The sequence below is a fragment of the Gallinula chloropus genome (genome assembly GCF_964237585.1).
Source record: "Gallinula chloropus genome assembly, chromosome: 1".
Classification (NCBI taxonomy): Eukaryota; Metazoa; Chordata; class Aves; order Gruiformes; family Rallidae; genus Gallinula; species Gallinula chloropus.
The window spans coordinates 122,768,818-122,821,849 of NC_140085.1; the positions used below are offsets into that span (position 1 = coordinate 122,768,818).

At 44.4% G+C, this 53,032-nt stretch overlaps 1 protein-coding gene across 1 annotated transcript; it reads left to right on the forward strand.

Annotated features, from left to right (window-relative positions):
- Positions 1-6,627: 6,627 nt before the first annotated feature.
- SRPX (sushi repeat containing protein X-linked) lies at positions 6,628-51,407 on the forward strand (the record flags this gene model as incomplete). Its single annotated transcript, XM_084268943.1, has 10 exons — positions 6,628-6,697; positions 30,225-30,284; positions 36,513-36,704; positions 37,321-37,497; positions 44,564-44,690; positions 45,781-45,902; positions 46,720-46,899; positions 47,344-47,477; positions 48,812-48,933; positions 51,227-51,407. 10 exons carry the CDS (start codon positions 6,628-6,630, stop codon positions 51,405-51,407), a joined length of 1,365 nt encoding a protein of 454 aa, XP_084125069.1.
- Positions 51,408-53,032: the final 1,625 nt, after the last annotated feature.

Sequence of the window (53,032 nt, forward strand, 5' to 3'; positions counted from 1 at the left end):
CTGATACATATGTGCATATATACATATAGTAAGATACATATACAGAGACATGTATGCAGGGGAGTGTGTGTGTATGACTAATCAAACATGTGCAACTCCTGACCCTCTGAAATTTCCATTTCATCTGTGTCTTTACATAAGCACGCTTACTGATCCCCGGGAAGCACAGGATTCCTTTATGCAGCTACTGTTCCCATGCAAGTTTGCGATGACTGAAGAAGAGGAGAGAACACACTGTTTAGATGGTATTTTATATATCCAAATATTATAATAATAATAATGCATTTTTTTGCCTTTTTCTTCTAGGAAATAGTTTTATAATAAGCAAACTATGCCCAATCTTTGTCCCTGGGGAAGATCTGAAGTCATGCACTTGACATTAGGGCTGCTGAAGTAAATTGAATTAATATCATAATGGTAAAGCACTGTAAGGCCCAGCAATCACATATACACAGGCTAATCTTACATTACTATTGATAAAGGGGTTCACTTAAAATGTACTCAGGAATAAGACATGAACTTTTCCAGCTTTTGACAACTGGCTTTTGACATCCAGCATTTTTGACATTTACTTAGTACATCAGAAATGCCTTCTTGCACACAAAGTACTCTATTTCTGCTGAAACTGTTGGCCAGGGTCCTTGCTGACCCCAAGAGGGTGGCCCTTAAATCCACACAGTTAGACTTCTATCGCTACTCTAGGCATCTAATAGCCCCAGGGGAAGGAGTCATGGTTCACTCAGATTTATGGCATGCTCTTAGCCAGCACAGATGCTTAACACCACAGGAAAAAAATAAATGCTCCAAAAATACATAAAATAGCCAAACGAGCAATAGAAAGGAAATATATTTGAGTTGGATATTAAAATCCAATATTGAGCACATTTAAAAATCCCCAGATGTTGTGTAGGGAAATGATAACCTTTTTACCATGTCCTTGGTCTGTTCTCTCTCTTTAAAATATAAATAATGTCTAATTTCCCTCGGAGTGTTTTTAAGAGCTACATCATTTATACTGTTCACTACTCACAAGGGCTTACAACATTTTCACACCATGTTATATTTAAATTAATTTAAGAACATAAATAGTGTGTTGGTGAAGTGTGGTGAGACCACTATCAGTGGTGAGAATTAGAGAAACTAATCCTTTGGTAGTAGGTCTGATTGCTCAGTATCTCACCCTGACGAGGTCACAAAGTTCACACCAATCTGCCTTCCAAGACTGTTAGAATTACATTTTAATCACACTATGTAATTGCTGGTCTCTTTTTCGGGACCAGATAGCAATGGCTCAACACAAACATTGCAAAATCTAAATCTGGCTGAGCTGTCCTTTCATTTGAACACCAAGAAATCTTTCATTTTTGGGACCATTCTCATTTGGTGTTGAAACAGTTTAGACACAGCTGTTTCCAGTCACGTGCACCAAAAGCTGAAGAGATAAACGGTACAACAGCTTCAAAAAGATTAAAAATGCTGAGGTTTTGATCTTCAGTTTATCTATTAAACATTAAACCCTGTTTCTGCTGATGTACCGCATCCTATTCTTAAAAATATTTATGCTTCGTTCAGTATCTAAGTAAGAACGTGATGCCCCCCAAAAACTTGTGGTTTGCTGGCTGCCTGAGGCACTTTGTGAGGAGGACACATGCTCCCCATGGGGAAGAGGCAACTGGTGTTCTCAAAGGCTTGCCACGTAAGTATGCTATGTACATGCTACATGCATGTGCCTCACCTGGACTTCTACGTTGAAAGTTTCCACAACAAGGTTTTTGGTAGTGGAGAAAGGGAGGGAAAGACAGCCTGGCCATCTCTTTTATGCCACTGAAAGAGGGGAGGGCATGAGGCCACCATTAACTGGTAAGACCCAAGGAGATTTCTTCAGATCACTGACATAAGGTTGACATAAGTGCACAGGGATGGAGCACACCAGTGCTGCCCCAAAGAACATCCCATTTCTCTAAAATACGTTATTTCTAGAGCCAAGACAGTATATTCTGTTGTATTTTTGTCAAGGAGTGTGCCATTAACGTTTAGGTCTGACCTAAGAAAGAGCATTAGTAGGATATAACTTAGGTTGCTGTTTCACAAAAGAAAATATTTGGTCTCTGTTATTTAAGCTTATAGAACAAGAATTTCCATTGGCCTACATCCTTCTGACAACTGTTGCCAGTGACGCCTTCCTCTAGGCTGGCCTCTCCTGTCTCCCTTCTGTCATCTTAGGAAAACCAGCTATTAGAAACATGAGCACCTCACCTAAAAAAGCCAAATAATCAAAGTCTCTTTGACAGGCATGCTGTCTGCAGTGAGATGCCTTTTGGAGATGGCACTGTGTGAAGCATCCTCTCTGCGTGAACTGAAGCACATGTGCTGGCAAGAGGTATTCACAGGCATGTGCTGACAGCAGCAGCATGGCAAGACTGAAGAACTGTGTCTGCCATTCCCCCGACAGTGCTCTATGTGACACAAATCCACCTGCTTCTTTTTGACCAGGTCACCCCCCAACCCTTATTTGGCTTGCTTTGTCCCTCGGTGCCCTCCAGCCCCTCGCCACAGCGGTGCCCCCAGCAGAGCTTCTCTTCCTGCCCCTTATCTCTGCAGGTCAATCCCAATCTTGGCTTCCAGCTCAGTCTACCTTGCCAGGACTCTTTGTCAGAGCTTCAGCAGTGTCCCCACACTGAAGTTCACCTTGCCAGCCTGCAAGCACCCAGAACACCCCTTAGGCAGGATGCAAACAGGGAGCAGAGTCCTAGCAAAGCTCATATGCCACATGCTGATATCCAGAGGGAAAAAACTGGCCCGAGGAGCTGGCGCTGACAAGCAGCTGGAAGGAGGGACCAATAACAGAATCATTGAGCAACCAGTAACTATTTCTTACCGTTGCCGCCACTGAACATCATAAGAAAGTAATTCATAAACTTCAGGAACTGCAAGAATTGTACAGAAGAATTGTTGGTTGTGTTGGGTTTCCCCCCCCCGCTGCTATTATTTTAAGGACTGTCTCTACTTCTGCCGACTGTTACACGAGTAACTCAGAGTAGCAGAGCCTTCCCGCTCAGCAAGGGTATTCACCGGGCTGAAAACACTGTGTAGCTGGGATTGGGCCCCCAGCCTGTCATCCTCTTATGACTAATCGAATCTTAGCTGGGGCCTCCAAAACTTAATAACACACAGCTGGTTGTTTTCTTGGGGTTTTCCCCTCCCCCCCCCCCCCCCCCCCTTAGAATTCTTTTACTGTTTGGAGAACAATGATTAGATCGTTAAACATTATTAAAAATCGTACTCTAGGGAAGTTCTCCCCTTCACCAAAAGCTGTGTTTTCACTGTCACTGTCACTAAGTTACAGCTACTCTGGTACAAAGCAATAAAATTATACTTTGGAAGGGCTATTTTAAAAAAATGCATGATGGAGGAATCATATGCTTAAATTAACTCCTTGGCATAAAAAGAAGGTATCCTTAAGTCTCCAAGAGCTTTGCTTTGGGTCTTACTGTTTACTCAACTAAGACATTTGCACACACTCACATCCTGTACTGTTGCTTAATTTCAGTTATGACAGTTTTAATTTACCTCTGAACAGTCAACCCCCCTAAAGAAAACCTTCAGTGAAAAGCATGCTAGTTATTTCTTGTGTAATGCCAGTAGTACCCAGAACTCCAAATAACCACAAACTTAAATATATACATTTTATTTTATTTTATTTTTTAAGATTGAAAGCTGAACTGTGAGGAAAAAATGACTGGCTCTATACTTTCAAATTCAATAAATGTGACATTTGTTTAACACATTCCTAGTTCCAAATGCTTTCTCGTATTAAAAGGTCCCTCAAGAAAACGGCTTCTCAATATCTAATCTGTATTGCACACTGAAAAAAAGATTTTTAAAGATGCCTTGAACTTTTCTTTCAAGCCCTGGCCTTTTGGAGGGGTTCACGTAGCTGCCATGCTAACAGAGGTGCAGAATAAGGGTTACACAGCACAGAGATACTCCGGAGCCAACCTGCGGGCGAATGAATGCACCCCTCAGTGCGGCCGTGTTTACAGGGCTAATTTCAAGCAGGCCATGAAGGGCACATTCACACTGCTGGTTACGGCCGCGCTTGCGTCCAAGTCTGAGCTGTACCTCGCAGACTGTGCAAACTCCTAAATCCCTCGCCTTTCTCAGGGCAGCCAGAACTCCGGGAGCTGGGTGCTAGAGGGAAGCCGGCACCCCAGTGCACGTAGCAAGCTCTGCAGAAACCCATGCAGCCGCACACAGCCAAGAGACAGTAAAAACCACCCTGAGAACTCGGGTGGTTAAGCTGTCTGAACGGGTGGAAAAGCGCCTACGCAATCAGGAGCGACGCAAGAGCAGTTCAGCAACTCACTGATTACAGCAAATCAAAAGGGATGCCTGCGCGGTCCCGCAGCGGCCGTGAGCTGACTGCAGCTGCAAGTGATGACGCAGCTTCTCACACTGAGAGGCTAAGCAGATGAGAAGGATTCATTACTGCCACCAAGCTTCTGTGCCATTGCATTGGGGTTTCAAAGAGCTAGAAAAGGGCACCTGAGAGGGGTTGTGAGCCCTATGGTTTGGGTGGTATTGGGACAGCTGATGGAGAAGCTGCAGCCACATTAAGACATCTGCTGTCGGCAGCTTCTTTACAATGCTATCGTGCTACTATGGGCCCTGTCTTCTTAGGAATCATGTCTAAGCAAAGGCCAGTGTTTTGGAAATGGGCAGCTAAAAGGAGATACCAGGATCCTTACAATTCACTTCAGGTACCTCTATTGCTCCAGCACATTCTAGTGATAAACTTTTACCAAAGCCTTGCAGCACAGATAAACTACGAAGTTCATCACTGGTTATAACAGATTTCTAACCTTTTATGTTTTTCTATGATATCCGTGCCAATAATAATAGCTTAAACCACTCCTTTTCCCTTATTGTCTACTATCAAACTGTTTAACCTCTACTCACGTGGAAATCTAATCTTCCCTCAGGCTGTTAAACTGCATGGTTCAGATGGCACCACTATAGGTTGTCTTAATTTCTCTCTTTTTTTTTTTTAATCAAGGTGACCAAAACTGTTTATCGAAGCCTGAGTAGAGCGCAATCAACTTGGAGAAGAGTTGGTGCTGAGGACCCAGTGCCTACCCATACCCCTCTGTGTATTTTGCTCAGGAGGAGCTCTAGCCTGGCCTCTGTGCACGCACTCTTGCGCACATTTCAGTCTCAGGCATCAAACATAGTGGACTGGAGTGGGGAGGTATGCTGATTCAAACCAAAACTCCAATGAGAAGAAAGCTCCCAAACGCACCACCCACACAGATTTTTATTCTCATTACCATCTAGATCCCACTTCTCTCACTGGGCACTTTGATGTAGCCAGCCTCAAAGGCTGGTAAAACCAGGACCTTTTCTTCTGTCTCCATACTGACATTTCCTCTTGAGATGACTATCCACCCTGCGAAAATTGGCATCCCTTATTTTTAAAGAAAGATTCCTTTACTTGTGAGACATTATTTCCCTGTTTGTCTGTGCTTTGCTGCAACCAGTGGATGAGGTGGGCGGGCCCCTAGAAGCTACCTTGGCATCTCTCCCCCTCACTGCCCTAGCAAACTCTTCACACACAGCACAGCAGAGCAGCTGGGGGAAGTGCATTCCTGTGCCTTCAGCAGCTTATAGTGCACACTAGATGCTGTTTCTAATGGTGGAAAGTGGAAAACAAGTAATACCCAAGTCTGGCTCTAGTAAAGCTGCAGGGCTGACAGATCTCAAATCAAAGGCACTAGAACATTTGATGCTCTGCCTGAAGCCCTCACTTCTGTAGGCTAGAAACGATTGGGGAATTAGCTTTCATCTGGAAGGCGGAAAAAAAAAACCCTCTAGTCTTTGTGGTTATGGAAGAAAGCCTGAAAATGTGACCCTGCAACACCCTGGCAGCTCAAAAAGTTAATGGGAAATATGAAAATAAAGTATTTTTTTCTTAATCTCATGACTTGAGGATCTGACTCATGATTTTTGAACATTTAAGCCTGGCCATCCGCAAACTGCTGAGCAAGCAGAGCAGTTCATCTTGGAGAGCACAGTTCATCTCCCTGCACTGCTGCCCGCAAAATTCTCCAGGCCCGCACCGTGAGCCCCCGCCACCCTGGACGGGATGGGACCTGGCAGCCAGCGGCCCGTTTTCCCTGCGCCGTCCCATGTTGCCAGTGAAGGGAAAGGGGTGAGCATGGCTCTTGCTCCCCCATCGCTCCCTACTCAGGTGGAGCCCCAACAGCGAGGAAGGCGAGGGCGCAGCTGGGGCTGGATCCCTCTCAGACTTACAGGCCCCGGTTGGGGCCGAGACGGTGCATAGATCAGGGCACAGGGCGGCAAGGCCTCAGGCCACGCACCAGGGCGAGGAACCCCGCACACCCTCGGCGGGCCGGGCGGTTCCCGGGGGCCTCGTCGCAGGGGAGCTGTATGCGGGCGGGAGGCGAGGCGGGGCGGGGCGGGCGGCCTGCCCCGACGAGAGGAAGAGGAGGAGGAGGAGGAGTTTTTAGGAAGGGCTGCGAGGCAGTCTCGGAGAATGTCTCCGTTGCACTCCTCCTCCGCCTGCCCCTTTGCCGCGCAGCCCTCAGCCGAGAAGGGCCGCCGCGCAGCATGGGGAGCTGTTGGCTGCGCCTCGCCGCGCTGTTCGCCCTGGGCGCCTACCCGAGCCTGGCATACGAGGGTAGGGAAGGAAGGGAGCGGTGGGGGGGAAGTGGCCGGGCAGCCCCCCGCGGCGGGGCAACGGCCGGGGGCGCGAAGGGGAACGGGGAGCGTGGCGGCGGGGCCGTCTCCTCCCGCCGGGTGGGGGAGCGCTGCCAGCCCGCGGTTCGGCTCGCGTTGGCGGGGAAAGCGCCGCGGTGCCTCCGGGAGCCTGGAGGGGCGGCCGGTCGGCTGGCCTTGGGACGGGGGGGGGATCCTTGGTACTCGCTCCCCGGCGGGAGCGCTTTGTCTCGTCAGCCGTCTCGTCCTTCCCGGGGCCGGCTGTAAGCGCAAAGGAAGCCTCGTCCTCCGGTCAGAGTGCCGGGTTATTGGGCGCCCTCAAAGCCTTTATCTGTTTTGGGGTGACAGGCGCGGGGTGCGGGCTGGCGGCAGGTACCCCGTCGCGTTTGCACTCGGGGCACGACGCTGGCATCTCCGTGCTGTTATCCGGGGAAACTTAGAGGACTGATGAAGGAGAAGACACCCGCCCAAAGTTACTGAAGTAGAATTGAGACCCTGCGCTGCCCTGAATTGTAAAGGGGGTGTGGGGGGAAGAGGGGTGTGTGTGTGTGCCAGGCCTTACCTACCAGCCCTGGCTCCAGGACTTTGGCATTTACAAGCCTGTCACCGGTTTTTGTTGCCTGCCTGTGACTGCTCGTGCAGAAAACCTCACTTTTCAGTGCAGAAAAGGAAAGGGTGAATCTGGCTGGGTTCTTGTGCCTCTACCGTTTTTTAATTGCTATGCTTGTGCTGTTTCGCTTCTGATTATTTGTGTTTCTCTTCTGTGGAAAAAGAAGTTGGCATATAGGTCTGGTTTGTTGCTTTGCTGTTTTAAAGCAGCTGCATCGTGTCAGATTAAACCTTGTGGACTTGGCCATTGCAAGCAAAGCCAGTGTAAACTGGCATCAGCGGTGGTTTAACAGGTGGTCAATAAAAACTTGTGGTCAGAACAGTTGCCTTCTGAAGCAGCTACCCAAGCGGGTATTGCTTTAAATTGAGGTGCGTTGCTGTGGGCTGGCAGTGAAGAGAGGCATTGGGCAGGTGAGGAGGATGGCTAATACAGTTCACAGCTGTGTATGCAGAGAGCCTCTGTTGGTGATACCTATTTTTTGTATTTAGGAACTGTCCCTACCTAAGACGTAGTACTGCCCTTGGAGTGGCATCAAATGGCATACTGACAGTAGTTGTGAGCCAAAGTTAGCTTTTCTTATTTTTGTTGGCGTGCTTCAGGTGGCTTCTTTCCAGCCCAAAAGATGATGGAACACACGTTTATGCTCGTCCTTTACAAAATGCTAAGGTATGGGATACATCAGTTGCTAAACCAACAAAGACAACAGAAGTTTCTGTCCTGGGGTTTCTCTGAGGACTGTTGTACTGCCAAAGTCTTTTTATTTTCTTAGGAAGATGAATGAATGCTTTACTTTGTGGTTCAGGTCAGTGTTAGTCTTTAATTAGTTTGCAGAGGATGCTAATATCCTGCCCTTTTCTTCATAAAAACCCAAATGTGACTTCTCTAATCTCAAAAAACTATGGGTGTTTTTTTTTTTTTTGCATGTAATCGTCAAGTTTGGTGCATAATAGCTGGCTTGTTTCAGAGTTTGCTCATTTGAAAGTCCAATTTTCCTCATGTGCTCAGTGTCAAAGGCTCCAAAGAGCTTAAATCGTCAGCAGCTGTATTTGCAAAGCCTAATATAAAGTTAAGGTTTCATGTTCTGCTCCTTTTGTTTGTATTTTTAGTAGAGAAAATGCAACATTGTTTCAAATCTTTATTCTTAGTGTGAAACAGTGTAAATAGCTGTTTTCTCTAATGGTCCTGTGCTGATATGCAACTGTTGCACTTCAGGTACAGAATGCTAATAAGTAAACTAAAAGAGACTTCTTCAAGAAAGTCTCCTAGGGTGGGTGTGTGCATGTGGCCCTCTTGAATCCAGATTATACACACACATACTTCAGGAAACTGTTTCCAGGACGTTGATGTGTGACTGTATTTTGTAGGCAAAGGTGAATGTTCTCTGGATTCATACAAAATGCGTGTCTTCAGTAGTAGATTGCAATCTAAGCATCAGAAATGGTCTAATCAGCCTTGAATTTGTAATTTGTAACACTGAAGCTTTTAGTGTAGGACACTTGTGCTCCATAACCCAAGGAGTATGGTGAATGCCACACTAAACAAACAATTTACATGCTAGAAAGAGAGTTCTGGGATCAGTATTAGATGGTAGGCTGTAAAAAATCAAGATAATGTTACATCTGTGAAAATGTTATTGCATTAATGATATTCTCGTAATAAGGAAGGAAACTCAAAAATATCTGAATACTTAAAAGCATTTGAAGCAGCTGCTGTATTACCTGTAACTGTAGTTACAGATCTTAAAAGGACAACCGTGGTCTTTGTATGCTGTTCCATTCAAAGCCTGTGATACGCCAGTGAAATCTCTCAGATGGCACCAAATGAGGGAGAAGTCTGTTTGCTCTTCAGGAATATTTGAGAGGCACCTTTGGGAGGTTAAAACAAGCTTAAAGCCTTTTTTCCTGAGGAGGGAGGAGATGAGATCTTTGAGCTCTTCAATGACTCTCACTAAGTTCTTTCCCCCTGGAGCTCCTCTTGTCTCTTCTGGTTTTCTGAGCTGTGAAAAACCAGTGTAGATCCTTATCCTTTTGGGCTCAGACAGACCACTGCTGACCATCCAGTAGTGCTGAGTACACCTGTACATGCACAGACACATATACATGTGTATATTTATATATGTAAATCACTTGTTAGATGGTTTGGAAACCTGGAGATGAAATCAAGTGGCACTGTGCAGTGTAAGACTGTTGTGCTCGTGTCTTTATGCTTTTAGGAGACAGATGAAAGGAAAAGCTAATTATGATAAAATTAATGGAAAGTGATTGTACTGCATTAAAAAAGAAACTCTGTATTGGAACAGGATATTGGTGTGACAGGACTGTGCACCTTGAGAGAGACGACATTAAAATCATTTGAAGACACAGTACTGCAGAATGATTCTGAAGAGCTGTATGAGATTTAGTTCAATGGAAACCAGTGTATGTGTGTGGTGTGCTTGTAATGTGTGTGTATTTGGATTAAATATGAGTAGATGGGAGGCTGGTTGTGGAATGGAGCTCTTCTCAAAGTGGTGTGGTTAGGCAAGGGGTGCATCTGGCAGTCATTGCCCAGTTGAGTTTATACTGTGAGAGACAAAGTGTAGGAGGATGAAACTGAAGGAAATAAGTACTTAAGATTGCTTGGAGTCTTTGGAACAGTCTTTGAAAAGACATAACATTGCAATTAATACCTTGATTTCCTCTTACAGCTTCTGTCCATCAGACCAAGCTGCAAAATGGCCAAGAAACAGTCTCCAGGCCCCTAAGCAGCTGGTGTTCTGCACTGCCAAGGGTAGGGCCCCTTGTGTCAGCTGTGCTCTTTGTTGTTAGGGTTTGGTTTCACTTGGGTTTTTTGTTGGCTGGTGTTTGGGGTTTTTATTTTTAAATACAGTTCTGTGTGGGATGGTCCCCTGATGCTGAGGGTGCTGATAGGGAGCTCGTGGTGGACCCAGACTTAGGTGTTGTGTGTGCTGGCTAGGCACAGGACAGAATGGCAGTGGCTGCCCTCAGATGGCTTGCAGTCCCAGCATGTGAATGCCAGCAGGTAAGGATGTCTGAAGGCACAGCTTTATCCAAAGCATTGTGCCTTGGATGAGTTGGCTCCTTCTGAATAAGCTCCAGTGAGCTGGATGGCTGCAGATGAATGAATAAGACTTCCAGCAATAGAAGTAACGTTCTTCTATGACTGCAACAGATAACGTCACGTTTGTAATCAATCAGTAATGTTAACTAATCCCCTTGTGCTGCTTCCATATTTTCTCATGTGAAGTTGTCCATCTTCATAAGCTGTAGTAATTCCCTACTGAAAGCTCCTAAAGACTTTAAGCATCATCAGAGCACTCTGTTTCTTTCTGAGTGGTCCTTAAGTAATCAGGCCATCACAACCCCTGTGCTAGGCCTGCTCAGGCTGCTCCCTCTTCAGCAACACCTGGGGTCTTTGGCACGACTGAAGTCTCCAGGGTGAGATCATGCAAACAAAGAGTGAAGCTGAGAATATTTTCTGAGGGGTGCTTTTGCTGAGTTGCTCAGTTGTCCTTTTATCTGGCTGTGAAGTACACCTTGCCACAGAGCACTGGCAAACTGTGCTTGGTCAGTTAGTTTCTGAGCAGGTACTGGGCATGGTACAAGAGGGGTAGTGGAAAAATCAGTAGCAGTTGTTCCTCACTCCTGCAGGTGGCCAGATCCCTTTTGATTGTTGAATTGTTGGCCCACTGCAGTAGTAAATGCTAGAAGACACGACATGGGTGTTCTGAACATCTGAACTGTATCAACCCAGTGTTCATAAAAACTTGCAGCTGAGATTGCCAGCAGTAGAGGTGAGGGTCTTGACTGTGAAAGGTATGAATGAGTTCATAGCTTGGGCTATCAAAAACATGGATTCTAAAAACAATTGGGAAATGTTGAGGTGTGTTTTACTGTAGTCTCATCTCTCAGTTGAAAACAGTAGTTGTAAATGAACACTACTGAAATACTTTGTTTTGTTTTGTTTTCCTGTCACTTTAAAGACATAAATGGTAGGGGTATCAATTGGGTCAGATTTGTGTCTGATGAAGCTGCAGGGAAGAAGATGCTGTTGTATCGATGTGAAGATGAGCCACTGGGTTGAAAATTCAAGTATGTATCCATAGGCAGGTTGCTTAGACTTACTTACTCATACTTGGTTTTCCATGTCAGAGATGTTTGTGTAGAAAGTCTACTAGTTAGTACTGCTGTGCACTGATTTATAGGAAGAATGGAGTTTAGAGGCAGGCATGGAGCTCAGCCCGTGTTGTCACGTGTCTTAATAAACCATAATTGAATGACAACCAGAGTGTTTGTGAGGAGCACCATTTGTGTGATGTGGTGTAAAGACAAATGATGAATCATGTATGAAAATGCACTGATGTGTAAAGGTATAATTAAATTTTCAGGTACTAATGCAATAATCTCAATGCTTGAGCTGTGCACTGGTGCTGCCATACATGACATTACGTAGTGCGAGAGTCCTGGGAGCATCTTTGGAGACTGTTTCCAAGGAATGGGTCCCCAGCCCACTAGGGTGATTGTCTGGAGTGGAGAGCGATGAAGAAACAAACACCAACGCTCCCATCCCTCCCTACCTCCACTCCTGTCACTACTAACTTTTTGAACAAAAGATTTATCAGTAATCTAATACTTCATGAAACTGTCATGCATGATGCGTTGTAATGCAGACTAATTTAATATTGTCACTGTTTGTGTCTTTTGTGGTATTTCTGTCAAACTTCTGAAAGTGCAAATGTGCTTTCCCCAGCTGGAGTAACAGACTACATGTTCTTCTGAATACCTGGATAATTTTTCTGCATCTGAAATGGCTGTGTGTATTGGTTTGTTTTTCTTTTAAATTGCTGTTTCAAGTTATATGTTACATGTTATATGTAGTGTGTTGGGGCTAGCCTGTTTCACAAGGCATTCACTGACATTTTTTTTTTGGTGCAGTAAATGAGCAGCTCAGCACACAGGACATGGCTGGCCACTGCTTCTCTGCCACTGCTTCTCTGCCACTGCTTCTCTGCCACTGCTTCTCTGCCACTGCTTCTCTGCCACTGCTTCTCTGCCACTGCTTCTCTGCCACTGCTTCTCTGCCACTGCTTCTCTGCCACTGCTTCTATTGATTATATTTGAAGGTGGTTCAAACTGAAAATCTATGCTGCAGTACCTTGAAAGTAGCTCCAAATTACAGGCTTTAATTTTAATGACTCTGATCTTTCCTGTGACTCAAAATAACTACTTAAGAGCTCTGCCAGAGTTTGAAACCACTTCAGCTTGTCATTTGGCATATCTCTATGTGAAAAGAGAAAGGATATTTCTTGGGACCCCCCTGGAAATAAATTAAATCTCCCCAAGTTAATACATATGGGAAGCTCAGCTTTGCCAGTACCGCCTTTGGCTTGCCTGAACAAAATCTTGACAAGATTTTGTTGTGCTTGAGGGAATAAATGGCATCTTTGCCACGTACATAACACACTGAAATGTGGAAGGAGTAGCTGCACTGGGAGTAAAGCTCTGTCAAGTGCAACAATGGGAATGGTAAGAAATCCTTTCCTCAGCCAACATTATCTCTAACTAGTGTTTCTTGGCAGCTGCAGGGATTTTCCCTGAGAGAACCATCTAAAATTACATCTTCCTCTTCAGGTCTGTGAAGATGGAGTAAGAACGTGTTTAGCACGTTAAGGGTAAGCAGAAGTTGCTGGGCTGCAGTTCCCGGGTTTGGCTGGCTGGCCTTCATCACCAGCTCCTGATTTTATTTTTAGTGCAATTTTCCCGCTTTTTTCTCTAGCATTTAGATGTTACCTTGCAAAAGCTGTTGGTTTGTGTTCCTTCATATCCTTCTCAACAGCATCTCCTTTTTTTGGTTACTTTTGGGAGTTGTGCTTTCCCTCCAGGAAACATCAGACAACTGTGACTTGGTTTTGCAGGTAAGTGTGGACTCCTTGCTTTCTCCCCAGCTGCCCTGGGCTTCCTCCCACCCATCCCTGCTGCCTGCCTCCTGGTGTGTAAGCCCTTGGGCAGGATCCCTTGCCTCCATCCCTGTTTGTTCAGGTGCTGATGCAGTAGGGACCGGGTCCAGGACCTGGCCAGGACTTCCAGGCATGTCTGCAGTACAGGAGAGATTTCCAAAATGGCTTTCTCCCAAACCTATTCTTGTCACTGGTTTTCATTGCTGGAAACATCCCCTTTTCTCTTACCTGGGTGGCAGTTTTCAGCTCTCCTCTACTCTCCTGCTTGGCATTTTTTAACTTACCTCTTGACTGTAAGGCTGGCTGCCCGGCTTTCTTGACTGCCCCCGGCTGTGAGCAACGCCGTGGCTGCACGTGTGGTCTTGCAGTGAGTTGCTGCAAGCCTCAGGGGAGAGGGATGCCTGCTGGCAAGGTCAAGTGGGGACACAGCTCATAAGTTTGTCTAGGATGTCTTCCTTTACCCTGTTTGGTGTAAAATAAGCACTGAGGATGGGACCTGTTTTTTTTTTTGCTTTGGATGGTGCTGTCTCTTTCAGCTGGCCTTCCATAGGTCTCTACTGCCCTGGTTTCAGCTGTGGAACATTCACTCTGTAGCTGGGAGAGCTGCAGTTCCCTCCCAGCAGCATGCAGGGCAACCGGCTGGCTGGGAGAGGGAAACAGCCCCAGCTGTACCAGAGTGCTGAGCCTCTGCCAGCCCCTGCAGCTCAGGCTGGGTGCACTCAGGTATTTTTGGCAGAAGCTTTTGCCATTTGAACAGCTACAGTTTGTGTAACTTCATGCTTCTTGGTTACTCAGTGAAGCTGTGTCTTCACCTGAGAGCAGATGACATTGGTGGGGTTTAGGTTAGCTGCTCTGAGAGGGACTGAGTTTTGCTTGGTGCGTAGAGCTCAAAAAGGGTTGAGAATGCTTGACAAGATGTGTGTTGTGGGTTGCTGTTGTGAGATGGGTCATTATGACTTATTTTCAAGGGGCCAGGGGAGGAACAACCCCTAACCAAAACATGCAAGATGCGGATCATAAAGATTCTCAATTGTATTAATTTATTTGCAATCGGGGAATAGAGATCAACATACCTCTGGTTTGTATAGTCTTAGAATTGTCATTGACATGCAGCTGTGTCCTCCAGGGAGGCACAGAATAAACTTCTTTAGCTTTGCAGGAAAATATATACCAATGCATTTTATATTGTTGCTATCTTTTGCTCCAGATCTTGCAGTGGGTAAAAACATACATGTTTGAGAATACACCACGTGTGGAATTTGGATGATTTAGAAGTTTGTGCTATAAGGAAAGTTTGGGTTTTAGACTCTGAAACTCTTGTGGGAAGGAAACCCTTTCATCCCAGTTATGTGAAGTTTTAAAATTTATCACACCTCTGGATAGATTTTTTTCTTACAGTTTGAGCAGTGCAATTGGAGGCACCTCATTTTTATCCTTCCCTACTTCTTGCCATCCTCTTGTTCTTTTCAGGAGATGCCATTGCCGTTCAGGGTACTGCATTTAGACGTGTCGTACACATATCCACTATGAATAGCATTGCAGTTTGAAAGTAGTCATGTACTCAGGCTTTTCCAGCAGTGCCTTGTCATGCTGTGTGGTTTACCCACAGGCTACACTTAACCAGTTTGGGTTTGGCAGCATGAGTCACTTAGAAAAAGTCTGTCCCATTTTAGGCTGTACAGTGAGAGTTTTAACCTGCTCGGGTCTGTGGCCCATCCTGGGAGTCCCTTGGAGGTCTTTTGCCAGCCTTCCTCACAGTGACTGGCTGGACAGGGGGAGATGCTCTTCCAACTCCTGCCTCGGAGTTAAGAGCCTGTGCCAGTTACAGTTTTCTTCAGAGTTTTCAACTTTTGGGCAATGCACCTAATTACTTGGTTTAATTCTGCCTGTCTTGAGTCCATCCGTTGTGGCTCTCTAGTTAGACTGCGTCACTAGTAAGTAAAATGGGCCAACATTAACATGCCTCTATCCAGCTGTTCTTGAGGATTAAAACCATATTGGCTTGCAGTCACTGTTCTCAGCTGTCCAGAGGCAGATACCAGAAACAATAAACCTGATGCTGAGTTATGGTGGCAGTGAAATGTTTATAACAAAGTCCAAAACAACCCACAAGCCAACAAATAATGAAAAGGTCTTTACTTTACTTTTCTGGGAAAGGAGTGGATGTGAGTGCCCCAGAAAGCTACTTCATGCTGAAAAGGGGCATCTCTTCCCCTGCCCCACTCCCCTCCACCCCTTACTACAGTAATAAGATATGAAATGACTAGAGATTGCTCTTGTTAAAACTGAGAAGGGGTGTCATGTGCCTGGTGGTGGTTCTAGGCATACCCGTGTGCTCTTCTGGCTGGTCTTTCCATCCCCTCTTACTGCAGACGTTACTTCTGGCTGCGTTTCCATTTCAGAAGGCAGCAGGAGCCACATCCTGAGTTTGTCATTGGTACTTGTCACAATCAGGCAGGAAATAGGAGTCTGGGAGAAGCGGGACATAACTGTCACTGTAAATATGCCTTGACTCGGAGTTTGAGGAAGCTTCCAATCACATCTATCAGATTGGAGCAGCCCTGTAATAAGGGAAGGCAGCTTTTGTATGAATGCCAGGGCTGCTGTTGGTGTAGTGCTGGTACCTTTTCATCCTTTCCACCAGTACACTGGAAGCTTGCAGTGATTAACTGGCTGAGAGCTTCTCGCCTTTTCAAGAAATATGCCCACCTGGATTGGCTTTTGGCTCTGTTTAGGAGAGGAGTGCTTCTGATTGGGGACTCTGTGTGCCTCTCCAACTGAATGTCAAAACCAAGAATATTAAGCAGTATCTTTAGATAACTCCGAAGTATTTTAGACCTCTTAGATACCAGTAACAGTGTACATACCAGGATGTACACTGCAGCCCTGGAAGTTGTTTTCTTTGATAATTATCAAAACTCATCCTTCTGCAATATTTCTATCTGCCAGTTTGTTTAGAGGAACCTTTCAAGTTTGGTATGTCTATAAAATGATTTGGAAGTCTTAGCTGTAATGTACACTACAAAGCATATACATTGTGTGTGCAATAAGAGACAATTTGTAATTCATCAGAAAGATAACATGACTGATTTGTGGCTGGCTGACTTGCCTGTTGAAAGAGTAAACTATTTTGCCAAAACTGCTTAGTCCAAAGGAGTTGAAAGTAACTCCTCCATTTGAGTTATAAAATGCTTCCATCTTTCTAAGCCACTCGGAACAAAAATGGACTTTGGGTTTGGGTTTGGTTTCAGTGGGTGAGTGTTGTCTCAAGCACAACCCTGGTCTCTCTTGACTATTTTGCCTTTAGCAAAACTATTCTTTATTGCACAAAGGGAACGAGAAGGTGGGACGGGGAACAGAAAAAAATGACGTTGGAGTGTGTGATGCATCAGAACAAAATTCGTGGGGTTTGGGTGTAGTCTGGTGGTTCTCAGGATTCACAGGAAGCCATGCTCTCCAAAGTGGTCTCAGTCCTGTTTGGATGAAGACTCCATGGGAAGTGGAGCTGACAGATGGCAGCAGGAGTGTGCAGAGGGAAGACATAAATAAGACCTCGTGGCTGTGCAGATTAGTTATTGCTCAGTTTGCATGAGCTTAACTGAAAAGCCCTGCACACCAGTACTGCTCAACAAACCGCAGGCTCTTCTCCTCGCCACCCTCCTCCCAAGCTCTTGGGAGAGCTGTTGCTTGTGTTTGGGATTATATCTGCTCAAACAGACCTCTTAAAAATGTCACTTCTAGTTCCCATTGCAGAAGGAGCAGTGAGGAATCCCTGCCGTCGCGGTGAGACTCTGACTGTGTGTCAGAGAGAAGGGGTGGTGGGAGGTTTGGCAGGCTGCATGATACGCAGCTGCTTACAAGTTCATACAGGATTGCATCTCCTTGGGGCCTTTTTTTCTCAGCTGCCTGTGATGAGATCTCTCCAGCCCTGTAACAACCTCCTGAAAGGTTTTTGGAGACTGGAGCAACTTTACATTGAGGAGCTGGCTGATAGATGGGTCCTGCTAGCAACTTCTTGACGAGTCAGTGGGTTGCTGAGGGGTGGCTGAAACAACCAGCAGCTTTTTCCCGGAATATTATTTCTGTTCTTAGAGCAGGCTGGATGAGGGACTTGGAAGCATATTGTCAAATCTTGTTGGAAGTTGCCCTTGGCCTGATTTCTTACTGGCAAATGTTGACTTGTCTCGGGCTGCTGTTGAACTAGTGCCTTTGCAAATAAGAGGTGCCAAAGAGCCTGTCCACTCTGGGACTGGCTGTACCATATGTTTCCAGTTTTGCATATTGTAGTAAAAATTCATAGGAGAGAAGGGAAACTTTAAATCATGAAACCAACAGAACTCAGAAGTACATTTGTAGATGGCAAGTGGATGGACCCACTGGTTACCATTAGTTTTGTCTGCAGTAGAAATCGATGTGAAATCTTTCACCATTTTTAATAATATGGGGACCAATTCACAAATGGAAGGCCAGGGCACTAGGTCCAAGAACCTGGGTACTTGATTTTATTTTTGTGTCTGGGTGGTCCAAATCATTAAAGTTTTTTCTAGAAGCTGTATAGACTCTCCAGCTATTTTTTTTTTTATTTCTGTGAAACATCATGTTTGATTGATGTTACAATTTTCTGTGCTTTGCAATATTTTACAGTTCTTTAACAAAGAAAAATGAGTATGAGTGGTGGCTTTCAGGTTTCTTGTTTTGACGTAGAAGACTTCAGGGTTAGGGCTGTCTTGGCACTGCGAGGGCTGGCAGTAGTGCAGGGATGACCCCAGGAGCCCCATCTCACCGTGCCTGGAGGCATGAGTAGAGCTGGGATGGGGACCAGGTCCAGTGGCAGGGACAGGGCAACTCCGGTGCCCTGATGGGCAAGGATTTGGCAGGGTTGTAGCTGGTGAGAACATTACAGGGAGTGATGTGTCTCATATTTGACCTCCAGCTGGATTTTGGGTTAAATTACACATTCATGGCATATTAATTCTTAGTACAACTTGGGAAATGTTTTCATTTTTCTGTCAGAGTTATTGCTAGCTTAGTCCTTGTGTGGGTCTTGCAGGTTGTCAGCTTTTAACTGCAAGCCCTGAAATCTCACGAGTCATTTTTTTTCAGGCTTAGATGCTTTTGTGAGGAGGAAACAAAGTACCTTATCCTGTCTTAATGACACACAACAACTGATTTTTGCTGCGTGTCCCCAGTTCCCTTGAATAGAGTATTTTGACACTCAGAAAAAACTTGATGTGACAAGAATGCAAATGAGCCCATAAGCTTGTTGTTAAAAATGTCTGTTCTGCTGCAAGTTTAGACATTGATGAAACTTGAACAGTTTTTCAGCACTGAAGTGCTTTTGTCAACAGCTGCAGTTCATAGAATTGGCTGGTAAAGGATTATATCCTAATTACACTAACTGAACCCTGACCTGGGTAATTTGAAGCTGGCTGCCAGCTTACTGGCTAGAGTTGGTCATTCCTGCCAGATGATTTCCATCAGCGCTCTAGGCATCAGCCTGCCTGTAATGAAAGGTACTTGGAGCATGGCTGTCTTGAGGTAACATAGCAACTTTGTATTTTCCTCCTGCTTCCCCAAATGCTCTCTCCTGATCTCAGGAGGCTGGGTCTGGCCACTATGGATGGTGTGGCAGCTGCAGGAGGGGTTTCCAGGAGTTGCAGGAAACAGGGCATCATCCTTCTCGCAGGGAACTGTGGTGCTGGCTGCAGTCGCTCAGCTCGGCCTGGCAGGATGGGAGGGAGGGATGGATGGGAAGAAGGAAAGGGATGCTGCTAGATATTTGGTGATGGTGTGGAGCAGGCAAAAGGAGAGAGGTAGGCACACCTGGTTGCCATCTTTGATGCCCTGTGCCATCTGGGACGTGTTTCTTGTTTCAGCTTCCCTGGGTCACTCACTGTCTGGCTGAGCATCACGGGGGCCTCTTCTGAGACTGGCATTGGGTTACTAAGGGGGGAGGAGAAACCCCTGGCATTTACTGCAGGGACTAGGAAAAGCCATGTTTCCATTCTGTTTGCAAGCTCATTCCTTTCGGTGCTCTGGGCCCCTCTGCTGTTTCTGGTAGTGGCCATGGGTTTTTCACTGTGCTGTTCATTGCATTGGAGTAACTTTTTAAGTTGTTTTATTGGTGTTGCCAGGTTGCTCTTTACTTAAAACGAGTATTTAGGATTCCAAACACCGACAAAATTAAATTTTATGTTGATTTTATTTTTATTTTCTTTCTAAGTTGGGGTGCTTGAAATGTGTGAGTATTGTCTTGTATGTTGATTTATATATATATTAATACAAAGCTAATGCTTCTCACAAATACGTAATTTCAGCAGATACAATTTAAATGAATCACCAAAAGATCAAAGTCTGCCATATCAAAAGCCATCAATGCAGATTTTTTTTTATTTTTTTTTTTTCTTCAATACTCTTGTGACATGCATGAAACCTGGGTGAAAGTGAGACGTTTAAGCCAATATCTTTACAAATTACCTTGGTAACCCCTGGTTTACCTTCTGGTTTTCAATAAAAGCAGGACTTCAGAATATCCTTCCAAGTGGGAATTGCCACTGAGATGCATTTTAATAAAAAAATGTGCCAGGGGTTGGAGGCAGTATCTCAAATACTCCTTTAAAATCTAATCAGCGTTATTTTATGCTGGCTATAGCAAAAACTTCCGAATCTGCCTTAGGATAAGATGGCAGTTTCTTATTTTAGTCAAAATGAGCAATCTAGCCCTTATTAGTTGGTTTATACAAGTTCTGTGCTTTCAGCTGTGAACTTCATAATAAATACTGTTTGCTTTGAGGCTGTTCTTAATACTAGTCTTCAGAAATAAATTGAATTCCTACCTCCTGAGTGTTGAGAGCAGTTGTTTACTTTTTCTTTCAATTAATAGTTTGCAATGAAATTCTCAGTTCCTCTAGAACTCTTTTTTTTTTTTTCTTTAAGTTCAACCAGTTGTGGTGTTTGTCTCTTGTCAGTTTTTGACCTACTGACTGCCCTACATGGCTCAGATGTTCCTTCAGCTCTTCCTTCCTAGTGTAACATCTGCTTTTTCTCCTTCGTGCTACCTTTGCAGAGCATCAGGAGAGCATGAGCCCTTCATGCTTTCACCTGTTTGCAAGTATCATGGATAAAATAACATCTTTCTAAAGAAGGGACTTTGTGAGCCAATGTTTGTACTTTCTCTAAAAGGAAGCTGCTCATGGGAAAGGGAGACAAAGTACGCTGTGGCAGGCTTCTCCTGGACTGTAGTTGTGTTTATTTATAAGAAGATAACTAATGTGAAAATGCAAGCTGACAAGTTGAAGCTGACTTGGGGAGAGGTCCTGCTTGAGGCAGTTGAGGATAATGAGCCACAACAGAAGTGGTGGCTTAAGCAGAGAAAATAAGGAAAAACTGTACAAGGGAGAAGCCCTTGGGTAGAATTCCTCCGTGGAGCTCCCTGCCAGCATAAGCTTTATGGTAGTTCTGTGTTGCTTTTGACACTGACACATTCCACTTACAAAAGGACAAGAGGACATGACAATCACAAACTTTATATTTTTCCACTCAGCTTGTGTTTTCGAGGAACTTATTGGAAAGTTTCCTATGGATTACAGGCAGCTCCTGGTACTAGTTTTCAGGTGTTGGTGTAGTGTCTGGTACTTAAAGCTGATTTTTTTTTTCCCTAGGGAGCCTTTGTTTTAGTCTCCTTAAAAATATTTTTTAGATTTTATTTAAATGGCAGGGCTTCAGAAATTACATGATACTCAAGGATAGGAGTGTGTCTGGTGCTGTAGTATTAAAAGTTAGATACTGAGATGTGCCAGTTTCCACTGTCAGCATAAAAAAAAGATTTCTTCCATGTGTCACCAATTCAGAATAGATCAGGATTAATTTTTAATCTCTTCCTTTGGAAAGTTATCCCAAAGTCCACTGGAACTTGTCATTAAGGAGGCTTTCAGCTTCGATGTTCTTTAATTAACCAGTTACTAATAGGTCTACCTCTGTTTAGTTGCAAGTTACTAGTTCTGCTTCTGTTTAGTTACCAGCAGTAATACCTCTTTTCAGTTCCATACTGGCCTTCTATAAGTGACCTGTTCTGCCTTTTCAATGCATTCCTAAAATGTAGGCCTACATTATATCTTAATACAAGGGGAAAAAAGTATACTGAAGTCTGTTCACAGGAATTGTTTCTCTTCATCTTAGAAGATGACAACTTTACCTACATACAGGGGCATTTATTTGCCTCTTCAGAGTCCCCATTTGCATTTCCATCTTGCAGCCTTCTTTTGTATCTCTGTCTGCAATGCAGCTTGTCCTCCCATCCTTTCCCTATTGAAGAAGCTGCTGGAGCATCTTGTTTGTGTAGGGGTTTTGTGTAACTCAGGCTTGATTTGTTACAAACTCAGTTTTATCAATTTCATGAAGAATGTGTAAAAAAACACCCCACCCAACTCGCTTCTGCTTAGCAGAGAAGGTAGTGGTGACCTGTGAGAGCTCTTTGTGCCAGGGAGTTTGTGCCTTGGGATCTGGCATCCTGACAGAGATGTGCTCTGAGGTCAGGCAGAAACCTATTCTGTATCTAAGTGTGTGCAGGTGAACAGGGTTTCATCCCAATGCCTGAGGCAGTCTTTCACCCTTTTAGGTAGCCTGGAGGCAGGCTAGTCAGTGTGGCTTGTTGTGTTGAGTGTGGCTGTTGATTTCAGTAGCTTAACTGGTTTTCTGGAGGGCTGCAGACTCTGAGACCAGGATAGGTTTAGTTAGGGTAGGTAGGTTTAGATTAGACCATAGGAAGCAGCTCTTCACTAAGAGGGTGGTGAAACACTGAAACAGGCTGCCCAGAGAGGTGGTGGAGGCCCCATCCCTGGAGACATTCAAGGTCAGGCTCAATGAAGCTCTGAGCAACCTGATCTGGTTAAAGGTGTCCTGGCATTCTGCAGGGGGTTGGACTAAATGGCCTTTAAAGGTCCCTTCCAACCAAACATATTTTGTGATTCTGTGAAGTATAACTGAGATAGAGTGCCTCTGGGTGGGGGTCTCCAAAGTCCTAGTAGAACAGGAAGGGTTGCTTGCACAATACAAGCTGGCAATTTTCAGCTCTGGCTGCTAAACCGCTGTGGAGAGAAGGGCCAAATGCACATCAGCAGTAGAAGTGCTGTGGGAAGCTAACATAGTAAACAGAGGGTGGGTAGAGATGTGCTGGAGGGTTCTAAAATAGCTGACAGAAGGCAGAGTCCAAGTTTAGCTAGAGAGAGGTATTACTGGTGAGCTGGTGCTGTGTCAGGGCAGCAAAGCAGCCAGTAACGTTTATGCTGTCCGGGCCCCGGGTGAGGTGTGGACAGGCTTTGCAAAGCCTCTTGTAGTTTGTCAGGCAGAGTGTAAACTCTTTGGTATCAAAAGCAGTGTTATACATAACATTCAGATTTTTCTCTTTGAGCCAAGCTTCCAGCTTGACCCCTGTAGCCCATCTACTTGATGAATCGTTGTGGTACCTTGTGGGTTGGAGGGTTCAGCAATCAAGGGAACGTGGCTTACGTAGAAAATAACAACACAGGAGATGACTGATACTTCTCCTGAAGATGTACCAATGTCAGCTCCCAAGTATATCTTTATTAGCCTATTGAGATGGCCTTTTTTCACAGAAATCAATATTTCATTTCAGTAGAAGAGGCCTTTCATCTGTGTGTTTCACCTTTTTGTCTACACTTTCTTGAACTGAATTTTCTATTGAAAACCAGTTAGATATATGAACGTATATTTTACAACTCTTTTTTTAAGCAAAACGTGATTAAATTTGAATAACTCAAAATGTCACATCATGGGCAAGCCAGAGCAAAGCGGAATTTTCATGCAATGCCTCATTTGCTTTCATTTAAATGTAAAAACACAATTTTCCATATTTTTTATAGCTTTAATAGTTTCTTAAAAACAATTACCCAAGGCCTTTGGTCACTTGATATGCGTGTATTGCAAGCAGTGTTTGAATACAGTGCACATCCTAACAGTAAAAACATAATTATAGTAATTATAATTACTATAGTAAAAGCAAATGCATTTCCAATGGAACAAGATACCTGGGAGCAGCCCACAACTGCTGTAAGGTCCCTGAACTGTATGAGTGTGTTGGCAAAGGTGTTTGTAGCTGCTCATGAAGTCTGCCAGCTCTTCCCTCGCCTGCTGCTGTGTTTAGGTGTCTGCCAGGGTTGAGTCAGAGCCTCTTGAACAACTTCCACTTCTGTTGCCAGTCTGGAGAGGGAAAAAATAAACCGAAATCAGTGGTGGAAAATGTTTTGCTTTGGATCTCCTGTACCTAAGATATCTATACCTGAACATAAAAGGGACCAGAGCTGAACTGTACTTCACAGAACTTTTCTGGACAAAAATGAACTTCTGTGTCCATGCAGTTTCCATCCCACTGCTGACTTCTGTGAGAGTAAACTGACAGGCATGGCTTGCCTGGTCCTGGGTGTGTGACTTTATTGAAATGAGTGAGACAACTTTATGCCAGTAGTGTTTTCCTTGTCACCCAATAAGTTTGATTTTTCTAGCTGAATTCTATGTAAAGCAGTAGTTTTCTTGATGTTTAATCTGCTCAAGGCTTAGTGTCAGCTGCAGAGTTTCTTCATTGGGGCACAAATGGGGCATGGATGGTGAGGGAGGAGAGAAGAGGTTATCTCTTGGGGAAAGTACCTGTGCCTGCGTTTTCCTTATCCAATTACACAGAAATCACGAATTTGATGGTTTTCTTTCACGAAGTATAAGCTGCTGCTGGTGTGCAAACTTCAGACATCTCTGACCTCTTTTGAACTTGCTCACTTGAAGCTTTCTGTTGTGCATTTCAGCTGAGCTTTGATTATGACGACTTTGAAAGAAAAGTTCTTTGATGGAATCTTGTATGAGGCATCTCTCTTGAAGCAAGTTGAAACCTATGCTTTAAATCACGGTGTTTGCATCTTAATCAATACTGAGACACAGTGAATTAATCTCTGTATAGCCCTGAGGGGATCATCTTCATATGGGGTTACGTTGTGTGCCTGAAAGACCTTACACCTGCAAGAAATAAAAGCACACCAGCAGCGTGAAGACTGTGTGTGTAAGCACAAATCTGTGCTATCCACATAAATGTTTCCATAAATACAGGCAGGGAAATTTCTGAGCCTTTCTGGATGCCAATCATCTGAGCTCCTAAACAGCACATGGGATTATTAACCTCCCTTAGATGAGTGACCTGCATTTGGGTTCAGGAACATGTCATGACTCTTGTGATACCCTCTGCTTCTCAGTTGAGCATCACTCTTGCTGAATTCAGGATTGTGGGGTTTCTGTGTATTGCAGAGACAGTTGAAGCTACTGATTGAGTCAAGTGGGAGACTGAAAAATGCTGTGGCCAGTGGGAACATCCTTGAGGAAAGCAGAGGGCAGGTGCTAATTTGGAGTTGCTATGCACGTTGAAAACTGCTTAATATGAGCAGTTGTCATTAGATTTGCTACTTTTAAACATGTTCATTAATACAGTTGCATTTCTGTTTTAACCCGCCTGTAGGAAGGTTCGAGGCAAATCATTATCTCTGGCTGTTACATGATTTTGCTAACTCAATATATTTCTTCTGCTCTGATTTCTATAGCAAGAGAAATTTTAAATTTGTTTATTGTTTTAGTCTTTCAGGCCAGATGCAACAAAACACCTGAGCGTTCAGGCAGCTTCTAGACAAATACTGAAATCACACTGAAGCCAATGACATTTAAATGTGAGCTTTGCAGGACTGGGGTGTAACATTCAGCTGGTAAAAAAGGAGGTTAAAAACCTGGCTTTCCATTTTTACTGCTGTCATAAAATAAGTGCAAGTATTTTTACAGGCAAAGTAAAGCCCACTAATGTGAAGGTCGTGACCATTTTTGGTGTGTTTTCTGCTGCCTCATATACCTCTTCCTGATGTCTTGGTGTGACCAAACCCCACTGTACTGCAAGAAGCTCTACAGTAGGCTGCATAGAAAGTTAAGGTTTTTTACTTCATGTATTTGCTACAGCTCCAGGTACTGTGGAATGTAAAACTGAGGCAAAACACTGGTGGAACTAAATCCAGATGTTACAGTCTTAGTGGTCCGAACTGGTCATCTTCTTCTGACACATGCTTAAGCTGACCAGCTGTTTGAATATGGAAGGAATTCAAGTGCTCTCCTGCATTTTCATGGAGAGGTGCCTTGTTGAATGAGCTTCTCCTTTCCTCCAGGTATCAAGGGTAGCCAGTGCCTGTAGATAAGAATGCCATCTAAGCTCATTTAGCTCACACAGTTTCCCTGTTTCCCAACACACAGTGTCATTAGAACTGGTTTTTAGTTGGCTTTGTCTGTGTGTTTCCTTTCTTTGTTTTCTTTTTCTTTATTCTGTGAAATTCGCTGTGCAGCTGAAACTGGAAATGGGAAATTATCACTGTATTTTTAGGTCTTCTCTTGTTCTGTGCTTCCCAGCAGTGTTAAAAAAAAAACCCTGGAAATGCAGTGAACTTTCTGAAATACATGTTTAAGTAAATTGGTGCTATATTTGGGACTTAAAGCTTCAATAGAGCATAAACTATAACACTGACTTTTGCTGCAGATTCTTACAGTATTCTGGTGGTTTGACCTTAGCTGGAGGTTGGGGGGTACCCACCAAAACCACCTTGTCACTGTCCTCCTTAACTGGACAGGGGAGAGAAGATAAAATGAAAGGCTTGCGGGCTGAGATAAGGACAGGGAGAGATCACTCACCTATCACCATCACAGGCAAAATGGACTCAGATTAGAAAAAATTAATTTATTACCAAAGCAGAGCAATGAGAAATAAACCCAAGTCTTAAAAGAACCCCCACACCAATTTGTTCTTCCTGGGTTCAATTTTACTCCCAATTTTTCCATCTCTTCCCCCCTGAGCAGCACAGGGGGATGGGGAATGGGGGTTGGGGTCAGTTTGTCACATGTCATCTTTACTGTTCCTTCCTCCTCAGAGGGAGGACTCCTCACACTTTTCCTGTGTTCCAGTGTGGGGTCCCTCCCACAGGAGATGGTCCTCCATGAACTTCTCCAACATGAGGCCTTCCCATGGGGGCTTCAGCTCTTCATGAACTGCTCCAATGTGGGTCCCTGCCACGGAGTGCAGACCTTCAGGCCAGACTGCTCCAGTGTGGGTCCTCCACAGAATCACAAGTCCTTCTAGATACCTGCTTTGGCATAGGCTCCTTTTTCCATGGGCTGTGGTCCTGTCAGGAGTTTGCTCTGGTGCAAGATCCCAGTAGGGTCACAGCTTCCTTCAGGTGCATCCACCTGCTCTGGCATGAGGTCCTCCATGGGCACTGATCTTCTACTGATATTGCTTTTTCTTTTGTACATTGTTGTTATTGTTTTAAACCTTGCTTTGCTGCTACTTATCAGAATTAAATGAGCCAGTGAGAAAATGCCTGGTTTCAGGGCAGAGAAGGTGCAAGGGGTTTTTTGTTGTCTGCAGGATCAAGATGGTTAAGTAATTATCGATAGCATATCCAGTTCTGGAGACCTTTCAGAGGCAGTAAGGCAGAATGGAAAGATCATTTTGCAGTTAAAGGTTGTGCCATGTCCCTCCAGTTGGGCAACCCAGACAGATTGAGACCTGTCTGTCCCATCCCAGCAGATGAGTAGGTGTAGAGTTAACCTATGCTTCCTGCCCCAAGGGCCAGGTTAACCCTCTCTTAGCTGGTCTCTTAACAACCACACTGTCGAGATGAGCTCCTGTAAGCCTGTGTGCAGCACAGACTGTTGGGTTCATGGTGACAGGCACTGCTATGTGTTTTCTACTGTGTTGCATGTAGTTTCATAAGGGCATGCAGTTTTAATGAAATGTACATAAAGAGAAGGCTTTCCTATACATCCCCTGTTATAAAAATGTAATGATTTTGTGTATGAGGAAATCTTTTTCTTTTTCCTAGCATAAACAGAATCATCTATGTCCATGGATTAATCTCATAACACTTATTTTTACACTAATCTATTATTTCATGCATTTTGCCTGTCCACTGCCTGAACAAAACTCACAGCTGTTTTTTGCAGGAACCTGCTGTACCCTGAACTGTAATACAGGACATCTGTAAAGCAGCTTGTTCTCATCATTCTTCCTCAAATATCTGGATTTTTTGGACTGTGATAATTCTAGCACTTCGAAGGCAGAACAATGCTTTGTCCTTCCATGGCTTAGTAGCTAATTTTGAATGTGTGTGGAGCAGAAATACTTTCTGTGGCTGAACAAATGAAAACAAAATGGCGGTTTGCTCGTGGGGTGGCAGCAGTGGGGGCGTGGGTGCTGGGCCAGGCCTCTCAGTTCCTGGGACAGAAGCCAGCTTTGCTGCCAGGCTGCTGGCTGACATGGCTGTACCTGCCTGGTGCAGTAAGGTGCCTGTCAGAGCAACGTGGGTGGGTGAATATGGGGAGAGGAGGGGGAGAGCAGCAGGTTCAGGCACGTGTGAAGAAGGGCACGTGGAGACAGGAGAAAATCCAGTACCTTTGCAGGGGGTCATGCTGTGGTGCTCAGGGCAGTGGCATGGTGGCAGAGATACATCCTCCCAGAACCAGACCACCTATTTGTGGACAGATCCTCTGGATTTGGTCAGTTCCTCACGGCATGGGTGATACACACAGTGCCCTTGGTGCCCCCCAAGCTTGTGTAGGCTCTGGTGGCCCCACTGAGGCCCAGTGTTGGGTGGTGGGCTCGCTGAGAGAAGAGGCTGTGGGAATGTTGGAGTAACATATCCCCAGGGTAGCATGAGGATATAATGACCTTTGCCATGGTTCCCCAAGCCAGGCCTGTTGTGATTATGAACAGTAATGAAGTATTCCTTGTTAGGAAAGAAACCAGGCTTGCATCTTATTTCCAGCTAGAAAATGAGCTTGAAGTGGGAGATGCCAAACTCCATAAGCAGAACCTCATTTCAGGGCAAGGGTGGTAACTCCTTAAGGCAATCTTTTCTTTGAAGACTGTCAAAAGCATTTAATTATTTCTCACCTAAGGAAAGGTACACATAGCTCCCATAGCTCTAACACTTACTGATTTTAAATGCCAAAGTCCATGCACACTAAAACTTGGACAATTAAAGGTGATAACACTGCGATTAACAGTTTTATAACCATCAAACTGAGTGATTAGCTGAGAGTATCCAAATTTCTGACAGAATAATTGATGCTTAGGGAGGTGTTCATTTACATATCAAGGTCTTCATGAAGCCCTCAGGGATCACAGCTTGCTCTTTATGTTACACAGTCAGACTTCAAGTGCAACAAAGTTTAACATTTTTATGTTGCAAATTTTCTCAGATGTCAGCATTTAGGCATCAAAAATTCAACCACAGCAGTAAATATAAAAAATCCAGACAAATGGCTCCTATATGATAGGAGGCCTGTGCTATAGATAAACATAAAGCCCTGTGTTTCAGGGGAGAAGCTAATCAGGAGTTCGCTTCATCAGGTCCTAGCTCGAACCCTTCTGAAAGTCTGTGGAAAGAGTCACAGTGGTAACAGCAAGCTTTGAATTGGGCCCAAGGTGCTTTGTGGGGGGTTGCTTCTTTTATGGTAAATGTAAACACTGCTCCCTTGATTTTTCACATGCAGGAGCCTAAATGATTCCACATAGCTGCGATATTGGTGCAAGATTTTGGTCTGATGTGGAGCACTTGCATCTGCCAATTCCCTGCAGTTCCTGAAAGGAGCTGCTGAGTACTGCAGGCTGGTTGCAGGTCCTGGGTGCTCGGGCCCAATGCACAAGTAACAACACTGGAGATGCAGTGTCTCTCACCTTCAGGTGGTCCTAACCCTTGCACGAAGTGCTGCAGCTGAGAATGTGGGGGCACTGCCCTTCTGTGCCCTAAAGCTACTCCTGTGGAGCAGCTGCAGATGGGCTGGGTTTCTCTGAGGCTAGTAGAAGTAAAGGTTCACTGGTTTCTGGGCAGTTTATTTCATCTTTCTATAACAAGTGGAATCTATTGATAGATGCTGACAGTAATTTAGGGGAGACAAATGTTGTTTCTGTAGCTCTTTGATCCTTATGCTGGATCATCCTAGCCATTAATGTCTCTTGGGTTTGATATCCGCAGAAAACTTGCGTGATTTGCATGTTAAATTAGTAGCTTATTGAGGTGCCTGAATTCTTTAATTCAGCCTAAGCAGCAGCTTGTACAAACCATAGTTTCAGACCTCAAGGAATGGTGATGAAATATCCCTGAAGTCTGAAGCTGCTGATTTTAAATAAATGTTGCTTAAGGATATTTTGAAGGGTTTGTTGCTGGCTGATGGGTTTTGTTGAATGGTGGTGCTCCAAACGGTTTCTGATTTTGTAAAGCCGTTTCTACCTTTATTTTAAGCCTTTAACTGTTGCATAGGTTTTTAAAAATACAGAGCTATGCTATCTCTTTGTTTTGAATGACTCCAGAAGACTGCCTGATACCAAACTGTGTTCTTGAATTGACTGTGACTTGTGTTTGCAGGTAATGTACCTCAGTGTTTTGTTCTTGGTGTGAAGATCATACACGTTGTAACTTCTGCTGTTTGGCTGATGGCTGTTAACAGCCACTGACACTGTGGAACCACTTTATAGTGAAACCTTTGATGTGTCCCTCCTCTGTTCTCTGCTTGATAGATCAGTTTCACTGTAGGTGGGCTTTCCATAGCAGAGGAGCTGTGACTTGGCATGTGCAGTGTGAGATTGTTCCTAGAGCAACATTGTGCAATGACAGAGATTCACTATTTCACTTGATTATCAAATCACTTTGCCCTTTCCAAATTCACTATAAACTGGGTCTGCTATGAATCTGAGCTTCAGAGAAGCTCTGCTGATGGCATTGCGTAGATTATTGCATCCTAATCTCGCATGTCTTTTGCAAAGCTTTCTATTTTTTCTAATTTTTGTTTCCTTTCTTGCTGTAGTCTCTTTTTTTTCTCTATTTTGTGTTGTAGGATCGGGATATTCACCCCTTGAAGACGACGAAGATGTGTATGCGCGCAGTAGATATAAAGGTGAATGCTTTGCTTACATGCTAAAGAGGATCAGCTGATTGCTGAGAGAAAGCTTCCTCCTTTTTCTTATCGTGGATGATAAAATTTTGGTGATCCAGCTCCATGGTTTTTCTTATGGATTTTTAGATCAAGATTTAATTTCTACTTTTTTTAGCGATGGAAATTAGACCAAGTACTGATCACCACTCTTTTATGCACCTGAGTAAGTAACTTTAGCACTGCCTCTGCTTTTGGAAGATCATGAAAATCTAGGAAGAGCTTCTCTTCATACATTCTAACAAAGCCATCAATGATAAACTGACTCAAAACCTGGCCCTACTGGTGGTAATGTATAGAAGTGCATGCAAGAGAACTTGATTTTCATGACCTTTTTTTTTCCTGCCCAGCATAAAATTGTTCACACTTCCAGTTAACCTCCTGCCTGAAATGCCAAACAAAGTGTGTTTAATGAATAAACACACATTCCAAAAAGAAACTATGTAGTGGTGAATGAAGTGATGTGTTGGTAAAGCAAATTTGGGTTTTCCTCTCTAATCAAGATTTTGCCATTCAGCAAGATTGAGAAGTTTTTTCCACTACCAGGGAATCTTTCATTTACTGAGTCCATTTTCTTAGAAAGTCTGCTTCTGTCTCAATATCCCTCTCCTTTGCCAACATCCCTCAGAAGACTAGACAGGAAAGAAACTTAGCATTTAATTTGTCACTTGGAGTGGTAACCGTGTTTCTTTTCAGTAAACTAATCTGTGGACCTGCTGCAATTGTAATGTAATCATTTTGATTATGTGAAAATACTGGACATTGATATCCTGTTGTATGCTATTGATTCTCTGCAAAGAATCAATGGGCCTTATAAGAGGTAAGTCATAAAGAAATTCAGACATTTATGAAAACAGAGGAAAGCAAGATGCTGTGGCTGTGTTGCTGTTTTCATAAATGTCTTCCTTGACTCCCAGTAAAATATTTCAGTATAAAATTTTGCTTTCAAACTCTCTAAAGCTTTCTCTAGGTAAACTCATTTTTCTTTGCCTTTTAACATGTAACCCTCTGCAGACACATAGAAAAAGAATTCCAGAGATCATGAAGATAGATCAATGCCAATTCATGCCAGGGCAGGCAAGTAGTTAAAATGCAGGTTCTGTATGAATTCCTTTTATATGGTGATCCGAAATGGATTATACTCATGTCAGCCAAAATGTCACCAGGGTAAGTGAAACATAATGACTCATTCACACAGATGCTAAACACTGCCCTGAGTTTGGAAGCACTACTGCCAAATGTTGAAGATCAGACAATGTGAATCTAAGAGCATTGAGTGCAGGAGTAGAAAAGGCTCACTCTTCATTAGTGTTTCAGTTGATACTGGGGGGAAGGGAGTGGAAAACAACAAACCAAGGAAAAAGTGGGCTGAGTTGCTGCGTCCAGAGCTTCTCCTCATATGTGCAGCCCAGCACAACTGAGTAACAAATAACTAAATGAATTTTCATAACAGAAGTTAACATATGTAAGGAGCACTGGTATTTATCCTCGCACGCATACTTCACAGTGCAGCAAGCTCACACACTCATCCTCTTTGGCATCTGCAAACAAAATGTTGTCATTTACTGAAGGCAGAGGGAATCAACCTCCCACCAAAACCTTTTTGTTTTCAGCTGGATGTTTTTCAACTTGCTCAGCTTTCCAAAGAAACATCACTGTGTGCCCACAGCATTTTTAAAGAGTGTTTCTCTTCCTCCCTGGTGAACCCTCAGCTCTGTCGGCTGGTGTACCAGCAAGCAGCAGTACAGATGGTCACTTTGCATGCAGGTGGTTGAACAGGACTGAGGGTGGGGGAAAATGATGCCCTAGAAAATGCTTTCCTTCCTACCACTGGGAATCATATTTGAGGAGGGCTTCCCAAATGCAGCAGTGTCTGTGTTCATCACAGCTCTAGTGCTGCTGTTCTCATGATCCTTGTTTCTAATATGTTTTCTCAAATTCTGTAAAACAGTAGCCGTAGCCACAATGTTGTGGCTTCAACCCTTCCTGCTTGCTGCCCATTTTCCAGTGGTTTCAAACACCAGATTGAGTCTCTGAAATGTTTTGCTGCGAAGCGGGAAGGCAGGCTGTTGTGTCGCTGAGGAATGGTGCCAACTTTCTAGGAAACAAAACCACTGCATAGTGCTACCTAAAACCTCAAATTTCAGTCAGGTGAACAGATGCCAGCACAGATGGGGAAGCTCTGGAAGAGGTGTCTAGGAAACCCATCGCTTCTCTTATTCCCAAAGCTTTCTCTTGTCTTGAGGCAGGGAACAGCTTGTGTGACCTTTCAGGTCCCCAGCCAGCCCTAATATTTCATAAATACTCCATGTAGCTGCTTAGCCTTTGAAAACCAATATGTGCCTTCACTTAAGAATAAAAATCTCCTTTGATCTAAGCCTTTGTTGTGTTGTTTGATGTTCTTTCAGGCACATAAGCTTTTCAAATTGGGTGGGGTTTTTTCCACTGATATCAGTTGGTCTAAACCCAGATATTTGCCCCCTTACAAATCCTGCCTCACCCACTTTCTTCTAATCACATTAATTTCTAGAGCAAGCATAACAATGTTTTAGATCAAACAGATGTTCCTCCTAAACTCTTCCAAGTTATCTGCATCCAAAAGCATGTCTGGTTTTGTTTTTCTTTCTGACAGTATCATTTGGTCCAGTTAAAGATATCCTGGGAGCCTTGCTTTGTCTCTTTCTGTAGACCACCATAGCTGCAACGACACTACATGAAGGGCTTTCTCTTTTCTATATTCCATTTGTGCATAAACCAGCATTTGTTAGCTGTTCACCGCTTTTTAGAGAAATAAAAATCTATGTGCAGCTTTTTACTCAAGGCAAATGTGCTGCTTGTAAAGCCACAGAAATTTGCAGAAAAACTCAGGCAATTTCAGTATGGGAAGCATCTGCTTTGTATTCTTCTTCTTATTATTATTATTATTAGCCTCCTGATCATACTGCAAAGTGTATTTGTCTTAACACCCTTTGCAGAGGAGGTCAGCCATGCACGTTTGTGGAAACCTGCAGCATAAAGATCTTGAACAGATTTGCTGAAGGATCACTTGGCTGGCTGGGGCAAGGGCCGAGACGTCATTTCCCCCCCTGCTCTACCACTTCAGACAGAGTTCTCCCAGTAACTTCAGATTTAAATCCCTCTGCATAAAACAAGAGATATCCTCCTTATTTAAGGAGATTCTACAAACTGGGAAAAGCGCTTTTTTTTCCTTAATTAAAAAATAGAATACTGAAGCTCAGGGTCTCGGGGCATGAGAAGAACAAGTGGGGCAGAGAAGTTGGAAATTTGGGGGATGAGACCACTGAAGGGGGAAGTATGAAAAACCCATTGTTGCCTGAGGAGGAGGATTTTTCCAGGAGGTGAATAAAACGGGGGCTAACATACATAACACTTCTTCATAGGAGAAGTGCTCCAGCCCTCTGATCATTTTCACGGCCTCCTCTGAACTCATTTCAGTGTGAGTGTGGGGCTGATCCAAACTGTGTCGAAAAATGTACATAACTATAGGCATTAAGATCTAGATGTAAACATCTGCTGAAGCTGACTGAGAAGTTGTTTTTACATGTTTTCTCTGACTTTGTAACCGCAGAGTGTTAGGGGTTGGAAGGTACCTTGAAAGATCATCTAGTCCAACCCCCCTGTCAGAGCAGGATCACGTAGATTAGGTCACACAGGAACGGTTCCAGGAGGGTCTTGAACGTCTCTAGAGGGGGAGATGCCACAACCTCTCTGGGCAGTCTATTCCAGTGCTCCATCAGCCTCACAGTGAAAACAATTTCTTCCTATGCTCCAGCTTGTACCTGTTGCTCCTTGTCCTATCACTGGCCATCACTAAGAAGAGCCTGGCTCCATCCTGCTGACACTCATCCTTTATGTATTTATAAACACTGATGAGGTCACCCCTCAGTCTCCTTCAGACTCAAGAGGCCCAACTCCCTCAGCCTCTCCTCATAAGGAAGATGTTCCACTCCTTAATCATCTTGGTGCCCCCACACTGGACTCTTTCAAATAGTTCCCTGTCCCTCTTGAGCTGAGTGGCCCAGAACTGGATGGTGAACATTAGTAATGATGAAGGCTAAAACTCTGTGTTGGTTGTCGTTCCCTCCCCCTGTCCCCCATCTTGCTTGCAGATTTGGACTTTGTTGTCACGTACCTCCTGCATGTGGCACATTGTCACACAGGATTTTGGGACCTGTCATCTTTCTCTCTTTGCCTTGCAATCCCTTTTCCCTCTCTCTCAGTATGTCCTTTTCAAATCTTGGAGCTGAGAAGGAGCAGGCTTAGTTGCTCCTTCTGTAGGAGACTCCTACTAGGAAGCAACCTACTGCATTAAAAATGTGGCTTTTTTGGCAAACCTTGTCAAAGCTACACAAAGATTTTGAAACTGGTAAGAGAAAGTCTCTGTTTCATGGGTATCCCAGTATGGTGTTAAGTCCCTGCAAGAAGTCTGTATGTACATTGTGATTATTTTATAGTCATGACCAGTTATTAAAGGTGTTTTTTTCCTATGACTTCAGCAGAGGCATTAGTCATGAAGTCCCAACGGAATTCCAGCATTCCTCTGACTTGGCAGACCCATCCAAGTCACTGTCTTGCATCCAGGAGCAACATTAAGGTGGTTCTCATACTTCAGGTTATGTTTCTGTGGTAGTAGGGAGAGGTAGTCCTCCACCCATCTTTTGAGGTGAAGAGTGTAGCACATGAAGTCCAGACCTTCAGAACTGGATTTAAATTTCTGTGGCTTGGTTTCCTTTTTCTGAATATGTGCTAAGTGTATAGTATGCTCATGAACAAGTGTTGACAGCCTGCTTCACCATGGTCTTCTCCACTGGCTGCAGGGCAATCTCTCTCTCCGGCACCTGAAGTGCCTCATCCCCACCCTACCCCCTCTTCTTCACTGGCCTTGGTGCCTGCACAGTTTCTTACACCACCTCACTCCCTTCTCTGGTGGCAAAAAGCAGCTGCTTGAAGGTTTTTTCCTCCTAAATGTGATTCCCAGAGGCACTGTGACCGTCGCTGATGGGCTCAGCCTCAGTCAGCAATGACTCCAGCCTTGAATTGGCCGAGGTGTACTCTCTGGGGCCTGCAGAGAGCTTCTAGCTGCTTCTTGCAGAAGCCACTCCTGTAGCCCCCCCTCTCCACTAGAACCCAGCCACATAAAACTGGACAGAGACCCTCTGGAGGGTTTGATGGTAGAAATGCAGGTTTTTGTGCTGTCAAATATGTGTATTGTGCCTGAGTGCATGTTGCACCTGGAAGCTACAAATTGTTACCAAACCAGAGAGAAATAAGGTCAGATCTTTCTCAAAAAAATCTCTTCACTGGGTCTGTTGGATTGGGCACGTGCCTTAGCATTGATCATGGCAATGGTATTGTGCCCATATGCTGGTAGAAAGCCATTTTGATGGTGATCAAAACAGCATTTGAATGTTTCGATGTGGCACCGCGCAACTGAGACCAGCGAGGGAGCTGCTGTTCTTGCGCACAAGTTCCAGTTCAGCCTAAATCCTGGGTGCCAACTTGGAAGGGAACTTTGCAGAACTGGAGCCATGTTTAATCCCTGAATGATTGTTCTGACACAGGGAGGATGCATATGGACAGGCTTGACGTGTTGGCAAGATTATTTATGTAAAAATTGCATCCTTTGTAACTCACAGAGTTCAGCCAAGGCAACATCTCCTTTACTGCACAAATTACTATGGAAGATAATTTTTAATTTCAAAGGGACAGTGAGAGAGCTAAACGTTGTCAAGATTACTACTCCAGTTAGACCAAAGGTGTTCCTAATGCAAACTTTTGTTAGCAAAGAGAAATGAGATGAATCCACTCGAAAAAACAAGAGGTGGAAAAAAGGTCTGGTTGTCATCAGACTGTCCACGTGGTGGCACACTTATTCCATGGACAAAAAACCCACTGTACGCTTAACCCCCCACCAATCTAATGATTACAGTCTTTAATGCTTGTGATACAAAAGAGCTGCCAGCCTTTGAGGGCTGACCTTCTGGCATATAAGACTTAGAGTACCTTGCTGCACGGTTAATTTCTCTACTTTGAGGACTGGTGCCTTTTTAAATAAGACATATTTTTCCATTTCTTCTCTGTGACCTTGACTAAAGGAAGGGATTTTATGTTTGTATCTGACCTTTTACATTTTGCTGAGTACTATGAGTGTGTTTTTGTTCTCTGTGCTAGAAACACCGTGGTGCTCCCCCATTAAGGTGAAACATGGTTATGCAAACTGCAGGACGCCTCAAGGGGAATATTACAAGAATGTACTGGGGACGAGATGCGATATTCGCTGTCAGAAAGGCTACGAACTGCATGGCCCTCAGCAGCTAATTTGTCAGTCAAGCAAACGCTGGTCTGGGAAGGTGCTGTGCAAGCGTAAGTAGCTATCAAACCTGTGCCTGTGCCTCGTGCCTCAGATGCAGCAGGCGCTAAACTTGACTTGCCTCTGAAACCACGTGCTTGGGCTTGCTATTTGCATTTTAAATGTCATCAGTATGCTTTGATACATATATTGTCTTGTTTCTGAGGATCTTGCAATGGTACATGGCACGGTAAGTATCCTGAGTGGTACAAATACCCTTGGTAGATGACAAGGATGGGGAATATTCTGTGAGCGGGATTTTGATTTGTGGGAATAGTTTTAAGATAGACCCGTGGAGTTGCTTTAAGATGTTGCCCATCTTGGATTTTGTAAGCTGACACAGTTTGTACCAGGTGTCTTAAGTGGGATTTTATAGTAATACATTATCTGAGAAGAGAGAAATAGGTACTTGCCATCTTTTTCTCATATAAATATTGCATTAGGCTACCGTGTATGTAGAGTTAAATTCAAAGTGCAGCTGATAAGAACCACGTGAAGAGCCTCATGTAGAACACAACTTTCTCCCACTTGTCATTAGCTAGCTGCATCCTTATTTCTGTGTAATACCCTGCATTCATGTAATCCTAAGTGGGATAAGAGGTTTCCAGAAATATTTGTGTTCTGTTCCAGAAAAGCGCTGCCCCACCTTGTCCATGCCAACCAATGGAGGCTTCAAGTGTTTAGATGGTGCCTACTTTGGCTCGAGGTGTGAGTACTACTGTTCACCAGGATACCAGCTGAAAGGCGACCGTATAGTGACGTGCATGGACAACAAAGTTTGGAGTGGCCGGCCAGCGTCCTGCGTTGGTAAGTAGGATGGTTAGTCTGCATCCTGGAAAACCTACATCCTGAGGTACTTGCTGGTGCCAAATGAATTCCAAAACTCTCTTTTATCCAGTTCCTGGACAAAAAAGCAGCTGTTCCTTTTGAAGAACCAAAGAATAACTTTCCAAGGAATACAGTGGTTTCTGTCACTTAATACTTCCAGTCCGAAGTGACTATGTTCCTTACACACACCATCACTTTAATAAAGATGAGGCTGGTGTAAATGGTCAGTGCTTTACAATGCTTATAGCAGCCTTCACTGATCTCCTGTGTGACTCGTTCCTCATCTGTAATTGCTGTGCCACTTTTCTAGTGTTCTCTGTGCTGGAGTCTGCCCTGTGCTCTGCAACTTAATGGTAAAACAGGTTTGAAACTAAACCCTTTGCCTGACCTCTCCTGTTGCTTTTCTTTCTTGGGGTCATGGTTTCCAAATGCATCCAGGGAATATGGACGGATTGTAGTTACCAGCATGTCTGCAGTGAGCTAAACTAAATTTCAGCCTACTTCACATCAGTTATGCCAGCAGTTTCCATTACATTGTCACCGGTCTCCTGGGAGCCTTGGCTGGAATAATTGTTTTTATTTACATAAATCAAAATCAAGATAAACAAGTATTGAGATTTAACTTTCCTTCCTACTAATGAGATTTCAGCAGATAGTAAAGTCTCAGCTGCTGCTCTTGTTTCTGGGAAGTATCTGATAAAAAATTCAGCAGCCACCCACAAAGGAAAGTATGTTTTGGCTATCTGAATTGGCAACCAGTAATTTAAGCTTGTGGGTGGTAGAGCATTTGTACTCAGTGTTTTCTGTGTATGATAACTTGGTTTTCCTCAGAATGCCTGTGGCTCAGTCTAGGTTAGTAGGTGGCTTTGGAGTCTCTCCATGGGGCCTGATGTTCATAGAATTTTGTTCAGGTTTCCTGTACATGGTGTTGTACAAATGAGCCTGCTGCTTAGGGTCTAGACTGTTTGTGGTGTCCCTTGTTTTTGTTTACAAAAACAAGCCATGTCATTCTCAGTGGTGTAGCCAGAGGAAGTAAAACAAACCCTTTAAGTTTGGGAATGATAAAATGATGTCTTCTCTATTTCCTGGCACCTTTAGAATCTCATCTGTTTGCAGCGACAGGGTGCTTATTACAGAGGATGATGTCTTGCAGAGTAGAGAGTGAGCAAGTATGTCTTAAGGAAAAGAAGATGCTAAGTTAGCATCAATGCTTTTCTTATTCCAAAAATACAGAATAGTTGCTTGTGCTGGTTCTAGCTTCGACAGAGTTAATTTTCTTCTTAGTGGCTGGCACAGGGCTGTGGTTTGGGTCTGTGCTGCAAACAGAGCTGGTAACACAGGGATGTTTTAGCTGTTGCTGAGCAGCGCTCACACAGAGCCAAGGCCTTTGCTGCTCCTCAGCCCACCCCCAGCAGGCTGGGGGTGCACAAGGAGTTGGGAGGGCACACCAGGACAGCTGACCCCAACTGACCAAAAGGATATCCCATATTGTATGTCATCATGCTCATCATGTAAAATTGGAGGAAAAAGAAGGAAGGAGGGCGATGTTTGGCATGCTGGTGTTTATCTTCACTAGTCATCATTAGTCTGCTGGAGCCCTGCTCTCCTGGGAGTGGCTGAACCCCTGCCCGACCACAGGAAGCAGTGATTGAGTTTCTTGGCTTGTTTTGCTTTGCTTGCATGTGTGGCTTTTGCTTTACCTATTAAATTGTCTTTATCTCTACCCAAGAGGTTTCTCAGTTTAACTCTTCTGATTCTTTCCCCAACTCCCTTGTTGGGGGAGTGAGTGAGCGAGTGGCTGCCTGGGGCTGGGGTTAAACAGCCAATTGTTTAAATTGTTGCACAAGATCTGATGGCAAGACCTAAGTAACACATTGTCCTGTGTTTGGCTAGGATGTTAGAAGTAATACTGTTAAGTTCTGCTAATACCACACAGCATGGACCACATAGTATGGAGAAGACCCCTTCAAACCTTGGGTGCACACAGTTCCTGTATGCAAACAGTGAGTTATGCAGTTAGCAAATTCTTTAATAAGGTTATCTTTTGACCTCTTGATTGGTAGGATAGAGATCTTTTGGGACAGGACATGACCCTAACTGTGGTTTGCAGCTGAACACCTGTCTCTTACTGTAATTCAGCAGTTACAGAAGACTCACCAGTGACCTGCAGCCTACGAAAGCTTATCTGTGGCCAGGAGATAACTGGCCAAAAAGCTGACATTCAGCTGAGGGGTACAATTAAGGTGAGGGGAGCAATGAAACACCAGGTGAAAGAGGCTGGTTTATTTATTACTTTAGCTTATAAGTAATTAGTTGCTCTGTGCACAGTAGGGACGTTACGTGTGATTGTAGGTGTGGGCTGGTAAAGTTCCCATCATTGCTGGAGACACCACAGCTCTTGGCATTGAGTCTGGCAGAATTACTGCAAACCTGAGTGTATAATCCTCTTGAAAACAAGGGGCTTTCCTCTCCCCTCTTCTGCTGACTAGCACTGCTTCATGTTTTTCCACAAAGGTATAGGGGGTTCACAGCACAGTAGTGAAGATCTGTGTAGGAAAGGCATTGCTGAAACAGGTATTTGTTAGAAGGTGGGGGAGAAGGAGCAGGGGATATAACTTTTTAATTAAAGATATTATTTTTAATCAATTTTAATTGGGTATGGTTTTAGCAGTCATAGAAGCTTTTACAAAATCCCTTACAGATGATGAGTGTTCTGTTCAGACAGAGCAGACTGTCTGTCCCTCTCCTGTAAAAGGAAGGATGTCCTTCATGTTGCTGAAATAACTTTGAATAAAAAAAGATCAACCTGCAGGTGCTTTTGGTTGTCAGTTAGCTAATAATGCTGATACTCACTCGAATAATATTTCCTTTATGTCTTTAATCTGCTGTAACATAGATTGAAATGGGTAATTTTCTTCTAGAAGATTGAAAAATGTCACTGTCTCTTTTTTGTTCTATAAAGGTTTCATTTTCCTGCTGATTGTATAACAGAGGTGGTGGTAAATGGCTGTCACCGTGCTAAGTCATCCTTTTGTCACATCCTTAGACTGTATTGATAGGTGGTTAACTAACAGCTTCCAGCTAGGGATGCCTGAAACAAGCTTTGTGCTCTGAGTCATTAATTATCCAGATCCTGATAATGGATGTTTTGAAATACAGAGCAATGCCTTGGGGGAAGGGCGTGGGGAGAGCAAGACAATGTTTTTCATTCCTCCTTTTATGATTTCCAGTCTCTTCATCTCTTTATGCTTTTGACACAGCAATAACAGTGTGTTCATGCAGCAGCAGACTGTTTACCTATCCCATGTGGACTCTTGAATAAGCAAGCAGTGGGCATTCAGTTCCATCCCTTGTTTCTTCTTTGTCATCCCAAATTCACAAGCACATAAATGCAAACCTTTAACATAAATGCAAACCTTTAACAGACTGTAAGAGAGGCAGCTAACAAGCTTTTGAAATGTTGTTGAAACTGTTAATATGTCCAATCTCAGAAGAATGTTTAAAAAGAAACAAAAATCTAAAACCTATTTGAAAACTTAGTATTTTTATCCACTCAAAAGGCTGCTTTAAAACGTGGTATTCCTCTGTTGACCTCCTGATGCCGTGTCTGCAATGCAGCTGCCCTGCGTGGAGCCACGGCACCTTGTAAGCTGGTGCTTTTCTTGGCTACTCAGCTACTACTGCTCAGTAGCCAAGAAGAGTGACAACTGAGAAGAATGTGGCTGAACAGCACTAGTTGTTCTTAGGAAAACTCAATTTCTCTGCCCACGATTTAAACCTTGCAGGTGATATTCACCCATTTAATACATAGCCCTGCTAAGCAGCTTAAATAAATCTGCTTGGCTTTTACTGATTTTTTCCAGCAGGGACGCTGTAGCAAAAGCCTAAGACTAGCCATGGGGTATAAGCCTCTTTGCAGCATGTCCTGACTGTATCTGCTCAGGAATCACAGAATCATTAAGGTTGGAAAAGACCTCCAAGATCATCTAGTCCAACCACTCCCCTACCATCTATATTACTAACTAAAATATGTCCCTAAGTACCTCATCCAACTTCTCCTTAAACACCCTGAGGGACAGTGACTCCACCACCTCCCTGGGCAACCCCTTCCAATGCTCTTTGTGAGAAGAAATTTCTCCTGATTTCTAACCTGAATACTTAGTAGGTGGGAGAGTCTGACAACTTGGCGTTTACAGGAGGACTTTTCTCTCTAATGAAACTTCCCCAGCAGTCAGGAATCTTGTGTGTTCCTCCGCTGGGGTTTGTTTGGGAAGCAGATTAGTTTTCTGACCTGCAGGTGGGCACCTTGCTCACATCATAGATTTTATTGAAGGTTAGGGGTTTTTGGGGGGGGGGTGTTTCAGTTTTGTCACTTGTCTGTTTGCCTGGATGTGCTCTGGTCACCTTCTCTGCATTTAAACATGTTGAGGTTTTTTGGACCTGCCTTCCTTCTGCCAGGCTGTGGCCAAGGTGCTTAATATGCGGTAGACTGGCTGTAAATTTGTACAAGGGCATGAGGAGAAGGACCTGAGTGCTGTTTGGTTTAACACATCCCAGCAGCCAGCGCAGTTAAAGAGCCTCTGGTAGACAGCTGCTTTCTTTCTCTTGGTCCCTTTTTAAGCAGAGTTATTCTGGTGGAGTTGTTTTAGTGCCTGCTGAGTGCTAAGAGGTGGCCAAAATGACCAAAGAAAATAACCTTTCCAGGATTCTTTAAGTCCAGCTGCCCAGCCCTGGGTGTTTGGTGAGTTGGTTCTCACAGTAACCGTGTGTCTTTACGGGGTCTTGAATATCTCCAGAGATGAGACTCCACAACCCCCCTCGGCAGCCTGTCCCAGGGCTCTGTCACCCTCACTGTGGAAAAGTTATGCCACATGTTGGTGTGGAACTTCCTGTGCTCCAACTTGAGGCCATTGCCCCTTGTCCTATCCCCACAGACCACTGAAAAGGGGCTGGCCATTTCCCCCTGTGTCCCACACTTCAGGCATTTATAAACATTAATGGTTAATTTAGTGCTTAAAACACTGGGTCTGTAAATGTCATTCTGCCTTAAAATAAACATAATGCTGGAACAAATGCATCCTGTCTGTAGCACAGCGGTGAGCTGTCACCACAGCTGTCAACCAGAGCCAGAAGCAGCCTTGGTGAGACCGGGTTATTTCCTACTCCAGTTCAGCTGCACAGAGGCGAGGAGGTTACTGACAGCAAGGCAGTTTTGTAGAGGTGGGCAGAGCTCTCACTGGCTGTGATGTCAGTACGTTTCCACACGTAGTGGGAAGGCACTTGATAAGTAAGGGACTGAGTAAGAAACATCAGGAAAGGAGACAAAGTGGTTCCCACAGCCAGAGTGGATGCCTGAAAATCCTGATCACTTGGGCAGCAGATGAGTCAAGAAGTAAAAGGACTTGGCCAAAAAGTTAGAGCAGCCATAAAGAAGAACTAAATAAATGTCTTATGTCTTTATGAAGGCAGTTCTTGTAAAGGAAGCTTCAAAAGCTGTTTAGAGGATTCTGCTGTTCGTTTGTGATCGCTCCACTCCCTGCAGCGGGGACCCACTCTTGCTAGCTTCGCCTTCTCAGAGGATCTACAAAAAAATCAGCTGTTATCCTCTCAATACTAGAGGAATACATATACAGTTTTGTTGCTTATTTATCAAAAATAACCACACAGAAAAAAAGCATTTGTGTAAGACAATTTGCAATATTCCTGATGTTTTCTGAATGACTTTGGTACAACAGCTTGCCTGTGCCTCTCCCACCCCCTCCAGTGCAAAAGTAAGACAGGAGCTCTTCCAATGGAGGTGCCCCAGAAAGCTGCAGTGTTTGGGGTTGGAGGAAAACTCTTAGAGAAGAAATAGAGATAAGCCAGTTTCCAAGAGCCCCATATTCCTGGAACACCATTAAAAGTTTGAAGGTGCTGTAACAGGGCTGCACTTGCCCTAGCTGAACTGGTAGAGAACATCGCGTGCTGCTTGTAGAATGTGGGGGTCCATTAAATTATTTTGTATATTTGATGGTTTATGAAGACCTAAACCTTTTCTCATTTCTGTTATTTTTGAAAGAAATCCAGACTACTTTCTGTGTCTGCCCTGCAAATCAAAATAGAAGGCCAGGCACCCTCTCAGTTTGAGCAGCACTTAGGGATTGTTTTTTATTAGCAGGTAAAGAGCATTTTAGGTATAATCCAAGCTATGATTAAAAAAACTCCTGAGACTAAGCTATTAAAGACAGATTTATTTATTAATTAATGATTGTGATGGTGACTGGACTTGGTTTGCCCTGGTATTTCTGCTCTGCTGACAGGATTGGCAGTGGAATCAGCTGAGGATGAGTAGCTGTGCAATCGCCTGGGTCCTCCATCAGGGTCTTTTATCATTGCCACTGTTCCTTTATTCCAGAATAATAGTAACAATGTTGTTCTAGCAGTCACACAAGCTTTCAAAACTTCCAGTCTGCTTTTTGGTGTGGATTACCTGTAAGGCATTAATGTAAGAATTATTTGAAAAAACAAGTCAAGCGCAGCAGGAATTCCCTGCAAAATGACATGTTGTCAGTCCTGTATTGTCTTTCCATTGCTGCAGGAAAGATAATCAGGAATCTAATAGTTACATGCAGGGGAGAGGTATGGTCACTGTGCTTTACAGGTGTTGGTAACAGTAATATGCACTGCTCACATGAACAGAGGGAGGCTGAGCAGATAAACAGAAGGGTCAGGCTCCCCAGGTTCAGGCTTGGGTATCCCTCCTTAGGCTTCAAAGCTAAACACAGTCCATGTGTGGACACTGCTTTTTAACTGGGGTGAGATAAATAAAGTTACAATAACCACTTTTTAAATGGGTTTATTTATGTGGGGTAGGGGGCTTGATCATTGTCTTCTCTTCCTCTTACAAAAGGGTGAGAAGTACAGGCTCCACCTGCCTTGGCTGGGCCACCTCCAGTGTTGAGGTGGCCATCCGAAGGTGGTCCCGGATTGCCCTGACAGTAGGCCAAGAGCTGTGAAGAAAATGTGTAGCTGTAACACCTGTACATGTGTCCTCTTATTTCAACAGATACTGAACCTCCAAGAATCCAGTGCCCAAGTGTGAAGGAGAAAACTGCAGAGCCCAACAAGTTGACGGCCAGAGTGTTCTGGGATACCCCAGAGGGCAGGGACACTGCTGATGGCATTCTGACAGAGTAGGTGCAAATCTGTCAAATGTTTGCGTCTTCTCCTTTTTAATCCCAGGGTCCTTGGCTCATAATTCAGCTGATGAGGGTGGCCAGATGCCAGAAAGAATTCATTACAGGATGAAAACCAATGTTGCTGTTAGGATCTCATGTAGTAATTCTATGGGAATTAACAGCATCAGAGAAAACCCCAACAACCTGATAAAATAAAAGCATGGATAAGCATCACAATAAATTCCAAAGTCTTTTTTTTTGTGATAAAATGTCTGGCAGGCAAAAAAAGTAATTGGGAAATATCCCATGCAGACTTTGTCATATGAGTAACTGTCCCCAGCTCCAAAGAGGTTAGCTGCTGAAGCTGTGGAAGCTTTTCCATAAATCTGTTTTTATAAAGTCTTGCCTCCTTGTGATGTTTAATAGAGCATACAGTGCTTTCCTTGAATGCACTGGGTCCTGCAGAGCAGTGAGGACGAAAGCTTTCCCATTGCACAGAACACTGCTCAACCTCACTGCAGGGCAGGAACATGTTCCAGGTGAAAATACTGCTGTGCATCACCACACTCCTCTGCTGGGACTATAAATCTCACTTTCTGTGCCACTTCTGTAGGTTGGTGTAACCATAGGAGTTGTGTGGAGCAGCCAAGAGGCTGGATGTGTTCTCACACTCTGCTAACTCTGGGTTATGCTGCAGCCCTGACAGTGGGTTTTGCACAACACAAAATGAGGGAGGATCAATCTCAAGTTTTCCTTGTGTAAGGAAAAGGAAGGTCAAGGGTGTTCGGGCACAGTGTGATGCTTGGCTATACTATGGATTGTCTTACAGGAAGCGAGCAGGCCCTGCCTACTCTCCCTCCCTTGTTTTGGCAGAGTGGAGCCCTTTTGTATGACTCCAGGGTGGGCTGCTGTTAGCAGGTTCAGAAACTCCAGTCACACTGCTGCCCAGCTTCTTCCTTTCCTTAACTGTGAGTCTTCAGTCATGCAGCACAGCCAGACAATCTTAGAGTGCCTCAAATGTCACTCCTCAGGCTTTTACAGCCTTGTCAGTAGGAAAACATTAGTGAATTTATGACTGTCTATCCTGTTTTTTCTCCTCTTTTAGTGTTATTTTGAAAGGCCTGCCACCAGGCTCACATTTTCCAGAAGGCGACCACAAAATCCAATATACTGTGTATGACAGAGCTGAAAACAAAGGCACTTGCAAATTTCTTGTTAAAGTCAGAGGTAAGAACAATGTTTTACCCTATAAGTACATTCACTAATGTGCACCTGGCTTAGTAGGTGACAGAGCACTGGGACAGGCTGCCCCAGGGGGACTGTGGAATCTCCTTCTCTGGAGATACTCAAGACCTGTCTGGATGCTTCCCTGTGCGACCTGTCCTAAGGAACCTGCTTTGGCAGGGGGGTTGGACCTGATGATCTCTGGAGGTCCCTTCCAACCCCTGCGATTCTGTGGTTCTGTGAGAAACGTCCTGATTTTTTGCCTGATACTTGTCTGGATAGGTGTGTGTACACAAACTGTACACTGATGCTGAAAAGGGGTTACGTTGTCTTGCTCACCCCCTGCAGCAGGGTGCGTGGCCGGTACATCACAGGGTCAGGGAGGAGCTTCATTGATCAGTCCTGCCTCCAGCTCCATGTCCCTTCGCTCCTGCTGGCTTCTCCCCGATACTTAGCTTGTGAGCTGCTGAAACAAATAAATGAAGGAGTGCTTTTTCAGCTGTGACTCACATCTGTGACAAGTTCAGACAGATCTGGAAATCTGAAGTTGAATATTGAGATGAAACCTGTAGGTTTGAGCTTCAGCTCGTTGTCACCATGATGCCAGAGTCACCTGCACACACCTGTACAGCCGTCGCATTGCAGCTTACGTATGAATTAAGAGGGCGTTTCCTTGGTTGGTTGCTGGAGGGTTTTAAGTACATGACTCTAGAAAGAAAGCAGAGAAATGTCTTCTATATCGCTGTTCCCCTGGCCATGCTACCCTAGGGTGACTCATTCCCTGCCATTTCTTTCTTGTTGTTGTGCCTCCTGCTCAAAGTCAGGCGCTGTGTGAAATTAAATGCCCCAGACAACGGCTACATCAAGTGTTCGGGTGATGGAAATAACTACGGCGCCACGTGCGAGTTCTCCTGCATTGGTGGCTACGAGCTGCAGGGAAGCCCAGCTAGAGTGTGCCAGTACAATTTGGGGTGGTCAGGAGTGGAGCCAACCTGTGCACGTAAGTGAGTACTTCACCACTTGACCAGAAGGGCTGCCAGAGCTGTGGTTCTCATGGCAGTGAGGGTTTGGGAAGGAGGTGGGGAGTGGAATACAGCAGCAAACTTTAATGCCTTAGAGGTAAGAAATGTAACATCTTTGTCTCCTCAGCCAAATTGCACTTAGAGTTGAAGCCTCTGACTGCTCTTTTCTAGGGTGATGGTACCTCACAAACTGATGGTGTGTTTTAGCTCAAACCTCTCTACAGAACTTCACATTCTGGAGTCAGTGCATCTTGCAAGCCAGAGCAGCTTAAGATAAAATTTGTTGGCTTCGATGAGGCCAGTATTTCACCCATGCCATCTTATTACTAGTTCCTGTGCTTCTTCTGTCAAACACTTCATGCTTTTAGAAACAGATCTGTTTTCAGGATGCTCTAAAACTTTTGTTTTAAATCTAATTCTAGCCATGAATATTAATGTGAATGTGAGGACTGCAGCTGCACTTCTGGATCAGTTTTATGAGAAGCGGAGACTGCTAATTATCTCAACTCCTACTGCAGCCAACTTCTTCTACAGGATGCAGTTGGGAATGCTGCAGGTAAAACACATTTTTTGGGGGGGGGTGTGCAAGTACTTTTTTTCTTTGAAGGAACACACAAGAGGACAAGCCCCACTGATATAACTCTGCAAACTTTAGCTGTTACATTGCAGCCACTGGAAGATCTGGCTGAAGCAGAAGTGGTTCCACCACTGTAAATCCTTGTATTGTAAATCCTTATTCCACTACTGTAAATCCACCCATGTAAATCCTTTTTTTACGTGTGTTTGAGTTGAAACATCTCCCCAGTCTCTAATTCAGCCTCTTGACTGACCAGTCACAGAATCCCAGGCAGTTCTGGCCATCTTCCATCCTCCCCAAATTAATTTCATACTAACTTGTGCTGAATAATAATTTCCTAACTCAGTTCCTAAAAAAAAAACAAAAACCCAACCCATCCAGCATTTCAGTGGTTGCAGTTCATGGAACCCATCCTCACAGACTCTGTAACTACAATGCACAGAAGTGTAATAGCTTCATAAATAACCACACACCAGCAAAAGACTGGAGACTCAGCACAGAGATCACGCAGAGTGCTGGAGATAATGCTGGGGTATTTTGTTCTTAAAAAATTTGAATACATATGGTAGTTGTCTTTCCTGGGTGCTGTAAATGCGATGCTCTTGTTGGGTTCTTGCTAGGCTTAGGGATGTACCTCAGAAATCTGTGTCCTCAGGGAAAGGAGTCGGTCCTGTATTCTTTCACAGGGGCAAGTGCTTCTGCCTTGTTTCTTTTCTCACTCACTGCTATAACAAAATTCAGCATAAGTAGTCATTGGCATATCAACATGATGATGTTTTTAACTTCTGTCTTAAGTTACAGTTGTATTAAAACACATAAAACTTGGAAAGAAAATTCAAAATATTCATCAAAATGAAATAGTTTAACATACCAAAGGTAATGGTTATAATACTTTTTTCCCCACTGCTTGAGAGTGGCCAAACAAGTTGGCGTGAAAAAAACCCACTGCAGTCAACTTCCATTTCACATACCTTGCTGTGATTGCACAATTAGATTACTTGGCACAATGCTTAATCCCCTGGCATCTTTTCATGTCATTACAAAGCCAAGTTGATGCTTCTCCTAGGTGGTCCCTGTGTGGTGTTTTTCTTAGGGCAGTGAAGAATCGGTCATTTAACATCCCCTGGAATCATGAGGCTGTAGTTCTTTGCAGTGAAAAATCAGAGACTTTTCAAAGTATCCTCCGCTTCAAACATCAGTGAGATGGTTTAAACTGAAGATTGGGCTCTATGGACACTCACTGCATGATGAAAACAACCCGCTGTTCCCTCACAGGTACCTAACACACCTCCTCCTTCTTGTAACCCTTCCAGCCAGCACAGTGTGGCTTAGACCTGCGACACGTTACTGTAGTGGAACTGGTGGGTGTTTTCCCAGCACAGATTGGAAGAATAGGTGTAAAGCTGCTGCCCCCCTCACTTGCCCTGCAGCTCAGGTAAGTAAGTCAGCGCTCCCCACTCTCCTGTTTGTGCCTTGTCATGTATGATGTATTGCTCTTGAGTCTGTCCAGCTGAACTCCCAAATGCACATACTCTACTCTAATGGCCCTGGCTAGATGCTGGAAGGTAGATGTTGATAAATAAGTTTCAGGATTATTTTATTCTCTACAATAGCCTATAATAGGTACTGCAAATTAATGAGCACTTGGTATTTATGACACTGAGTAGCACAGTTTCTTTAGCACTAACAGGGGCTGGGCCACAGGCTGTGCTACTTGAAATTTCAAGTGCCATCTCTTCCCTCGCCCCCTTGCTCAAACTGAGTGAATGTCTGAGTTTGTGGGAGCGCACTATAATCGTGTTATAGGTCTGTATTTTTGGGTGCTACCCCTAAAGATACTTCAGGCATGTCTGTGCTTGTGCTGGAGCTGGTCTGATGTGCTCATGACAGATCACAAAGGTTTTGCAAGGACAAGCCTTGGAGCAGCCTCCAGTGGCGGCAACAGCTCATCTGCTCTGCAGCGCTGCTGGTGGTTGGGGCCAGGCCAGGAGGAGAAGCTGTGGTTGCTCTTTGAAGTCCCACAGGCAGAAGTGATATGGGCAGTACTTCAAAGGGGAAATTATCTCAGCCTCCCCAGCCTGACTACAACATTCGGTTTTACTGAGGTGCCTGAACTCTTTTGACTTGGGTTTAGACTGGCAGGGTGTTGGCTTGCACTTGAAAGGGAGATTTCAAGTGCAGCATTTCCTAGGGACAAGAGGACGACAGGAGCCAGAAGTGAAGGCCTTGCCAGCAGGGAGGGTTGTAGTTATTTAAGAAAATTCCAGGAGCATTTTAGGCAACATCTTCTGTGATATGCTCAAGTACATTGAGCACATCTTAACTGGGGACAATAAAAATGCCGACAACCCCAAGAGGGGTTTTTTTTGGCACTGCAAAAAATAAAAACATTTGTTCTCTATAAAAGGAAGAAGTGCACAAAGAGCTTCTTTTATTCAAAAAAAGTTAAAGTGCTTTTATTAAAGTTGGAACAGTTTTCTTGTGGCTCTGCAGAAAGTAATAAGCTTTGGTAGCACCTCGTTCCCCTTCCCTACAATCTCTAATGAAGCTCCATCTCAGAAATTGGTATGGTGTGACCTGCCCCACACTCAGGGAGAGTGAGTTTTCCCTGTGGTTGTTTTGGGGTTTTTTTCTTCTGTTGTTACTGCAGCACGTGAATTCCAGCATTCCAGTTATGGAAGGCACCTGAGTAAAAATGAAAACACTCACATAAACATCCTGAATAAAGATGCTGTCCAGAACTGGCATAAAGGGAACTGAGTGCAGTTCCCTTTTCTTAGGTGAGATGAGGCATGAGAGGAATGTAGCTTCCAGTCACCATAGCTTAACTTCAGACTTTATTTTAGCTTGCATCTCATAGCCAAGGTCCCTAATTGCAACAGGAAGACACATAGAGCACTCAAACTTGACGGTCAGTTTTGATGCTTCACACTTTACCACTGTCCCCCGAGACCCTCTTCATGGCAGCTTTCCTGTCCTGACACTGTTCTGTCATGGCTGCCTGAGTTTACTGCTCCCCACACCAGTGATGTTGACTGACCGCTTGTCTGAGGATCTTCTAATTCACTACTCATTCAAGCAGCAGGTGAAAAGAGCACCAAGGATATATTTTTGTTAGTGTTGCCCCTCCAGAAGAGCTCAAATAACCCCTTTTACCACTTGAAAGGAAAAGGACTCTGCCACGATTAGCAGTGGGTTTTGTTATCCTAAATTGGAGTTACCACCAGATAGATGATTATTATTATTAGGAGATGATGAGAACTGACTCCAGTAATTTTGTCCTGCTTTTCCTCACTCTGGTTTTATGCCGCATGGCAGCAGCCAAGACGAGTAGTCTGTTTGTAACCCTAGCTCCGCCACAGTGGCTTTCTTTAGCCACTCTGGAGATAGTCCTCCATCTCTCTTTATGTTTTTTCCTCCTCCTGTGATAGCAGTAGGCAATGGCACGTGCTGTGCTAACACTCAGAGGCCTGAGAAGAAAACAGAGCTGAGTGCAGTTACCTTGGCCCTTCCCCGCTGCAGCTGTGCAGCCAGCAGCATGTTCAGACACCTGCTCTCTGCCTGACTCCTTGTTCTCCCAGCCAAAACAACGCTGGCCCCCTACAGCCCCCTCTGACCACCCCTGCCTTCTGCTTACACCCAGCAGAGGGTGGCTCTGCCAGTGGCTGGTTTGCGGCGCCCAGGCGGCAGCTGGCGGGCTGTGACAAAGCGAGTTCCTTGCGTTGCAGGCTGCTGCTGAGGATCCCCCACTACAACTTCAACATCGTGGTGATGGACAAGCACGGCATGGACAAGGAGCGCTACCCTTTCCCAGCAACGCCCGCCGAGCTCTTTGCACTTATTGACAATTTTCCCTTGAGGAAAGAAGAGATGAAGCTGCAAGCAGAAATCGGTCAGTCGTGCCCCTGAGCCAGGACTGCAGGGCGCACGTGGGGGTCTTCTCACCCATATCATTCTCCCCTTGGTGCTACGCGAAGCATGGCTTTTTTTTAATCACTGATGTACAGATTTTTTGTGTGTCTGGTTAAGTCTGTCAGGCTGTGCAGCTACTCTGCGTAGAAGGATGCATGATGCTTTTTGTTTTTTGCACTTTCTTTATCTAAAGGTGGACATAGGATTTCTTACCCAGTGGCATTTCTTGTACAGAGAGCGAAGAAGCGAGGTGCGGTTCCGGGGGTTTATTTTGGATTTTGCATTCAGTGTGAAATTGGGGGTTCTTTCTTACTGTTTGTAAGTCTTTTTATTAATAAAATATTGTTTTGCAAACAGATAGTTTTCCGAAATCCTTCTTGGAGATGAGAGTCGATCGATTAGTTCAGAATTAACCCTCCCTGCAGACCATTCTAGCAGAGACCTCAGCCTCAGGTTGGGAGCGCACAGCCCCCCCAGCGGTGTCCTTCAGCCTCACTAATAATGTGGTCGATCACAGACACGATGCGTGAGCCAAAGGCAGCCCAAGGACGTGTTTCCAGCAGTGGAGAGGGGAAAATAGATGAGAGCAGAGCGTGGAAAGTCAGTGCCAGAAGGAGTGTGAGGAAGGAACAGTGATGAGTGTGGCAGTAATTACTAAAGGCCACACACTGCAGTGCTTGATAGAAAGACAGGCTCTTACCCGGCAGGCTTCCGCTTCTGGTTTCTCCCCGGACTCGGGGAAGCAGATTTCTTTCCCCTCTTCATCTTGGAGACAGACCAGGCTGTTGATTTGATGGCAGGGAAACATTACCCCAGGGAAGCTTCATCAAGGATTTGTCATTTCCAAAGCTGTGAAAACATTTGTTTGCAAGTTATCACGTACAAATCAACAAAAAAAGTTCCCTGCTTAATAAAATGTCGTAGGAGGCAATCAAACAAGGAAAGAGTTCTCTGCTGTTTTATTGTAGCCCACGGTCTTGCCAATCCACTGCAAAGAAGAAACATCCTGTGTGAAGAATATAAGCAAAGGAGTAGAAATTATTGGAAGTTGAAAAGTTACAGCGTTGGATACCTTTGTACAGGACATGCAGCGTCATCTGATGTGCCTGAAAAGCAGCACCCCCGTGCCTGTGCTGTCCACTCATGAGCACAGCCCTGTTTTTCCAGCCAGATGTTTGTTTGTCTTTGACCATAAGGTAGATATTGTTTAATTTCACACTCTGGTGTCAGCAGAGGAAGTTTCTCAGTATCTTTACAGCGATCCTTACCAGAATTCTGACTCTCTCGGCCTCTGACATTAGAAAGTCTCTTCTAAAAAGGTTTCTCCTGCAAATGAATTAATGAGGAAATGAAAGAGAGGGCAGTCAGCCCTGACACTAGCTAGCAAGAGCTAATTTGTGAGCTAAAGCACAGCAGCACTAAGGAGGGGTGGAGGGTAACAGAAGTTCCCTTTCCTCTGCTGCCTGCCACCAGTGGTTAAGAAAACTAGACCTGGCCTGGCACACCGAATTGCTCCATGCCTTAGGTGGCACATGGGGAGCAGAGACCACCTGAGGACACCTCCATACAGGTACTGCTGTGGCCACAGTTCTCTGGGTCAGGCTCTTCAGCACATATATGCT